Source organism: Arachis hypogaea, chromosome 5, assembly GCF_003086295.3.
Source record: "Arachis hypogaea cultivar Tifrunner chromosome 5, arahy.Tifrunner.gnm2.J5K5, whole genome shotgun sequence".
Taxonomy (NCBI): Eukaryota; Viridiplantae; Streptophyta; class Magnoliopsida; order Fabales; family Fabaceae; genus Arachis; species Arachis hypogaea.
In genome coordinates, this window is record NC_092040.1 from 89,936,127 (window position 1) to 90,006,867 (window position 70,741).

The 70,741-nt window shown below is 29.4% G+C and overlaps 9 protein-coding genes and 1 long non-coding RNA gene across 20 annotated transcripts; 5 read left to right on the plus strand and 5 right to left on the minus strand.

The window, feature by feature from the left end:
* Positions 1-10,152: 10,152 nt before the first annotated feature.
* On the plus strand, positions 10,153-13,347 carry LOC112801795 (uncharacterized). Of its 2 annotated transcripts, none has more exons than XM_025844715.2 (7): positions 10,153-10,337; positions 10,585-11,036; positions 11,404-11,523; positions 11,644-11,697; positions 12,137-12,300; positions 12,412-12,597; positions 13,028-13,347. In XM_025844715.2, the coding sequence occupies exons 2-7, from the start codon at positions 10,629-10,631 to the stop codon at positions 13,251-13,253; spliced, it is 1,158 nt and encodes a 385-aa protein (XP_025700500.1). In that variant the 5' UTR covers positions 10,153-10,337; positions 10,585-10,628; the 3' UTR covers positions 13,254-13,347. The 2 variants fall into 2 exon arrangements, with proteins under 2 accessions (XP_025700500.1, XP_025700499.1); XM_025844714.3 differs by having other exon boundaries at positions 10,188-10,402.
* Positions 13,348-13,459: 112 nt separating this feature from the next.
* LOC112801796 (probable aquaporin TIP-type alpha) lies at positions 13,460-15,961 on the minus strand. The gene is made up of 3 exons (XM_025844717.2): positions 15,486-15,961; positions 14,795-15,045; positions 13,460-14,103 (listed from the first exon to the last, which is right to left on the minus strand). Exons 1-3 carry the CDS (start codon positions 15,616-15,618, stop codon positions 13,720-13,722), a joined length of 768 nt encoding a protein of 255 aa, XP_025700502.1. The 5' UTR covers positions 15,619-15,961; the 3' UTR covers positions 13,460-13,719.
* A 1,794-nt stretch (positions 15,962-17,755) lies between these two features.
* Positions 17,756-20,904, minus strand: LOC112801797 (probable leucine-rich repeat receptor-like protein kinase At1g68400). The gene is made up of 3 exons (XM_025844718.3): positions 19,917-20,904; positions 19,131-19,517; positions 17,756-18,366 (listed from the first exon to the last, which is right to left on the minus strand). The coding sequence occupies exons 1-3, from the start codon at positions 20,830-20,832 to the stop codon at positions 17,756-17,758; spliced, it is 1,914 nt and encodes a 637-aa protein (XP_025700503.1). The 5' UTR covers positions 20,833-20,904.
* Positions 20,905-23,668: 2,764 nt separating this feature from the next.
* On the minus strand, positions 23,669-24,384 carry LOC140173229 (uncharacterized). Its single transcript, XM_072196014.1, has 2 exons — positions 23,732-24,384; positions 23,669-23,678 (listed from the first exon to the last, which is right to left on the minus strand). Exons 1-2 carry the CDS (start codon positions 24,382-24,384, stop codon positions 23,669-23,671), a joined length of 663 nt encoding a protein of 220 aa, XP_072052115.1.
* Positions 24,385-26,431: 2,047 nt separating this feature from the next.
* Positions 26,432-29,317, plus strand: LOC112801798 (uncharacterized). 5 transcript variants are annotated; one of them, XR_011882231.1, is made up of 5 exons: positions 26,642-26,902; positions 27,008-27,099; positions 27,200-27,402; positions 28,377-28,526; positions 28,769-29,317. It is a non-coding gene; the product is annotated as an uncharacterized lncRNA (long non-coding RNA). The 5 variants fall into 5 exon arrangements; XR_011882230.1 differs by having other exon boundaries at positions 26,729-26,902; positions 28,417-28,526; XR_011882229.1 differs by lacking the exon at positions 28,769-29,317 and having other exon boundaries at positions 26,729-26,902; positions 28,417-28,714.
* A 15,308-nt stretch (positions 29,318-44,625) lies between these two features.
* Positions 44,626-50,723, plus strand: LOC112801799 (uncharacterized). Of its 5 annotated transcripts, none has more exons than XM_025844721.3 (6): positions 44,626-44,890; positions 45,466-45,625; positions 46,570-46,933; positions 47,450-48,000; positions 48,798-48,910; positions 50,523-50,723. In XM_025844721.3, exons 1-5 carry the CDS (start codon positions 44,827-44,829, stop codon positions 48,907-48,909), a joined length of 1,251 nt encoding a protein of 416 aa, XP_025700506.1. In that variant the 5' UTR covers positions 44,626-44,826; the 3' UTR covers position 48,910; positions 50,523-50,723. The 5 variants fall into 5 exon arrangements, with proteins under 5 accessions (XP_025700506.1, XP_025700505.1, XP_025700508.1 ...); XM_025844720.3 differs by having other exon boundaries at positions 50,579-50,723; XM_025844723.3 differs by lacking the exon at positions 50,523-50,723 and adding an exon at positions 50,087-50,193.
* Positions 50,724-54,050: 3,327 nt separating this feature from the next.
* LOC112801800 (abietadienol/abietadienal oxidase-like) lies at positions 54,051-57,761 on the plus strand. Of its 2 annotated transcripts, none has more exons than XM_029298652.2 (10): positions 54,051-54,190; positions 54,647-54,942; positions 55,202-55,526; positions 55,635-55,784; positions 56,035-56,274; positions 56,389-56,472; positions 56,594-56,672; positions 56,796-56,917; positions 57,039-57,166; positions 57,316-57,761. In XM_029298652.2, exons 2-10 carry the CDS (start codon positions 54,704-54,706, stop codon positions 57,422-57,424), a joined length of 1,476 nt encoding a protein of 491 aa, XP_029154485.1. In that variant the 5' UTR covers positions 54,051-54,190; positions 54,647-54,703; the 3' UTR covers positions 57,425-57,761. The 2 variants fall into 2 exon arrangements, with proteins under 2 accessions (XP_029154485.1, XP_072092637.1); XM_072236536.1 differs by having other exon boundaries at positions 57,313-57,572.
* Positions 57,762-58,986: 1,225 nt separating this feature from the next.
* On the plus strand, positions 58,987-61,289 carry LOC112801802 (uncharacterized). The gene is made up of 6 exons (XM_025844732.3): positions 58,987-59,200; positions 59,353-59,423; positions 60,036-60,084; positions 60,222-60,328; positions 60,566-60,648; positions 60,767-61,289. The coding sequence occupies exons 1-6, from the start codon at positions 59,152-59,154 to the stop codon at positions 61,071-61,073; spliced, it is 666 nt and encodes a 221-aa protein (XP_025700517.1). The 5' UTR covers positions 58,987-59,151; the 3' UTR covers positions 61,074-61,289.
* Positions 61,290-61,657: 368 nt separating this feature from the next.
* LOC112801801 (uncharacterized) lies at positions 61,658-63,659 on the minus strand. The gene is made up of 2 exons (XM_025844730.3): positions 63,396-63,659; positions 61,658-63,077 (listed from the first exon to the last, which is right to left on the minus strand). Exons 1-2 carry the CDS (start codon positions 63,460-63,462, stop codon positions 61,693-61,695), a joined length of 1,452 nt encoding a protein of 483 aa, XP_025700515.1. The 5' UTR covers positions 63,463-63,659; the 3' UTR covers positions 61,658-61,692.
* A 2,864-nt stretch (positions 63,660-66,523) lies between these two features.
* Positions 66,524-68,554, minus strand: LOC112801803 (uncharacterized). The gene has a single exon (XM_025844736.3). The coding sequence runs from the start codon at positions 68,383-68,385 to the stop codon at positions 66,583-66,585; it is 1,803 nt and encodes a 600-aa protein (XP_025700521.1). The 5' UTR covers positions 68,386-68,554; the 3' UTR covers positions 66,524-66,582.
* Between the last annotated feature and the right edge of the window lie 2,187 nt (positions 68,555-70,741).

Genomic DNA, 70,741 nt, shown 5'->3' on the forward strand with positions numbered 1-70,741 from the left:
TATTTTAATCATGCAAGATTTAATTCATGAAAAACTATATGTGACTAAACCCTAACTCCTTAGACCTTTTTAGTCTCCTCTAAAATTCATCAACCGCCAATTCCTTGGTCACTTGATTTCAATTAGAGGGTGAAGTTCAATTCTAGTTAATATGTCACAAAAATCCTAATTACCCAAATATAAGAGGATTATATGTCACGTATCCCGTTAAGTCCAGATAATTAGAAATTTAGGAGAATATGTTTTCAAGCTGTTGTTCAAGTAAAGAGCTTTTTCAAGTTATACAAGAACTCAATTAGAACAAGGCTCATACTTCCGTTCCACCCAAATTCATAAGATAAAGAACGAAAACAATTCTTGAAATATAAATTAGTACATGAATTAAAATAGAAATATAATAGTATCAATCCATACAATAGACAGAGCTCCTAACCTTAACAGTGGAGGTTTAGTTGCTCATTGTTCAGAGAGAAAACAAGAATTCTGAAAAATTGTAAATTGCGGAATAAGGTTCAAGAGAAGAGATTAGCCCTTTGATTCTTTTTCCTTTTATATTTAATCCTAATTAATGTAAAAATATATTTTCTAAAACTAAATAATATTTTTTCTTATTTTTAAATAAAATAAATTTTAAATCAAAATTAATAGGAGATTGCGTGCTTGCTTCTTGGAGAGTTGGGGACTACTTGATTCCTTAATAATCCACGTTAACTTGAGAAATCTCAAGTTAGGCGTAGCTTGGTCGAATTGATGGAGAAGAAGTATAGACAATTATATATCGTTGGAAATCTCTAGAAGTTAGCTTTCTAAAGCCACTAAAATCACGTCAATTGGACCTCTGTAACTTGAGTTATTCAGGTTTGAGTGCGGAGCGGTCAGGGTTGATAGCATCATTCGCCTTCTTCTCTTTTTCTGCGGAAACTCCATCAAATCCATCCAAGTGCTACCTAAAATAAACAAAATTACATACAACACAAAGTAGCATCCATAGTAGCTAAAAGATAATTAATTCTTGATTAAAATCAATAAATTAAATACAAATTCACTAGATAAAGGTAGGAAAGATGCTCACGCATCAGTGTAAGTTACCGAACCGAACTGAAAATTACCATAAAATCGAACCAAAAATTACAACATCCGACTTGAAAACTGAAAAAATTGGTTTTTTTTTGTTTTTTTACAAAATCGATTGGTTCGGTCGGTTTTTGGTTGACTCGATAGAAACCGAACCGAACCAAACCGAACCGAAGATATGCATACATTTCGATGTTTTAACTATTTTAACCTTTAACCAAACAACAAAAATTCCCAACCCCTAACCATTTTAATGTTTTACTCTTATTATTTCAGTTTATTGACTATTTTGATCCTCTAGTTATTGTGATTCATATTCTACTCATTAGAAATTAAAAACCAAAAAAACCAACCGAACCAAACCACTGTTGGTTCGGTTCGGTTCGACTATTGCAAAAGTAGCAAACCAAACAGTTGTGTATATGTAGGAACCGAACATATCGATTCGGTTGGTTTTTGGTCCAAAACTGAACCGATAACACCCCTACTAATTTGGTGTGATTTTACCGGATCTAAGGTCGGGTAAGGATCTCAAAAATAGAACTGGTCATTATTTCGGGCCGGGTCCGAGTCAAGACGAACTTGGCTTCACCCGACCTATGTGCACCCTAAGGAAACTAAAAAAGATATATATGCGTTAAATTAATTTTAATATTATGTTATATTAATTATAAGCTTATTGTTTTATTTTTAATCATACTTGTTGAATTAGAAAATAAATCAAAGAAGCATCAAATTAGAATTTATGGACAAATTCAAATTCAAATATGGATATCAACTTTTCGATAACGAGTTTCTTCTTTATAAATAAGTACATCATAAATAAGTTTCTTTATAAATTATTGTTAAAACTTTAAAGACCCGGTTTTTATTCGGTTTGGATCCGTTATAGTTGTGACCCGAAAATATTTAAGTTTCATCGGGTCTAGAACCGGGTTAGAGTCTAAAAAATAGACCTAATGTATATTTAGAGTCGAATCTAAGTCAGAACAAATCCAATTTCACCCGACTCATAAATACTCCTACCTAACATCATGCATTTTACTTTTACTTTTCTATTTTCATTTATTCGCCAATATGGTTCCTCAAATTAAAAGTTCTCTCATCCCTAAAATATAAACATTGTCTAAAAAATGTTTGATCGTTTTTATAAATATATAATATATAAGAGGAGAGTAAGAATCGCATATATTCGTGCAATTAAAGATATGTATGATGGGCCACAACTAGTGTGAAGACTCAAGGTGGTATGACAGAGAAATTTTTTATTGGTATAGGATTACACCAGGGATCATCTTTAAGTCCATATCTTTCCACATTAGTCTTGGAAGTACTCACAGAGCACATCCAAGAGCCTGTGCCATGGTGCATGTTTTTGTCGATGATATCATCCTTATGGGAGAGCCAAGGGAAGACTTAAATAAGAAGTTGGACTTATGGAGAGAAGCTCTAGAAGTGTATAGTCTGTGCACAAGCCGTAGCAAGACGGAATATATGGAATGTAAGTTCAGTTTGAGAAGGAAAAATTCTAATATAGAGGTGAAGATTGGAGAAAATATCCTACCAAAAGTTAACAGTTTTAAGTATCTTAGGTGCATCATACAAGATAGTAGAGAGTTCGAATAGGATGTAAATCATAGGATCAAAGCAGGTTGGTTAAAATGGCGGAGTACATCTGGTTTTATATGTGACAAAAAAGGCCTTTAAAACTTAAAGGTAAATTCTATCGCACTGCTATAAGACCAGCTATGCTTTATGATACGGAGTGTTGGACGGTCAAAAGGGAGAAGGAACATAAGCTGAGTGTGGCAGAGATGAAGATGTTGAGATGGATGAGTGGTCATACGCGATTGGATAAAATAAGGAATGAAGATATAAGGGGGAGAGTTGGAGTAGCACCCATTGTGAAAAAGATGGTTGAATCGTGTCTCAGGTGATTTGGACATGTGAGAAAAAGACCGACAAAACACCCAGTCAGGAGGGTGGATGAGATGGAAGATAGACAAGGGGTGAAAGGCATAGAAAGACCCAAGAAAACCATCCATGAGGTGGTCAAACGAGATCTACATGTAAACAGTCTCTCTGTAGATATGATACATGACAGAGCACAATTGTGTTGTTTAATTCATATAACTAATCCCATCTAGTGGGATAAGGCTTTGTTGTTGTTGTTATAGCAAATTTTCAGAATGAATTAGATTCACTTAAATTTTTTATTTATAATTCTTTAGAAAAAAAATAAACTATTATAATTTTAAAATGATTGCTCTTTTTTTCAACTGGAAATTTTAAATTTGAACAATCATTGTTATAATAAATCGAAATAGAAAAAATTAGATTTTATTTGGTAGATAATGACTTTTATAAATAATGTGAACAATAGGTTCTAGAATTGACTCAATAAAGTAAAAAAAAAAACACTCCATTCTCAAATTATTTCCTAAACCTTAACATTAGGATAGTTATCTGCACACTTAGGTAGTGTTTGTTTTTAAAGACAGAACATAACATGACACTGAGACAGAGATAATAGGACAGAGACAATAAAAATTATTCTTTGTGTATTGTGTTTGGACACGATGTACAAGACACTAATGTAATGTCTAGTGTTATGTTTGGATACACATGAATAAGACTAAAATATTATATGAAATGACTAAAATAGCCATGTGATTCTAAATTTTCTACATCAAATACAAACTAATTTAATAGAGAATGAAAGTAAAACTTAAAAAAAATGTTTGAAGGGACCAAAATTTTTAATAAAAAATATATAATAATATTTATATTAAAATAAAATTTATAAATATAATTATTTTATTTTTAAATTTATTATTAATATGTAGGAATACATATGGTTAATATTAAAAAAAATAAATTTGAGTTTGATTAATAAAAAAATTTGTTTAGGTTAATAAGCTAAATTAATTTTAAAAAAATCAATTTTAAAAAAATCCATTTTTACATGAAAAAAATAGTTTTTCACATAAAAATCTATTTTTATTTAGAAAATCAAATTTTTTATCTAAAAATTGATTTTTTTTCAAAAAACTAATTTTTTTTAAATTATATAAAATCAATAAGAGTAATTATTTTTATTATTATTTTTATTACAAATAAAATAATATAATATAATGTTAAAATGATATTGAAGTGAGAACCATAAAAAAGAATTAATTATCCAACCCAATAAAAAATTTTATAAAAAAGAAAGAGTACCTGAAAAAAAAGAAAGAAGAACATAGAGATAGAGGAAGAACATGGAGAAGAAAGTACATTTCTGAGAACAACGCAAATTTAAAAAAATAAGAAGGGAGTAATAGTGGAATAATAAAAAATATATATGGACAAAAAGAAAAAAAATTCATAAAAAAAGTCCGTATCCCTCTTTCAAATCCCATGTCCATCATTATCCTTCGTAAAATAGTGGACATAAAAGTATAAAAAACTGTCTCGGAGACAATGTGTTTAGTATCTATGTCTCTACTTTCAAATACTTTTTAAAGATGTGTTGTCTATGTCTTTGTGTCCTGTTTTCGAAAATAAACACTACCTTAGTGAATTGAATATCCAGTCATTAATAACTGTGCATGAATAAATCGAATCAAAAGAAATAATCATTCAATTAAAAATAATGAACATAATCATTTGTATACCTATTGAATTGAACATCTAATATATTTATTGTTCACATTATTTAATATTCTTATTGTCTACCTATATTTTCTGAAAAAATTAATAAACATGCTATGGTAAATTTACAAATAACAAAAAATCATTTGATAACATTATAACACCAATTTAATTATCTAAAGAAGTCCATCAATAATGGAATAAAATAATTTATCAAGAATTATATACATACGGCAATTTAAACATATACGAAAGAGTTTAGTGCATGGAGCGATTAGAAGTGGTGCTTTTCAAGCTGAAGAATTGGACCTAATTGACACCTATATATATATATATATATATATATATATATATATATATATATATATATATGTATATATATATATATATACGTATTATTATTGTATAATGCAAGTATAGCATCAATTGAGTTCGTACGCATTAAACTGAATACCCCTTGTCCTCATTAAGTTGCTATTATTCGCTTATTTTCCTTTTTTTTTTAAGAAAGTGACCTCAACATACAAAGTAGAACAAATACAAACAAGAAAAAAAAACCAAGATAAAGATACAGTATTATAGTATTATAGGGTATAATTTATTGTCATTTTGGGCATTATCATTAACAACCAAATGGATTTTCTTCACATCATTTTTTGTAACTTAGAAATGACCTATTCTTAATTTCATCAACATCTGTCTTAGATACCTGAAGATTCTATTATTCCGTTCTAACCAAATGTTTCAAAAAATCGCAAAAAATCCTATCAATCACTTCTTTTGCTCAGAATTACGATCAGGCACTTCAATCCAACTCTCAAACAATTCTTTGGCAGTCTCTAAAATAATCCACGCTCTATCTGCATACGTCAACCAAGCGCACCATACCTGCAAGTAAATTCACAACCAAGAAACAAATGGTGCACAAATTCAATTTTCTTTTTACATAAAACACAAATCTTATTGCGGCGATGCATGATTCCTAACCTATCCAGTCTCTCTTTAGTGTTGATCCTGCCTACTAAAACAAACCACGCAAAGAGTTCAATTTTTGGAGGAACCAATCTTCTCCATATGACACTAGTGAAGCTGTAGCTTCTAATGTCCTTCGAGAGAGTCACTTTCCGCTGCACCTGCACAAAGAAATTAGTAGAAAAAATTCCTGTTTTGTCAAATTTTCATACAATTGTATCCTCTCTACTTGACAACATTCTTACTAGTCGTAATCGATCATGGAGTTGATTTAGCAGCTCAAGTTCTCATTGAAATAACTCTCTCCTCCACTGAAAGTTTCACACCCACTCTATCCCATTTCAGAACCCACAGTCTCCTACGACGACGGATCCTTGTTGATTTGAAACAGAGAAGAATCTCAAAAAATTATCTTTCAGAATACCACTTTGTAGCCAATCATCCTTCAAAAAACGAGTACGTCTGTCATTTTCCACCTCCATAGCCAAGCTACCGATCATCATATTTTTTGCATGTTGCTCTTTAATATTAAGCTGACAAATATCTTTCCACAGGTCGCCCCTTAACGGTAATGGCTGTTTCGACAACATTACAGAAGGGTTCAAATGATTACAGGAACGTACCACCTTCTTCCACAACGAATATTTTTTCTTCGAAAAGCGCCACCACCACTTGAATAGAAACGACACATTTCTAATTAACGCATCTCCCATTTCCAATCTACCTAACTTTTTCGAAACTTGCACCTCTCATTTCACAAGTAATATACCGTTATTTCTATATTTTTTTATTCTAAAAAAACTTTTTCTGTAACTCGATTATCTTTTCTGCACCCGCTTTTGTCATCTTATACCAATTTAAATAGTAAACCCACAAATTATTTAAAACAAACTTGTTGAAAACTAGCTTGCTTCCATTATATTCTTCTTTTAAAACAATTAGTATCAAGTATTGACTAATAGCTGACCAACCTAATTTAATTTATTTATCTATTTAAATAAATATTAATAATTTAAATTATATTTTATATATGTAACAATTTATTAATCATAAATAACTTTAAATTAAGTTTAGATATACAATATATTAATTCTTGATGAAATAAAAGTATTAGCTAATAGCTAATAGTCTAATTAATTTGACATAAAAATTAGAAGAATAATTAAATAATTGTTTAGCAAATAATTATTTTTAGTAGATTTTTAATAAAAAAATAAAATATTTTAAAATGATAAAATTAATTTTATTTATTTATTATACATTTTAATTATGATATGTATTATTCATTTCTTTATCTTTTAAGAGTGAATACCCGGTTCGGCCCCTGACATTTTTTGCGAAAGACAACGAGGCCCCTATAAAAAAAAACTACATTCCGGTCCCTGAAATTTTTTTCGTGAGACAAATTAGCCCCTACGTCAATAATTTATTTTTGGGGTTAACGGAACGTGAATACGTGGCAAGTTAAGATGGTGATGTGTCCGTTAAGTGCCAGCTTGGATTGGCATATTAATGAATCACCCAACCCGGTCCCTGACAATTTTTTGAAAATATAATTTCGTGTTTTATCTGCACTTCACAGAACATGATGAACTCTAAACGCCTCTTCCTCCTTCCTGCTTGTGTAGAACCCTAACTGTCTACCACCATGAGCCATGAAGATCATTCTTCGGAAACTAGGAGTCGCAACCTGCGTGGTTATAGTATTGGTGGAGAGAGTAAGTGCTGCACCTTTTCTTCCGGAAGAGTTGAGCAGCCAAGAAAGAAGAAATTCATATCTCCAAAATGTCACTGTGGGTCCTATGCAATTCTCTTTCAATCTTGCACAGAACTTAATCCGAATAGGTTCTTCTTGGGATGCCCTAATTACAATGTAAGTATTGATTTTTTTTGTATATTTCTTAAATTTAAAAAATTTATGTAATATTTCTTAAATTTGCAACCTGCGTGATTTTTTTGTATTTTTTTTAACAATCAAAATTTTTTATTTCCTGGCACCCATCCCACATTGCAAGTATTTCAAGTGGCTAGATGTATTAGTTAATGAAAATATGGATGATGACATTACTTCTAGCAATGCTATTTTAACGGAAAGGAGATTGAAGGAGGTAGAACATAGATTGAAGGAGTTAGAGATGGAATTTAATTTGAAAAATCAAAACAAAATTAGATCTCAAGGTGGTAGATATTACTTCAGTTGTTTTAGGCTTATAATTTTGGGTATAATTAGTATCCTAATTGCTGTAGTCTTTAGTACATGTCCCAGGTACTTGTCATAATCTTAGCTGTGACATTTTGTGATAATTATGTTGCGTTGTAATGCTTTCAAGATGTAACTGAATCTGTGTAATATTATGTTTTATGTAATATAATGGGCTCAACACCCTTAGTGTGAGTTGACCCACTTTTATCTTGTCTAGAACTAGGTTGGGCCTTAGAACCACTAAGCCCAGTATTTTGTCCACCTATATTGCCCCCTGAACCAAATCTAACATTACCCCTTCCACTAGGACTGAAGTTGGGCCAAGCATGTTTCTTTCTTTTCCCTGCATACTTCCTTGAATTAGCCATCTTCTTGTCCGTATTCACATTTCTAGCAGCCTTCCCGTCAGCACCACCCTTCTCATTATCACAATCATCTTTCTCATCAGCAGCCTTATTAGTATGTCTCCTCAATTTCATTCTGTCTTCATCACTATCAGTGTCACTACTCTCATCATATGCATCTGAAGGAGGATTGTATGCCTCATCCTCTGAACTTTCATCATCTTCATTAGATGAGGATGAGGATGAAGAATCATTAACTTGAGTGGCAGCCTGCCCTAAATCCTCATTAACATAGCAAGAATCACTAACTGGGTGTTCAAAGTATAAATTAAATTCTAAACAGTCATTCGCCAATAAACTGTTTCTCAAATCATTTATCTCAGCATCTCCCTTAATCACATTCAGACCAAATTCTAAATTTTGAGCTGTGGGTTCTAACCAGTACATTACAGCATAATCAGCATATCCTAAACTCTTTAGTAGTTCTTCTAGATCAAAAAAGTTCACTAAATCTAAGTCCATTGGAGGAAATTTATGTACCTTTCCATCCAAATACTTCAACACCCCATTACTATCCTTCCCAAGTCTTCCACCATGGTGAAACACGGGTATTGAAAAGTTAGACATCTGCAGCACCAATGAAAGACAAATTCAGCAACAATAACAATAGGTAATAGATAGATATATATTTGAAAATAATGTATATTATTTAGTAATTTTAATGATTGATATATCAAATTTTAACGTAAATTATATATCAATTTATCAAATTTTAATACATAGATAGACAAATTTTAATGTAGATTATTCACTAAACAGGACAATGTGAATTATATATCAATTTATCTAAAATTTAGCAACAATAATAATAAGTAATAGACTACATTAGTAAATCTGCAGTGTGCAGTAAAGGCCATATCTTAATAAATAATTATTAAACTTTGAGGCTTTGAATCAGAACATGGTCACAATATTATAATCAGAACATGGTCACAATATTATATTACAAAAGAGAAACTTGAATTTGGATTTTAGTAAATGTGCTTTTCAAATTCTGATTTATCTTTGTAGCAGTTTTTTTTATATGTCATCTGTACATACTACTTAGCTTGATTCTTTCTTCTATTGCATAACAATGTTCCTTTTTCTATTGGTATTCCTTGGTGTATCCATTATCGTTACGTTTTGGTAGACCAAAGAAAGCTGAATTGATACATGAGAAAATAATCTTAATGACTTGAATTTATAAATGCTTCTGAAATCCCCCCCTCCCTTCTCTCTCTCTCTCAAAATATTGATTAACCCTTGTGCCAAAATATACAGAGCATATTTGTTGTTATTGAATCCTAAGCCATATTCTAATTCAACCCTTCATACAAAATTTAATATAAACAATACTCCAAATCATAGATTTCAAAGCATGTTCAGTGGCAGAGAGTGTGAATAAAATCACCTTCAACTTGATCATACACATGCAATGGCAGAGAGAATGAGTAACAAAGCTTACCTCACAACTATGCAATTCTCCGTCACGACGCTGTCAATAGCTCCGTCAAGACCAACGTCTTCCTCCAAGTCAAGCGTCTTCAACGAATTTTGAAAGGGAGAGCATTAGGGTTTTTTGTAATTCAGGAGAGTAGAAGAGGAGTTCTGTGTCATCACGTGAAGTTTGCTTATTTTTATTGGAATTGTTAGGGGCCGGGTTGGATGGCCCATTAATCTGCCCATCCAGGTTGGCATTTAACTGACACGTCATTAACTTAACGTGCCATGTAGGCATGATGAATTAGCTCTAGAGACAAATTATTAACGGAAGGGCTAACTTGTCTAACGGAGTAAAAAAATAGAGACCGGATAGGGGTTTTTTTTCCTAGGGACCTCGTTGTCTTTTTATGTTATTGTCAGGGGCCGTTTTGTTATTTTTCTCATCTTTTAATAGTTTTCTAATTGTTTTTTAAAATGAATAAAATATGACGGCAGCCGCAGCAATGAGGGAAAAAAAAAAAACTGAACAAACTAACAAACAAAGGAGTTAATTTTAGGGTTGATTGCAGCTGATTTCCTAACTCACAATCACATTTTTGAGTGACCCTTCAGCAATTTAGCATCAAGTTGAGTTCTTTTTCGATTTTCCAATCTGAATATTCTACAAATTCGTTTGCTTGACCGGGTTCAGGTCCCCAGATCTTTCTCTGCGTCTAACACGTTTTTTTTTTTATTTATTATGTCGAACTCCTATGTATTACTTCAAGTTGCAAAATTTGAACCCAATTATGCTGTTAGAAGCTAATTATCAACAACCCTTTTCCCATTTGACTAATATGACAATGTTTTTGTGGTGAATTTGAATCATTGCAGATCAAAGATTGAATTTTTTGGTTTCAGCTTTTTGGGGTGTGCTCATGGTGGTGAGGTTTAACCCTTCGTGTCTCACACTGTATCAACATCCTCACCACTCTGTTTGTTTCTCCAAACAAGTATCTGTTAAAAGCAGTTATGGGAGACACATGAAAAGAGGTGGAATTTCAAGGCCCCAGATAGAGTTTCCTTCTCCTTTGGGGAACGGTGAGGGTTTGCGTGTGTTTGTTGTGTCTGATTTGCACACTGACTATGCTGAGAACTTGAATTGGGTGAAGTGCCTGAACAATGTGAAGCACAACGTGAATGATGTTCTTCTTGTGGCTGGTGATGTTGCTGAGACATATGACTTGTTTGTTGTGACAATGTCTCTCTTGAAAGAAAGATTTGAACATGTGCTCTATGTGCCTGGAAATCATGACCTTTGGTGCCGTCGCGAGGGACAAAAATATGTAAGGCCATTGCATTATATGCTGAACATAGATATGGTCTATGACAGAACACTATGGTGTTGTTTGGTCCATGTAGCCAATCGCACCTAGCATGACACAACTTAGTTGTTGTTATTGTTCTGTGTAGCTCAAATACATGTGTTAGTACTAGAACTTACAAGCTATTATTGACGAAGTTATGATATCTATAGCGTAGAGAATTGAGTTTTATGTGACTCAAATTAGGAGAAAAGGGTGGCCTAATTCTGCTAGAATTTAAATATGCAACCATTGTTTGTCAATATATGTATTGATGTTGTTGGCTTGGCTCCTTTATGTACTATATAATCCTTTTATTCTGATAAAGTTTTCATTGATATGTCATTAGGTTGATTCTGTTGAAAAGCTGGATAAGTTGCTTGAAGCATGTAAGGCACTTGGAGTTGAAACACAACCAATGGTTATAGGTGAATTAGGAATCATTCCCTTGTTCTCTTGGTACCATGAGGTGATTACTTCCATAATGCCCAATTTTGTTACCTCCTAATTCTTTCATACCATGATTTGCCGGATCCAATTTGCTGCTTAAGGGCAGTCTATTTGAATGTTCAATCATCTTCTTTCGCAGAGCTTTGACAGAGAGAAGGACATAACGGGATTTCACATCCCGCCTTTGGAGATGGTGACTATTCTCTTAACTCCTAGTAAGCCATTTTTTCAATTAAGGAGTGCCTGCATAAGAACTTCATGTTATTATCTCTTAGCAATAACTCATATTGATCTCCCCTGAGATTATGTGATATTACGGTAAACACTTCATTATTCGGTTTCTGTTCCAGACTTCCTGTAAGATCTCCATTAGGGAACTGCAATACCTTGTGTCTGTTTAGATCCAGAATACTATGTGCACAGATTATTATAGAAATATTCATCTCTAATAGCAATCTTGTTTTTATTTCTTTATGTTGCTCTGGGATTGCTTTACCATTCTTTATATGGTTCTGAAAGTCATGGTTGATTTTGATTTTGCTCGGCATAAATGCTGCCAAATAGACTGATCTTGATGTGAATTTGTACCTAAAATGATTTTTTTTTTCTTTTTCTATTATACTTTTCGATAGGCATGTAAAGACTTCCATGCGTGTAAGTGGCCACATGGACTTTCAAATGGAGATATGTCCCTTTCAATGTATTTTGATGCCATGAATGATAAGCAACTAGAGATGATGGAGGAGGTTAAGATGAAATGTGATCACATTATTACCTTTTCCCATTTTGTTCCAAGGTGATAAATCAACCTGTCATTGAAATTGTTGCTTTGATGCTTTGCTTAAATTCTTGGTTAGTCTTCTTTGCATATGATATTTATTCTGATTGTGGCTTATATGATTGACAGGCAGGAACTGTGTCCAGAGAAGAGGATGTTATTTTATCCTAAGCTTCCAAAAATAATTGGTTCAGACTCTCTTGAAGATAGAATAAGGTCTATTCATGGTGCTGAGGGTAGGAAGGATGCATCATCTGCTTGCCATGTGTTTGGCCATACTCACTTTTGTTGGGATGCTGTTGTTGATGGTATCAGGTATTTGTACATTATCATTCTAGCTTATAGGTTAATGTTGATTGTAGAATTTCATCAAATGTTAGAAATATAGGCATTTATGTATTTCTTCCTATCAGTTTAATCTTTTGGAATAAATGGTTCATCACACGGTATCAGAACTTGTATGATCTAGAGTGTTAGAGTTTGATCGTTGTTACTTCCAAAAGGAAAAGAATTTCAGCACAAGGAAAATAAAAAAAATTAAAGAATAAAAGAAAGAAACTATGCAAAATTTATGCAAATCCAGTTAAAGATATAACCATTTATGTATTTCATCCTATTAGATTAGGCAGTTGGAAATGGTTAAAATGGAAAGACAAGACCTAAACCAACTCTGATATTATAATAGAGACATAATGAATCGCATCTATAAATGCTTTTGACATAATTGCATTGCATTGCATTGAAGGTATGTGCAAGCACCATTGGCATATCCAAGGGAGAGGAAAAGGAGAATGAATGGAGGTGAAAATTGGCTACCATTTTGCATTTATGCTGAAAACAAATTTTCTGAGAGACTCAATCCTTGCTTTTGGTCTGACTATTATTCTGCCAACCCAAGAACACCTCATAACACTGAACTTGCTCCTTGGGTTGCCAGATTTTACAGGCAAACACACCCTGTAGATGTGTAATGTTTTTGTTGTTACTTGTAGACACTCATGAAGCATTCCTCTCTAGAGGATTCATTGTTTACTATTTTCAATATAGGCTGGGCATTTCATTCTACATTTCATATTTTAATATTAGATTCTATATTGCTTATAAAAATACTAAAATGACACCAAAAAACTTGAAAGGTTATGCATCATCAAATTTATTAAGGTTACATAGAAGTGTGTTGCTATACAAAATAAGGTTCATATTTTATTCAAAAAGTAAAGATAGACAAAGGACAACAAAGATAAACCCACAAACAACAAAGTCTTTTCTTTTGGGTTTAAATAAAACCCAAAATACACATAATTGGAAGTAAAATGCATACACAAGACACAAAGAGAAACCCCACTACAAAATTAACCAAAAAAAAAAAAAAACACAAAGCATACATTAAAATTAAAATATTCCGATACATTATTATTAGGGCAGAGGTAGAGGTAGCTAGTAATCTTCAGGAGCCAACGGTTGATGAGTATGAGGAGGCTCAACTGGGATGATAATGTACTCGTACATGATTGCTGCAATGGCTGCTCCAATGAGTGGGCCAACCCAATAGATCCAGTGGTAGTGCCATCTCCAGCCCACCAAGGAAGGCCCAAAAGCAAGCGCTGGGTTCATGCAGGCCCCATCAAATGGGCCTCCAACAAGGATGTTTGCTCCAACAATGAGCCCAATTGCCAAAGGTGCAATGGCTCCAATAGAACCCCTTTTGGGATCAATAGCAGTGGCATATACTATGTACATAAGCCCAAATGTCATCACTATCTCGAGTATAAGCCCATGTCCTGCTCCAAGCCCTGATGTCACATGGAACCCTCCTGGTCTCTATATTCACCCATTTCAATGCCAAAAAAAATTAGATCAAGAAAAAAATTAATAAACATGAACTTGGTAAAATAATAAAATACAGAATTAATCATTAGACTCTTACCCTCATTTAAAGAGGAACTTGATCCAAAGGATTAAATTCTAATCTAATTTTCTATTCTTTTTTAATTCTATTGATTTAAAACATTTGTCACTCCAAAAATTTAATCGCTTCAAAATTTAATGTATACTTATATAAATTATATCCAAATACATAAATATGATAAGTTTCTTAATTTGTTTTGTGATCGACATAGTTAATAATAATTAAGAAAACCCTAAAACAGGAGACCATATATATAACATAATATTTACATGTTGTGATGATTTTGCCTAAACTTTTTTTCAATTGACCTAACTAATGATAGCTTAAAGCTAAAGTTCAATGATAAGAGAATTTAGTCATATGTATCATAGTTAATTACTATTAAAAGATAAATTTAATTTTAATACACTATCTACACCCACAACTTTTTTAAAACACATGATATAAGTGGCCCAAACACAAGCAAAATCAAGGACAAAACAAACATGATTAATTGATTAATGCATAAGAAACTCCCTTAAACATTCTATTTTAGCAAAGTTGTTGACCTACTTAAGAAAAAAGATGGAAAAAAATTTTGGGAAATATATATTAGTATATTACCATGTTGTTGGTGACAAGCCTCAACAAGAGGGAAGCCACTATAGAACCTAGAAGTTGAGCAACCCAGTAATAGATGGCACGGACGACGGAGATTCTGCCGCCGATGAGAGCTCCGAAGGTCACCGCCGGGTTGACATGACCACCGGAGACATGCATGCTAGCAGAAACCGCCGCAAATAGTGCAAATGCATGTGCAAGTGCAAGTGACAACAGTTCTCCAGCTGAGAATGCTTCATCCTTGTATATCCTATCTGTAATTATAAAATAAATATATAAAAATCCATCAAGTAATCTAGCATGCATGTATTATTCTTGATTATATGATTAATAAATTAAATTAAATTAAATTAAATTAAAGTAGTTAGATTAGATCAACACAATAATACAAAAATATCCAAGCTACCTTAAATTAAATCTCACCTTCAACCTTTTTAAGCAATATTTTTAAAGTAAGGGGAAAAATTAATATATATTTGTTCCTAGAAAGCATGAAAAACAATTTTTTTTTGTAAAAAAAAAAAAAAAAAAGAAACTACAATTAGACTGAAAATTTTTCATAGAACTAAAAAAGTTATAAGACCATAACTATATTATTTAAGTGTAATAACCTTACTATATTGTATATAACCTAATCAATACAAATGGACAAGAAGACATTCAAATAAAGCCATGAATTTATTGAAATACAGACCTAGAGCAAGGCCAGTGCCTTCTCCAGCAAAGACAAAGATGAAAGTGGATGCAAATTCAGCTAAGGTAGCCCTCATGGAATCAGGGTGTGTTGCCTCATCAACCCTCCCAAAAGCATATCTTCTAGTAGCCATAATATAATGCTACTAATTAAGATTCTTTCTTCAAACACAACAAATATATATGTATATGTTTATGTTCTTATGTTCCTTAAAATGTCAATGTGTATATGTGTTATTCTTGTTCCTTAATTCATAAAAAAGAAAGCTTAGAAGAGAAGATATTTTATTGATGTTGTTTTCTTTTCAGCAACAAAATAGTAGTAGTAGTGATGAAAAGAATGGAACTTTGATAAAGGATGGTGATGATAACTAGAGAAAGAAGAAGGGGTCTTTTGCATGGGTGAAAAGTGTTGTGAAAGTGGTGTATAAGAGCAACACTTTGGTGAGACACCTGGTTTTCTCCATTGCTAAAAGGTGGCCACGTATTCATATGTGTTGGCATATTCATGTTTCATTCCATACATATCAACAAAATCATGTGTGGTTTTTTTTTTTTAATTTTTTTTTCTGTGATTTGTGTTAGAGTTGATCCTCATTTCTCTTTTTCCACATCACTAAGGACAAAATCCAAAGTGTGTCCCACTCGCGGTTGCGGTTTCCGTGACTTATTGTCTCAATATGTTTATTTGAATTTTGTGTTCTGATTTATTTAATTAGTTCTAGATATAGTTCAAGAAAGTATGTACAATTGTTTTTTATTTTTTTCTTTGCAACAGTTTGTATATCCATGGAAAAAACTGTTGATGATTACTGAAGTAATGAAAATTATTTTAGAACTTATTCAATATTTACTATTTAGATTTATTTTGGTAAAAATTTTAAAAAAATTATTTGTATTTTGTTTAATTTATATTTGGTAAATTAAAAGATTTATATATTTATGTTTACAGTTTTTAAAAATTAATTTATATTTATTAAAATTAAAAATTTAATATAATTTTACATATTAATTAAAAATATTTTATTGAACACTTTTGTTGTTATTTATATTTATTAAAAGTTATTTTTAATTTAATTTATTAAATATAAATATTATAACTTTTAAAAAATAAAAATTTTACTAAATTAAACATTATAAAATTTTAACCGTTTGTTGTTTGTAAAATTATAATAAAATCATAATAATGTTTATACCGTTTGTTAGATATCTAGAGTACTAGATACATTAACTTTTTAATAAATAAAAAAATGACAGTTATTTTGAAATTAAAAAAAAAAGAGTATTAATTAAAAAGCTTGAACATTGTTATAATTTTTTTTATCAATTTTGGCTAATTTACACTAGACATTTAGGACTAACTCTTGGTCACAAATTTCCTAATTCACAAAATTCATGTCCAAGTAAATTTTTATTTAATTAAATCAGATCAAGAATATGTAGCACTTAAATCATTCAACATAACAGTGGCCAATGCTATCGGATCTCTACCCAATCTAGTTATGAGCATATGATATTATATGATGAGATGGTATCGAAGCTTAACTTTGCTTGCATGGTTATTGTCAACATGATAAGCTTGAACTAGCCCATATTCACAGCTCAGTAGTGCACATTCTCTCTTGGACTTATTTGATTTGTTTGGTCAAGTAAATAAGAATATAAAAAAAAAAGGTATGCAGAATTAAATTTTCATTAGTTAATATTAATATTTTTATTATAAAATTAAAATTTAAAATTTTGAATTTAAGTTTGAAATAGTCTGCAGCAATAAATAAAATTGTAATGTTTAGAATAAAAAAAGATGAAAATAAATATATAAAGAATAATTTTAAAAAATTTAATTTATATTGGCCAAATAATAATTAGTTATCTAATTAGATTGATATAATAACTTAATTGATATTGAATTTCTAAATTTTCAAATACTTTTTTTTAATCTCAAAACTACGAAGGAAAAAGAGTACCTGGGACAAATTCTATCAACTACTCTAATAGAAATAACAATTCCTCAACAGTAAATTAAAAAAAAACACACACACACACACTTCTAGAATACTGTATGTGCAATTGTTGCCAAGTAATCTCTGCTTTTGGATGATATGCCATATGATCTGAAGTAATAATAATGCATGGAATTTTGTTTTGAGTGGTTAATTAATGGATTATGCTGCATGGATATTAAAATTAGTCACTAAAATTAATTATTAGTATAAAATATATATTAATATACATTAATTTTAGTCTACAAATAATATTTTTGTTAATTAATTATTGGCTCTTGTGATTTTGTTCTATCTCTTGTATTGTCCTTAACACTTGACTCATCTTAGGCCTATTATCTGGTGTAACATGAGTGCATTCTAGTGCTAATTCAGTTAACTTCAACATTGCATCATGCCCTTCTTTTTCTGCTAATAACTCTAAATCCAATATATCTGTGGACCAATCATTGTTCACCACAGTTCTCACCCAATCTGAAAGATCACTTACAATATCATCATCATTAGCACTAGTTACTTGGCCAGGAATCTTCCCAGTTATGATCTCAAGCATGATGATACCAAAGCAATAAACATCTGCTTTGTGTGTTAGTTTCTTCCCTTTGACAAATTCTGTTGACTTGCTTATGGCTAGTTTCTCAGCATGGTTTTTCTTCTTTGAACTTAGAAGTGGAAAGAATCCATAATTTGTGAGCTTGGAATGGTTGTAGGCTCCTTGGCTATCTTGTTGAATTAGGACATTGGTTGATTTTAGGTTTGCATGAGGGACCTTTTGATATGACAAACATTCATGAAGAAATGCAACACCCTTTGCTATGTCTTTGATAATGGACATTCTTGTGGTCCAATCAAGTGGCATTCTTCCAATTCCTCTACCCTCTAGCACCAACAGATTATATATGAATTTTTATGTTAGTGTCTTAATTTAGGGTTTAATGTGTGATTTGTTTGTCTTAAAAAAAATCAGTTTTTATAGAAATAATAAAAATTTAAGAAAAACTTTTGGGCCAGCAATTTTTAGTATTTTTGTTTGTTATTTGACTAGTACAATACTAAATTGTCTTTAACAAATAAATTTTACTAATTCATATGTACAAACTCTGAAAAATGTGGGTACAAACACTATTGATTCGTGTATGGAAAATTCTGATAAATATAAGTACAAATTATATACTTCTTATTATAAAATATCTATAAATATGGGTGCACATTATTACTGGCCAAAAAATAATAATTTTTGCTGGCCGCTCAAAATTCAAAAAATAAAAAAAATTGACTTTTTATAAAAGTAAAAAAGAAAAATATTGGGAATTAATTTTTTATCCAACTAACTATTAACCAATAGTCCCATACTTTTTTATCCCTTAACCTTTGTCCATCTACTATTTTGTTGAAAATAGTGAATGATAAATACAAATCAATTTTTTATGTATGTAAAAAGCATTTCTCATCACCAATATAAAAGTCAAAAAAAGAATATATAACCAATTAATTGTCATTTAAATTGAAAGTACAAATTTACCTACATAGTAAAAATTATTGCTCTTTCAATCATAAAGAAAATTTGAGCTGTAAAAACAATGTTAATAATTTTGTGGTTTCTTTAGAATTTAGGGAAGAAAGGAAAGAATTAATGTACTAACCATGTAAGAGCTCAAACAAAGTTCCATCATTCATAAGCTCATAAATGATGAGCTTTTGCTCCTCCGAATAATAGAAAGATATAATCTCTACAAGATTTTCATGCTTGATGCTCCCAAGCAATTGCATCTGCTGAAGAAATTCCTTTTTGCTCAATTCATTCATGCAGCTAAGTTTCTTCACAGCAACAAGAGCACCATTTTCAAGTGTTGCTTTGTATGTAATACCCAATTTGCCCCTCCCTAGAACTTCTGCTGATGCCCTTAACAAATCATCTAAGTCAAATACTGGAAACTTCTTGTTGGAAAATTCCAATCTTCCTAATCTTTCAGAATCTTCACTGAAGGAGTGAGACACCATTTTCTTTGCCCATGCTCCAAATACATACCCTGAAAATAAAAACATTCATTATATTCATCAATATGAGACAACATTTTTCTTCATGACCAATTTACTAGGCTTTTGAAGGCAGGGGAGATTCAAACTATCAAACTAAATGAGAAATCACAAACTTGATCTAAGATCTAAGACAACAAATCTGTTCTAAGTAATGTACCGCGTACTAATTCACGTGTACAAATTCATAATTTGTCTGCGTACCGAAACGTTATAAGTACATTTTTCACATAAAATATTTTACTTGTATTGTATCACATACAATTTTTGTACCGGAAAGTTATTGCATTCTATGTAACTATTATTCGATTGGTCTTTCTGAATTTACACTATTTACTTACTATAAATTTAACTGTTGTTACAACATGCTTGGAAAAAGACATCAACCTTACCTGCTGAATCTTTTGAATCTTTTCTTCTTGTTTCTTCTGCACTAGCCCTTCTTTTACAAAACAACAAAGCAACGATGATCAGAAACAGAAACAGTGCAGAAGAAGAAGCAATCAAAGCAATAATCCAAACTTTGAGTCTCTTATTTTTTCTAACTTCTGGTTCTGGCATAGGAGATGGAGCAGGAGAAGGTTCAGGACATAACTTATCCAATGGCTTTCCACAAAGATCTGTGTTATTGTCAAAGGAACTCACTGGAAACCTTTGAATCACATGAGTCTGAGGAATAGGCCCCACCAAATGATTATATGAAAGGTTGAAACTTTCCAATGATGGTTGATCAAAGGATGGAATTTGACCATCCAAGTAATTCTCTTGCAGCTCCAAAACTCTTAGAATAGGAAGATCAACATACCCAGAAGGAATTTTCCCTGAGAAGTGATTATCTGAAAAGATCACTTCTTCTAAAGACACCAAATTTGTGAGATTTGGTAGCATCCCAAGAAGCAAATTGTTTCTGAAGCTGAGTTTCTTCAAGAGAGTAATGTTTTGAAGGAATGTAGGATTTTTCAAAGTTCCACTAAGGTTAATCCCTTCAAGAACAATGTGAACAACATGAAAATTAGAACAAGTGATACCAAACCATTTGCTTTGATTTTCTCCAATGCATGGTGGACCAACCCAATTCCCATGCAAATCAATAGAAGAATTTAGAGAATCCCTTATAAACAACAAAGCCTCCCTTTCTTGTGGATAAAAACTTTGATCACTGCACAAGACCAGGCTACTATTTTTGTTATTGTTGCTCAAAAACAATAAAAACAGAAACAAAAACAATGATACATAGTAAAGAATTGTTGTTATGTTAAAAGGCAAGATCATGATTTGTTGAGAAATTTGCATAAGCCAGCTTGACATGAGTTTGGTAACCAATGAACAAAGTCTTGCACTCTTTTTTTTTTTTTTCTTTAATTGTTTTGTTCCTTTTTGACGAAGTTGACAATGCAAATTAAAGCTGTGCTGAGATAGTGATCATAGTATTATTGGACACAAACGGTCTGAACAAGGTTTTGGTTTGGTTTACTTTGTTTAATATTTTTGTTATTATATTATTATTAATTAACTACATAATATATATGGTGGTTGCACAAGATGACAGCTTTCAAAATGTTTCCTACTACATGGCATATTACGGTTCCAAATTGGACTCTTTTTTTTCTTCTTCTTCTGTTATTTTTCTTCTCTAAATCATGGTTCTTCAAGAGACTGATGAACTGATGATTGATGAAGCCTGACATTTAAATTGAGTTAAATGTATCTTTTCAATTTATATGCACTAGTAGCGTAAGAAAAAAAATCACAAATATATAATCATGTAATAATTGAAGTGTTTTTTTCTTAACTAGCTACTTTATGAAAAGTTACATACACACAAGTTTTTTATTATGTGTTTTTACCTTCCAATTTAATTTTGATACGCATAGTAAAATAATTATTCAAAAAAGCGAATATGGTGGTATGATTATGTAAAATGTTTTATGTTTTTAGTAGATCAAATTAAACTCTTTTATAGTATTATTGTATAATATTTAAATTATAGATTTGAAATGTACAGACACAGATACAAACACCAAACACCACATGACACAGACACGCTAACACACAAATTTTAAAATTTTAAAATTTTATAAGATACGGCGACATTTATATATATATAATATAAAATACTTTTTAGATAAATCGTAATGATATTTTGATATTTTATTGATATTAAAAGTTTAAAACATAAATTATTTTTTTATTTTTTTAATGTCTTATTTTAATTATATAAAGTATTTAAATATTTTTTATTTTAATAAATAATAATATATAATATTTTTAAATTTATTTCAAGCATACATGTTAAGAATAAAGTTTGATATGCTGACATGTGATGATATTTAGGTGTGTCCAAACGAATCCAAAAAATAATTTTTTTATTAAGACATGGTTAGACACAGCAGACACGTGTACTGAACGAGTGTCAATGAATGTTGTGTCTGAAATGTGTCCGACACACGCAGACACAGCAACTCAATAAAGTGTTCGTACCTTACATGTCATTTGTCATCCATATTATATACGTATAACTAACAATTAAAGAAGAGTAAAGTGATAATTAGATTCTCAAGAATTTTGACATCGGATTAATCAGTCCTTGAATAAAAAAAACACCAATTAGGTTCTCTTCGATAACAAACAATGGACATGTATATCCTTTTATCAATAGATATTACAAAACAAAATTGAGTTGTCCATATATTTTTTTATTTACAGTTGTGTGTGTTCGTTGCTGTTATGTGAGCATAAAAATGATATAATTTTAAACAGTGAAACATCTATTATCTTTTGAATTTTCATATAACATTGTTTATCAACTCTCTATTTATTATAAATCCGATCCTACTAAAACAGGTAAAAGTTTCACTCCAAAAGTTGTTATTTGTGTGACGATCTTTCATAAAAAAAATACGTCATAATAGGTAATGGTACATATTAAATTTTACCTGATAAATTAATCAATTCCGCTATGTTACCAACAACATTTCTGATGACTTCTGCCAACTCTTGTTTATAACTGCGTTTAATAGAAATGTCTTTATGTCTGTCTCTAATAAAAATGTCTTTTTTATAACGGTATCTAATAGAAGTGCCTTTATAAATGTGTTTCTTTATACATGTGTTTAAAATATAATAATTAATTATTATTGGTAATAAGTTGTCAGATGGTATATTAGTACTATACTTTTCCTAAATTAATAGAAAGACATTACGTGTCCATATTTACTATTGTGGAAAATCAAATTAATATTTTTTTTAAAGATTAATTAATCCAAATTCAAAAACTTCAAAAACTTAATTATCAATTTACTCATTGAAAAATAAGGTTAATATAGTGAAATACGATCTATGAAAGAATTAATTCAGTTTTTGAAAAATCAGATCTTTCATTTTAGTCTCTATAATATATAACACTAAATGAAATTATTTTTTATTTTGTCGATTAGATAATATTTTATAAAATAATTTATGTGATATATTATTATCTAACTAACAAACTAACTAATTTAACTAATTTAAAGTATCTGACTTTTTTTAAATATTAAATTCATGTTAATTGATTAATTAAAATAACTTACAATATAGTACTAATGGAAAGAGTCAAATATATATGTAGTTATGTTTATACAGTGGCGGAACCAGAAATTTCATAAGAGGGGGCCAATTAAATATAAAATATAACAAAAAATTAACAAAATATGATTTGTAGCATATATATCAAAAAAGTAATTATATTATATAAAAGTCAATGTTCAACTACATACTTTAAGATTTTGATATTTTTAAACTTGCTCGACGATGCTTCATGGAACTAAAATCATCAATTATCATCTCTGAAGTGAATTTTGAAGCAATTTCCTTTTCAATATATACAATCATACAATCTGCTAAAAATTCATCTTCCATCTTGTTTCGAAGCCTTGTTTTAATAATCTTCATAGCTGAAAAGGCCCGTTCAGTTGTTGCTGTTGTCACAGGAAGAGTCAAAACAAGACGAATTAATCTATCAATTAAAGGATATATATTTGATTTTCCTGTCTCTGTCAATTTTTGACACAATTCAGCAAGAGTAGACAAATTCTGAAAATTTGGAGCTTTAACCACATCAAGTTCATAATGTTGTAACTCATAATCCAATTGAATCTTTTCTTGCTCAGAAAAATCTAAAGAATAGAAATTCTTTATAAGATTGCATATGTTGCAAACACTGAATAACTTGAAAGCATCTTTAGGATCTAGAGATGTACTCAGTATGAGGAGCTCGGTTGCTTGCTCACTAAATCTACTATTTAGCTCTTTCAATTGAAAATCTATCACGCTAGTAAAAATGTCAACACGATAGTGGTGTTCAACAGTGACAACATCCTTTTTACGACGAGACCGAATTATGTCACTAAAAGAAGCACCCATATCAGGTATCTGAATAGCATGATCATTGCAGAAAGAACTAACTTTCTCCAAAAGTGCTCCCCAACTACTATCTCTTAACTGTTGAATCAATGACTTTGTACTAGAAACCAGATGCATAGCATTCAAAATGTCTTGAGATTTTTGTTGCAATGCTTGACAAAGTTTATCAGTGATTCCCATGATTTCTTTCATCATATGCAAAATGAAAACAAAATCAAATGATAATAAAGATTTAAGAGCATAAGTAGCATCACCACGTTGAGAATATGTAGATCCATTAGTAGCCAAATCTTCCAGAACTGAAGTGAATGGACTTGATTTTCTAGAAAATAAATAGCATGGAAGACAAAATGCAGCATCCACTTCTGGCGAATATTCTAGCCAAGAAAAACTCTTAAACCAATGAGCTTTGAAACGACGAGGATGACTTTCTAGACCAGAAAGAGGGTACTCATCCATAATAAATTGATATGGTCCAAACTTTATGTATGCTCTACGGATTTCATCTTGTTGATTGATAGGATAATTCCAAATTTGCAGACGCTTTCCGGGATCACGCATCAATGTATCAATATTAACTTGATCTATTTCAGTCCTTGCTATTTTGGAAGCAGGGGGTTGAATATCTTGCTCAACAAGTTGTGTCACAGGTTGTTCAATAATATTTTGAACATTACTCAAAGAATCTGAAGCTGAATTTTGTTCATCATATATTCTCTCTTTTCTCTTGAAAAATGAGTGAATTGTTTTCATCTTTGACATTTTTAACTTAACTTGAACTATCTAACAAAAAAAAACAAAAATAATTGCATATATATTATTTTCTTAAAAAAAAATATTAAACCTATTGAGCAATAACAAATAATTTTAGAAACACAAATATATAATAACCAAAAATAAAGTTATTGATTTACCTAATTATTTTTTGTTCCAAGTCTCACAAAAAAATAATTCTATTGAGTTTTGTCCTCACTTCAATCTTTGAACACTGTCCATTATAAAAAAAAATAAATTAATTATTTTAAATAAATAATGTAAATAATACTTGACATTGTCATTAACTTAAAAAAAATTGAAATATACCTCTTTGAATCTTTGTTGTGCATTCAATGGTTAATATTTTGTTGTTCACTTCTCTTCAATGGTTTTTCTTCATATGTCTTGTTTTGGTATGGAAAGAAAATTAGAATGAGAAGAGTAGAAGACCAAAAGTTTGGGAATCACTAAAAGAGAGAGAAAAGTGGCGCTATGCCTATGATAGTTTGAAACAAATATTTGAAAAATGTACTAGGGTTACTTTAATTAATAGTATGGGCTTGGGCTAGTATAATAGAACCATTTTTATTAATTATTAGAATGGGCTATTTGTTAACAAGAGCAACAATAATTCAAATATCTAATACATAATGCAGTTTTTAGTTTTTTTAATTTATAAAATTTTGTAAGTTATATTTTTTTTAATATTATATATAAAAAAATTTAATATTATTAATTATTACTATTTACTATTTTTTTAAAAAAAATTTGGGGGCACCATGGCCATCTTAGGTCCCCCCGTAGATCCGCCACTGTGTTTATAGATGTAAAAATAATATACGAAAAATTAAAACAGTGAATATATAATAAGTTTATGCTTTATGTGTATGAAAATTGATTCCAATAGGTCTGAGTTGTAAAGAAATAGTTATGTTTAGATGTGGTGCCTTCGCGGGAAGCAAGGAATGTCAATGCTTAGTGCTGGAAACAAAAATGTTTACTTATTTCATCTCTCTGAAAATGCGCATATTCTTGATGGTTGGCATAATGTAAATTATTAACATGATAATTAATTAATTATTACACCAACATAATTTTCAAGGCATAAATGTATTTCATGCTTTATATTATCCGAATCAATAATTAATGAAAGCATGCATATCATCAGATTACAAAGTGTTCCATTTCATTAAATTAATAGAATAAAGAAAAGGTATCAAATCAATAATGGGATTTCTTAGGGTTGAATAATTCGTTATATATATATAAGTATTCCTTTGGTTACTTTGTCTCGAATTCGTTCATGATCTTATGCAAATTTCTACAATAATAATAATAATAATAATAATAATATAATTTTTATGTATGTTTAAAAGAGTTTTGCGCACTAACAATCACATACCAGCAAAATAACTAATTTTTAAACTCATTATTTAAAAAACCATCCAATATAATTGAGCTAACTAAGTTTTAAACTCACATTCTGTCCTACAATACCTTACTATATATTTAATTAAGCTCGCTTATTATAGGGCAGTTGTGTAGACTTTATGCAATTGATCCCTTTTTTTCAATTAAAAAAGGTTTCGTGGAAGATAAACTAAAGCATTATTTTGATTTGATTAGTTAGTCGCCATAGATTTGCGGGCAAGCACTCCATGATAATTAATTTGCTGATGTCGTCACTTCAGCCGATAATTATGTTCAGACTATTTTTGTTCACCTCAAATTAGGGATGGCAAGCAAAGTAGTTCGCTTCGTCTCGTGCAGTCTTGTTAGAAGTTTGTCTTTTGGTGAGTTGGTTCCTCGTCTTGTTTAGTGAGAGTTTTAAAATTTCAGACTGCTCTGCTTACTTATGAGTTAATAAATTGATGGGCTGATCTCGCCAATTTTTTTTTTTTTTTATCAAAGGTATTGTTATTGTACTTCATATAAGAATAAGAAAAACATGGTTCAAATTGGGACAAAAATTTAAGAGGTGGAGTTCTCCCAAAAGACATAGCCCTGGACTATTGAAAAGAAAGAAAATTACTTAAGAGAAAAAAACATAAAATTCATTTAATAAGGATAAAGAAGATAACGATAGGCATTCTAGTTGGGCCAAAGCTCTTGCTGCAGCTTCATTGCAAGGTTAAGTGTCTCTCGCGGCGCTGTCTTCGTTCCCTCAAATACCTCTTGATTCCTTGATTTCTATAGACTCCAGCATAGAATAGCACACAAGGTCAGTTTTCGGTTGCCTTCTCTTCTGATTCCATTTGAAATCATCAATTGTTTCCACCACTCTTCAAATGTACTCATGGGTTGGTTCAATGCTATCGCTGCTAAGGTAGACAAATCCCAAAATTTCTTTCGCAGTCGTGCAACGTAGGAGACAGTGACAAATGGTTTCTTCTTCCACACCGCATCTTGGACAAATAGGTAAAGGTGTTGGAAATCGTTGATGTAACAATTTAAGAACAGAAAGTTTTTCATGGATAGACTTCCAAAAAACTAATTGAATCTTGTGTGGCATTTTCAGACTCCATAGTCTTCGCCAAATTGCTGGGTTTTGCATTGCCTGTGGAAATTGCTCTATTGGAACATGAGAGAAAGCATAAGCAATTTGATATCCAGATGCCACATCATATTTTCCATTTCTATTCCAGGCCCAAGTGATCTTGTCAATTCCATCTCCATTCAAAGGAACGGCGCAAATTCGAGCAACTGTGTCATGGGAAAAAAGTTCGTTTATCAGCTCCAATTTTTTTTAATTATTGTTAACTATTAAAATAATATGATATAATTTTACAACTATATTAATAAATTTATAATTTCTAAAAATATATAAAATTATATTTTTTATATTCACAAATATTAAAGTCTTTGTAATTATAAACATCTAATAAATATAATTATAAACTAAATTTTTATCTAAAACATAATTATAAATATTGTCTCCAAAACAAAATAAACATAATCTAAATATAATTATAAATATTATCTTTAAAGCAACATAAACATAATCCAAAATACTCAATTTTCATCTTTACAAGTTTAATCACCCGTGTCATGCACATGATAAGATTGAAATTATAATTTTAAGTTGTTATGTTAAATTTTATTTTAATTATAATAATTTAATTAATAAAAGAATAACTTGTATGCGTTGTTTTTCTTTTCTTAATATAGTGTTAATTGTATTAACTATAAAATAGTTATTTAATCTACTTTTTTCAATAAATCAGGCATATATACTCAATATGATCATAAATAATCTAGTAATACTTAAATCTACCAACAAAGTTCTATATGTTGGTTTACTATGAAGTAAGAAAATATCAAAATCAGCTCAAAATGAAGAACAAATTAATACAGAATCCTAATGCAGAAAGTTTTGTAATAAACAATAAATAATTTAAACCTACTGAATAACAATTCAATGCTATCCTTTGATACCTGCAAAATATATACATGAAACAACATTGTATCAATGTTTGTATATAAAATTATATGATTAACGTAATTATAAAATTGTTTGTCAAGAGAATAAAATTATACAAATTTTTATGATAATTTTAATATTCTCAAACTATTAATGTACAATAAGAATTCATCTATTAGTTCCTAGAATTTCTAAATTTTTTTAAGTGATAGTAATAAATTTTAATAAATAAATAGATTTAGTAAGACATTTTGTTATTACCTTTTTATTATAGGCTCTCAAAAACTTCTCTATACACCACATTCATCGTGCAGTTATCTTCCAAGTGTCCATGATTTTGCAACAGCACTCACAGACCATCTTTACTCGTTACCCTTGATAACACAACATACAATTGACCATGGGTGAAAACTGGCCTTGGAAGGTAAATTCCAACTTTCGATAGAGTTTGTCCCTAGGACTTATTTATTGTCATTGCAAATGACATGATAATTGGGAATTGTCTTCTTTGAAACCTGACTGGCAATGTTTCATTATTTGGAATTAGATTCAGTCTTGGGATAAGAACAATACTTCCAGCTTTGTTACCAGTTAAAGTCTTGCATTCTATCACATGATTTCCCATTCTTCTAACTTGCATCCTCGTTCCATTGCACAAACCATTAGTTTGGTCTATATTCCGCAGCAACATAACAGGAGCGCCAACCTTCAGAACCAACTTGTGTGGTGGTAGACCTGAACAATTTATTCCATTTAGAATCTCCGGCGAGAAAGCATCTAACTCAAATTCCATATTTTCCTCTTCAGCACACAGAGAGTCTGAACTTAAGTAGACTCTTTCTTGTCCAAGTAACCCTGCAGTTATCTTGTTGTTGACATCAGTGACACAATCCAAAATTGGTGCAAGAATTGCTCTATCCTTGAAATAATTTTCAACGGATAAATTGGATAACATATCTGGATACACGAAATCAATGAGGTCATCCAAAGCTGTCTCAGAGTTCTTAATCAAAATGTCAGATGGTATATGAACGATCGATTCACTATCTGTTGTATCACCAGCCAAACCATCACCAATTTTGAGTAGCCATTCTGCAAAATTTCTGAGTTTTTGTATGTTGTTGTTTTCACCTAGTGACAATCTCATGTTTTTTGTAAGCTTTAAAACCTTACAGTTATGCCATAAATATGAAGAATTAATAGAAGATTGAATTATATCTTGCCTTGAGCCTCTGGGAATCACAGGTAAAATTTGTCTAAAATCTCCTCTGAGAACAACAACTTTACCTCCAAATGGCAAATGAGCATTATACGAATCTGAGCACCTTAAGATGTCTCTGAGGCATATGTCTAAAGCTTCGTAACAATACTTACTTATTATCATTGGAGCTTCATCCCATATGATTAATTTGGCCTTGGATATTAACCTTGTAAAAGGACTTCCCTGTTTAATGCTACACAAAGAATCATCATTTATGGCCAAAGGAATTTTAAACCTTGAATGTGCAGTTCTTCCATTAGGCAACAAAAGTGCAGCAATCCCATTCGAAGCAACATTTAAAATTATACCTCTTTTAGACCTAATTGAGCATGATATAGTTGACCATAAGAATGTTTTTCCACAACCACCTTGACCGTATAAGAAGAAAAGTCTACTCATCTTACCGCTAACAGCACCAATTATTTGATCGTATGCAAGAGTTTACTTAATTCCTCCAAGAAAGAAAGTGACAGCAGGAAAAGTCCACACTGTGGTTGATTCCTCCAAGAGTTTACTCACGAAATAAAGTTAAAATGTGAACAGTAAATATATATAAATTGGACCTAGCATCACTCGAAGAAATCATGTAGAATAATCAACCTACCTTATCATCCATGAGAACCATTGTTAGATAAGCTGTCTTACTCTTGTCAAATTTGGATGGAACTTTCCATAACCTTATAATCCTTGCCTTTATTTTCCAAACCTTTTCATTACATAATCTACTATAGGTAATACTGTTGATAGAATCATAGCTTGTAGCCATTAGGTATGGAAAATAATAAAGAGAAAAAGAAATACGAATAAGGTACGAATTTTGTAGATGAAAAATAATTGAAACAATTGACTATTACGACTTTTATATATATATATATACACACACTAATTACAAACGATATGATTTTTTAATGGAGATACTTGAAACTAATAGAAAAAAATTATATAAATAGAAATTATTTAATTTCAATTTCAATTTCATATAACAAAACAATGGTTTTAAAAAATTATGGAATTTTTTTTGACATATGTATTATGCCATACGTATAAATTATACGGGTTATTATATAAATTCATATATATGCATAACAAAATAGTTTAATATTATATATTTTTTACATTAATTATATGCCAATATTTAACAAAAAAAAGATAAAAGAAGAGATATATAAATACGTATAATATTATTGCTATATATGAAGCAATTTTATAATGCTTTAATTATAGAGACTTACTATAATTATATAAAATTTAATTTGAGGAAATAATTTTCCTTGCCATAAATAATATACTAAAACTGTTAGTATATTATCTTCTTTATGGTTAATTGAATTTATCAATGATTTTTCCGTGTAAATCGTTATTACCCAGTTTTTAATAATTACTTAATATACAAAATTTGAAATTGGAAATTGTTATTACTAATTCAATTAACTGGTTAATTGAGTAATAATTGTCAAATTATTAAGGTGCAAAATCATTGATTTATTCAATTGATTTCCATATATTATTTATATTTCAAGTAATAATTTGAAAATATATTATTTACTCAGTTAATAATGCTATTATTAAAAATTATTTTTTGAATTGATTTTTAAATCAATTATTAAATACTTATTTTTGTTAAGATAATTCTTAATAAATTATTTCAAATTATATTTTGTTAATATATAATTATTTAGATTATTACTCATGACACGTGTATAATTTCATTTTATACCAATTAATCAATTATAATTATATAACACGGGTGTAATTTCAATTTTATCTACGGATTATTTCTCGTAATAATATACAACATATTATTTACCGTGATAATTTGATTTGATTGATTTCTAATTATTTACGTACATAAATGAGTAAAATATATAACATAAATATCGTAATTATTATAATTCTATGATATAATTATAATTAACATATTTTATCATAATTAAATATTGATTTGATATAATTATAATGAAAATACTTTCCCAAAATAATATAATCTACTATTATTCATCCACTAATTATTTGACAATAAACCTTAATATGATTTTTTACATCTCCGCTATGGGAAATAACTACTTAGATATACCAAATAATATGTAACATATTATTACCTGTATAAGTTAAGGTACAAAGACAGGATTTAATTAAGGTGATTAAAACTTTCGAGCAACTGTGTCATGGGAAAAAAGTTCGTTTATCAGCTCCAATTTTTTTTAATTATTGTTAACTATTAAAATAATATGATATAATTTTACAACTATATTAATAAATTTATAATTTCTAAAAATATATAAAATTATATTTTTTATATTCACAAATATTAAAGTCTTTGTAATTATAAACATCTAATAAATATAATTATAAACTAAATTTTTATCTAAAACATAATTATAAATATTGTCTCCAAAACAAAATAAACATAATCTAAAATATAATTATAAATATTATCTTTAAAGCAACATAAACATAATCCAAAATACTCAATTTTCATCTTTATATTCTTGTAAGTTGGGTTGGAGGAAGTTGGATTTTAGCAAAGAAATTACAAAAAAACCCCTTGCAACTAAAGCCCGATGGAAAAGTCTGTCCCGCCCCGCCAAAGTCTGCTGTTTAAGCGGTACAGGTTAGGCAGACTTTTGCTCTTTAGGGTCTCAATTTTTCAGCCCGTCCTACCTTTTTTTACGAATTAAGCAGGCCAACCTGACGGGTTTAGTTCCATTTGCCACCCCTACCTCAAATATCACTCTACTTCTTTCAAATGAGTATGTGTGTCTGTCCAAAAAAAATGAATATGCGTGTTAACTGTTAACTTAGGCTGCATTTAGTTAGATTGCATCCTTAGACATAATATTTATGTCTATATATTATGTTTCCTAAAATAAATGAGTGGTAATAAGTAAACAAGATATTATTCAATTAAGTGTTATAAATAGTGTTTGTTTTTAGATATTGAAATTGAAATAAAAAGACTAAGATTTAATATTGTGTTTAGTGGTGAAATATTGGAAGTTTGGAATTAAAATTTTAATTTCGAAACACAAAATTATAGTCCCTTCATTATTATTAAAACAAGTGTAATAACTCATGTCATGCACGTGATAAAATTAAAATTAAAATTTTAAATTATTCTATTAAAATTAATTTGAATTGTAATAATTTAATTAATAAATAAATAATATAATGTGTATTATTCGTGTTTTTTTAAATATAATATTAAATGTATTAATTCGAATGTAGTTATTAAATGTATAAAAATTATGTTTAAATTATGAGTTATCTAAATGAAATTATCCCGTTTAAAATATTTAAATTATGATTTTAATCATAAATTACAATTATGATTTAAATTTTTTTATATAATATTACATTTTTTCTATTTTACTATTAATATATTGATATTGCAAGTCAAAATTACAATATTTTACTAAATTTTGACTGAAAAAGAAAATAGTGACCTGTTTCTATCATTTAATTTATTCAATACACCATGTGCTAACACTAACAGTATTTTTTAAAAAAATATATTAATAAAAATAAATATAATATAATTACAAATATAACATGAATAAATAAAATATATAAATAAATGCGAAACCAATATGTTTACTAATGTCTTTGTTAAATTTTATAAATTAGAGAATAAATTATGTATTCAGTTGCTTGGTAATCACATAGATAATCAAGTAATTGGATTGTAAATTGATCTCATAGTGCACATCCTATTTTTTTCTCATTTTTGAATGAAAGCGAGAATTCAGAGAGTAAGTAGTAATACATAAAGAAAAAAATTTGTATCACAACACATAATTATTATCAAAAGAAGTATTCATATTAAAATTTTACATACTGCAAATCATGAAGATCAATCACAATGTACTGATCACTTTTCTCTATTTTTGACCACGATATAAGTTTTTTTTTTTAGTCAAGAATCCAATAACATCTAATTGAACAAAAAAAATGAATTAAAAGTACCAAATTAAGGACAAATAAATGAATAATATAAGAAATTATAACTTCGTACGTGTATAAAATAAAGAGAATTTACTGTATTTTATCTTAGATAATAAAACTAACAATAGTATATTAATAAAATGACATACCTTTAAAAAAGTCACAATACAATTTCAAATATTTTTAAAATTTTTGTTATCGATAAAATGATGCTATTATACAATTTTTTTCGCAAAACTTAAAATCAAAAGGAAAATAATTTTGTGTAGGTTAATATAAATTAATTACGTACCAAATAAGTAGAATCGTTCATTTGTTTGTTTCAATATATCAGCCTGGGCAAGCAAATTAAAATGATTATTCGGAATTTTACGATCATCGACCGTATGTACCATACGTAACTCCATGTTAAAACATATTTTGCACGTGTGTACAGTCAGAAGATATATTTCGCTTGATTTCTCAATCTCAAAATTTGAGAAGACATAGACCTTTCTTTCTACCAATTTATTCTCAAATATTTTTGTCAAATAATTCTTAATTGAACAATAAATTTTATCGTATTGCAAAATAAATTAAATGTAAAAGCTATTAGCATTTACAAAACTATTAAAAAGAATTGTCTTTGACTTATGAAATGGTGTATTTATAAAACTAACTTAAAATATGAACTACAAATATTTATAAGAATTTAATTTTGATGTATTGACAGTGTAAATAGTTTTACACGTGCATCCAATTACGTAATGACACATCAATAAAAATAAATACCTTTCACATTGACTGCGTGAATAGTCATCCAAAAGAACGGATGTGATTGCATGACCGTGTAAAATGCTTTACACTATTAGTGCATCAAAATTAAACTCTATTTATAAATTGAACTTAGCATTACTTGAAAAAATTTAGCAAATGAATCAACTAGTCTGATAATCTATTAGAACTATTTCTATATAAACTGTCTTGCTATTGTCAAACTTGAATGGGACTTTCTATAGTGTTATAATTCTTGTCTTTATTTTTCATACTTTTTCTTTGTATAATCTATATAGGTGATACTATTGATAGGATCGTAGTCAATAGTCATTAGGTATGGAAAAAAAAATAGAATAATGACTATGTAAAAATTATAAATTTTTTAAATGGTAAATATACATGAAAGAAAATTTATTATTGCTTATTATATATACTAATAATATGTCAATAATTTTAAAAATTTACTAATAATACTAATAGTTTAAAGATAATTTTACTATAGTTATAATAAATTTAGTTATCACTCTAAATAATAAAATAAATAATATATCTGAAAATTAAAGAAAAAAATAGTATTGGTAATTATGTTTGGAATGTTCCCATGTTTTTTTATTTATTTTTGCTTGCCATTCTTTCAGTACAATGTTAAATAAAAAAACTCTAAATTTAAAATATAATAATAAATATGTCATGTGATAGAAAAATAATAAACTAATATATATATATATATATATATTAATTATTGCTATATAGGGACTCAATATATAAAAATATGTTATCGTAATAAAATATCACACTATAAATAATTATATTTATCAAGTAAATTTATTTATACTCTATATCTATTATATTATTTTATGTAAAATTAAAATCTACTCTTTTAATTTAATATTTTATATATATTTACTTTTGACATTGTCCAAAATTAAATTAAAATTATGTCTAAAGTCTTAATATGGTAAATGGAATATAATTAATATCTAATATTTTAATAATTAAATACCTAAAATAAGTTAATAAATAATAATAATTAATGCTTGAAATATTATATATATATATATATATATATATTTATTTTTGATATTGTCTAAAATTAAATTAAAATTATGTTCAAAGTCTTAATATTGTAATTGAGGTATAATTAATACCTAAAATTGTAATAAGTAAATACCTAAAATAAGTTAATTAAATAACAACAATTAATACCTAAAATATTGAAAAGAAATTTTTAATAAAGGTGAGAGATAAAAATAAAAAATTAATAAATAATATTAGTGTTTAAATGAAAGAATTGATAAAGAATAATAATTATAAGTAAAAATAGTATTTTATTTTGGAAAAAATAAACACATGAGAAATTGTTTAATAATCCGTGCCATGTACATGATAATATATTGTTTAATAATTTGTACTATGTACGTGATAAGATTAAAATTATAATTTTAAATTATTTTATTGAAATTAATTTGAATTATATTAATTGTACGTAAATATATTTAAATCGCATATATGAATTATTTTTTCATCATAATTAATGTTTTTTTAACCTACAATCATTCAATAATTTTTTTATTCTTTAATGTCATCGTATAATTTTCATAAATTATAATAATTTTTTATTTATCTATATATATATATATATTAATTTTGTTAAATAATTCTAAATATTTGTTTATATATATATATATATATTAATTGTACATATAAAATTTAAATCACATATATTAATTATTTTTTTGTTATGATTATTTTTTTATATATACATATGATTATTTTTTATATTCATGCATATTTTTTCATCTCTTTTCATATGCATGATTAACAATTTTTTTAAATGGTGATATTTTAATTTTTTTTTCACATATTTTTATATATTAGCAAGAAAACAAAACCACGTATTGTAACTCTTTTTCCTTTTTCACGCCTTAATCTTAATTAATCAATAATGTGTCCACACAATATAATTAAATTTTTAATCATTCTAATTTATTGATGAATTATATTTCTCTTAATAATTACATTACTAATATGAAATACAAAAACAAAGTGATACATATATCTAAAAAAAAATTAAAAATAAAAAAATCATATTAAAAAGTTTAAAAATAACATATAAAAAAATAGTCATAATATATAAATTGAGACAACAATTTAAATTTTTCTAAAACTAATTTAATCAATTACCGATATTAGAACTAAATTATTTAAATAATATTTAATATACTCTAATCCTTAGATACGTATAGATTAGAGTCATTCTCGTAACAACCAACTGAAATAACATCATAAGATCGAATACTTAAAATCCGTCCAAATTCAGACTATCTTTTTTTCTTTTAAATTGTCAACTTAAATTGACTTTTGTTCTCCTCAATGACATTACATTAATGCACCAAAAGGCCGGTAATTTCTAAAAAAAATCACAATATATTATAAAATTATTTTAAATACAAAAAGCTTAAGAGAAGAAAATTTAAACATAGTACCAATCTTTGAATTGCATCTTCAAGGTTGGCACGAATTTTTCAAAACTGAACCTAAATTGAGGAAATTCAATCTCATTATATGCTTCACTTCGAATATTTTCGGACAAACGTAGAAAACGTAGAGGGGATGTGACTTGAACTTGACATACAAAGCTTCTTAGAAACAATTACCCAATCAAAGAAGAATAACATATTAGAAAAAAAGAATGCTTTGATTCTTATATTTAGACTCATTAACCACAAAGAAATACTATATATAGCCTTTAGTAGTACAAAAATAATTATAGAAATTAATTATTGCAATATCAATTTACCACTATGAACGTTAGTATCATATTTATAACAATTAGAATTATAAATTTATGTTTAATTTTTTATATAATTATAATTAAGATATTTTTAAATTAGTATAATTATGCATTATAAATTTAATACTAATTGTAATATAATTCTAATAAAGATATTTTTTAAAATAAATTTAGAAGCGAGAATAGCACTTTTATTTTGAAAAGAAAATAAATTCATGAGAAATTGACACCTTACTTTCATTAGTTGGGGGAAAATCTAATTTTACTATATTAAGTAGATTATTTTATATAATTATAATAAATATGTTTTTCTAAATTAGTATAATCATGCAGTATTCATTAAATGCTAATTGTAATATAATTATAATAAAGATATTTTTCTAAAAATAATTTTAGAAAAGAGAAGTTGCTTTCATTACATGAGAATAGTACTTTCTAAAAATAAAGATATTTTCTTAAATTAGTATAATCATGCCTTATTCATTAAATGCTAATTGTAATATAATTATAATAAAGATATTTTTCTAAAAATAATTTTAGAAAAGAGAATAGTGTTTTCATTACATGAGAATAGTACTTTCTAAAAATAAAGATAGTTTCCTAAATTAGTATAATTATGCATTATTATTTAAATAATGCTAATTATAGTATAATTATAATAAAAATATTTTTATAAAATAAACTTAGAAGATAAAATAGTGCATTCATTTTGGCGGGAAAATGGATTCATGAGGAATCGACACCTCACTTCTATTAGTTGGGAGAAAACCCAGTTTTAGTATATTAAGTAGATTAATACGATTTTAATTTTATATAATAGTTAGATAATAGATTAGTAAAAGCAAATGGAATGATGACTTTAATTAGTATTCGATAAAATATTCATTTAAAATAAAAAAGTAAAAGTATGATATTATTAAAAATAATACATTTTTATGTTTAAAAAATTATATTTAAATAAAAAATTTATAAAATATAAAATTTAGAGTAACATAGCTTCATGAACATTAATCGTTAATCAATTATGAACTAACATAGAATTATAATACAATTTATTTACGAAAAAATAATCAACAATTAATATTAATAAATATAAAAATCATCCAAACACTTTGATTTAAAATATGAGTGGTTAATTATTATTCATTATTAATAATGTTTTGTTCATAACAAAAAATAAAAATATAATTATTCAAATTTAGATTTTAGAAGAATTAACGTTATAAGCAATAAATGATCTATTTTATTATGCATATTATAAATTAATGAATTAAACTAATTGATATAGTGAATTATAATTAATTAATCAGTATAAATTATAATAAATTATATAACATTTAAAAAGAAAATAAAATGAATAAGAAGAAAATAAAAAAGAAATAAAAAAGATAGAAGACTACAATAAAATAAATTGAGTGTGAGTTTTTTTTTGGGTAAATTTTATCACATCTGTTTCAATAATAATAATAAATAAAAATACGTCAACTTGATATCTAAGAAAAAATTATGAGATAAAATCATAATACAGTTCTAAAATAAAAGCTTAAATTAGAGTATAATATCATTACACAACACCCAAATTGAAAGTAATTTCACACTACAATATACCACAAACAGGTAAATGACTAAAATTTAAATACGAAACATTTTTTATTTATGCATACATAATAACACCATGGTCTATAAATACTTCATGGATAACATATCATATATAGCTCCGAATGATGAGCACGGGAGTTGGAGAGTCTCGCAACGACGCCTCATAGGAAGAAAGAGAATTGTTGTAAAAGCTATCTAATAAAAGAATAATTGATAAACAAATGATATTTTCTTCTAAGATACATGGTGTTTTATAGTGGTGAAATAAAAATGGAAGGAATTAAATTTTATATTTTTATATTAGGAATAGAATTTGATATTTATCCCAACAAAATTATTATTATTATTATTAATATAAATGGGTTACCATTAAGGTAACAACTTGTCACTAATAAAATCATTCGATAATGAAAAAGAATTAGAAGGGTATCAATATAATTAAAATGAATATAATTAAAATATTTAAAAATATTTTTGATTGATAAGTAGTTTAATAATGCATTAAATATTATTTTATATAATTATAATAAAGATATTTTTTAAATTAGTATAATTATGCATTATTCATTAAAATAATTAAAAATATTTTCGATTAATAATTGGTAAGTAGTTTAATAATGTATTAAATATTATTTTATATAATTATAATAAAGATATTTTCCTAAATTAGGATAATTATGCATTATTCATTAAATGCATTCATTTTGGAGGGAAAATGGGTTCATAAGGAAGTAACACCCCACTTTCATTAGTTGGGAAAAAATCCAGTTTTAATATATTAAGTAGATACATAGAATTTTAATAATAATACACGGGTAATTGAAATAGTTTATATACGGATTTTTCAAGTTATTATTATTATTATTGGATAATAAATAAGAATTATAATTATATCAATATTTTTAAAATTAATATAATTAAAATGACTAAAAATATTTAAAATTAATGTGCGTTATTAATATCAAAAAATTTGATTATTTTATGATTAGATTCAAATATTCTTATCATGATTATCATGACCAGTGCAATTATCATATATTATTATTATTATTATTATTATTATTATTATTATTATTATTATTATTATTATTATTATTATTATTATTATTATTATTATTAATAATAAAATGATTATAAGTATTTTTAATTGATAATTGATAAGTAGTTTAATAATGTATTAAATATTGATTTGATATAATTATAATGAAGATATGTTACTAAATTAGTATAATTATGTATTATTTATTAATTATTAATTATAATATAATTATAATAAAGATATTTTTTATAAAATAATTTAGAATAGAGAATAGAAAAATTCATTTTAGAGGGAAAACAGAGTCATGAGGGATCGATACCTTACCTTCATTAGTTGGGAGAAAACTCAGCTTTAGTATATTAAGTAGATGTAAAGACAAAAGAGACTAAAATTTCTAGAATTAGAGACTGAAATTTAAATAATATTTTTTTTTCAAAAATACTTTTATTTAACATTTTAAATCTACCACTCAATCTTTATATTTATCTTAAATTAAATATGATATTAAACATAATTTAATCTAATACATTTTATACCAAAAATAATATAGAGATTTTTCTCAATTTTTATATCTATTTTTTAATTTTTGTCTTTTAATCTTAATCTCTTTTCTAAATATAATTTTAAACAAATTTAAAAATTAAATACACTAAAAAATAAATATTTTTTTCTTCTCTTTTCCTGATTTCCTAATATGGATCCTCTTTTTTCGCACTTTTTTTTATTGTTGCATGTTTTTTTTTTCTACTTCTTCTTCTCAATTAAGAAAGAGAAATAAAATATATAATAAAAAGAAAGAAAGAGCAACAAGAATAGTAATAAGGCAGATAACGACAAAAAAAAAAGGAGAAAATAAGCAAAAAGCAAATGGGAGAGGTTAGAGAGAGGATGATAGAAGGTGAAGGACAGAACGAAGAAAGAGGGAATATAGAAGAAAGAAGGAAAAAAAAAAGAAAAAGCCAAAGGCAAATGATGGAAACTAGAGGATGGAAGCAAAACAGAAGAAAGTAGAGAAAAGAGTGATAAAAAACTATAATGTAAAAATTTAATAAAGCATAAAATTTAAAAAAAAAATATGTCTCATGTCAATAAGCGGCTCAACTTTGAGGTAATATATAAATTTTGGGTATTTGCATCAATTTGTGTTCTATTATTTTCTCAATATTTTGTTTAACTTAACAAATTAGTTAAAGGTTGGAAATGTGTCTTTATGACTATCTTTTTGATGGATATGCACATCAAATAATTGTAATCTTAATGTTCAGAAAGTAAAATTTAATATTTTAAAGAGGAGTGCTACACATACAAGTCTTTTTGACTTACAAGTCTTACAAGTTACTAGGCCTTTTAATGCGTTATTCAACGTTTCCTGTTTTCAAAGCGCTACACTCAGAACGGTTCTTCTTTTTCCTCTTCCTCTTCCTCTTCCTCTTCCTCTTCTTCTTCTTCGTTTTTTTTTTTCAATTTTCATGGTTTCTGAAATCAAACTTTGAAATCGTTTTGAAGAAGAAGAAGCATCAGAAGATGAGGAGAAAGAGAAAGAGTTCTGAATTATGCAACGAATTTTGGATGTATTTCTTAAATACTTTAAGTGTATTTTTTGTAATCCTTTGAGTGTATTTCTGTAATCCTTTTGAAAATAATGGAACTTCAGAAATACACCCAAACGATTACAGAAGTACACCCAAAATGATTACAGAAATAGGATTTGGATCCTCTAAAGTTTGAATTTTATTTTAGAGAGTAAAGTGTAATCTTCTACCCTTGAATAGTTTCTCTTTCATATTTATTATTGGTCCCACCTATGAAATCAATGGTGAGAGATCACACTTTACTCTCTAAAGTAAAATTCAAACTTTAGAGGATCCAAATCCACAGAAATACACCCAAAGGATTACATAAATACACCCAAATGATTACAGGAATTCACCCAAACGATTATAGAAAATACACCCAAAGGATTACAGAAAATACACTCAAAGGATTTAAAGAAATACACCCAAAATTCGTTAAAATACATCTTATGCATAATTCAGAACTCTTTCTCTTTCTCCTCCTCATCTTCTACTGCTTCTTCTTCTTCAAAAACGATTTCACCATGAAAAATCGAAAAAAATGATAAAACAGAGAAAAAAGAACGTAAATGAAGAAGAAGAGGAAGACGATGAAGAAGAACGTGCAGAAACGAAAGAAAAGGAGAAGAAAAAGAGTGAGAGGAAGAAGAACGTGCAGCAAGAAGAAGAAGAAGAAGGAGAAAGAGAAGGCAAGAAACGAAAGAAAAGAAGAAGGAGAAGACGAAGAGGAAGAAGAATGGTTGGAAGCATGTTTTGAGCGTTAGTTTTAATTGAACTTGTAAGGCTTACAAGCCTTAATCGCCTGTATGCGAAGAATTACTCTATTTTAAATTTAGAGTTATGGTTAAAAAATGAAATTTGAGGTTAAGGTTTAGATTTAAAATTTAGAAATATAAAGTTTAAGATTTAAAATTTAAGTTTTGAGTTAAGAATTTTATAATTTTTTTAGGAGGTTTAGAATTTTGGCATAACATTTAGTATTTTATATTGAATATAAATTTTTACAATCAAATAAAATATTTAACTAAGTTTAACTAAATTGTTATAACCGTTTTTTACATTACATCTTTTCTTTTTTTTTCTTTTTTTTTTCCTCCATTTTTTATGGTGTTGCATCTTCTTTTTTTTCCTTTTCTTTTTTTCATATTTCTTTTTTATTATCGTTGTTGTCACTACCACCATGTCACCACTTTTATCTCCTCTTCTTTCTTTTTTCATTTGAATTTTTTCTATCTCCTCCTTCATTTTCCCTTTCTTCCTCAATCATCATTATCATCATCATCGTTATCTTTATCGTTATCGTTATTACCATCATCATCTTCTTCTTATATGTATAACAGTTCAAATACAGAATGCACTGAAATTTCTTAATAATGACGACACAAAAATAAACCCATTTCAAAGCAAGTTCATACTATAATATACTAAAATTACTTAATAATAACTCAAAACTCCTACTCGTCCTTCTTATTATTCTTCATTATTATCATCATCATCTTCTTCTCCTCCTCCTCCTCCTCCTCCTCTTATTTTCTCATCTTTCTATTTGGTTATCGGCGTCATCACTACCACCATACCACCACTTCCATCTCCTCATCTTCTTCTTTTTTCTTTTCTCATTTGAATTTCTTTGATTTTCTCCTTTCTTTTCGTTCTCTTCCTCCATCATCATTATTATTATCATTGCTATCGTTATTGCCATCATCGTTGTCTTCTTTTTATATGTATAACATTTCAAATCAAGAATCCATCGAAATTCTTTAATGATAATGACACACAAACAAACTCACACTAAAAATACACCTTATTTAAACTAGAGTGCACCGAATTTACTTAATGATGACGACACACAAATGAACTCGATTCAAAATAAGTTCAGACTAAAAGTCCACATTATTTAAATTCAGAATGCACCGAACTCAAAACTCCTCTTGTTCCTTATTCTTCTTCATCATTATCATTATATTTTTCTTGTTTTACTTTCTCATTATTCTTCTGGTTTACTATCTTAACAAGAATAAAAATAAAAAATCAAATAAAGAAGAAGAAAAAATGTATAATGCTGCAAAATCACAAGGAAGAGGAGAAGAAAAAGAAAAAAAATGCAACAGCAACAACAAAAATAAAAGAACGACTATGAGAAGGAAACATGTGAAGAAGAAGAAGGAACGTAAAAATGAAGGAGGAGGAGAGGAATGTGAGAACCTTCACGTAGTTGGAGTGTGTATTTACGCTCTTATTAATGAAACTGATTTTTGTTGGATTTGAACTAACATTGTTGTCAAAAAATACTTGAATGTGTAGCATGACTCTTTGAAATTTGTTGTTTATGAAATAAGATTTCGTGTTTAGGGTTTAAGATTTTAGATTAAAGTTAAAGATTAGAAGTTTTGAGATTAAAAGTTGTGGTTAAGGATTTAGGATTTAAAATTTGTTATTTAGTATTTAGACACAGAGTTTGATATTTAGTATTCACACTCTCACTAATGTATTTGATATTTACAAATTTTAATGTATATTTTTTTTCTCTTTAAATTCTTCTATGTGTATTTGTGTTTATTTGCTCTAACATAATTAATACTTAAATTACTCTTTAAAGTTACACTCGCATCTCAATAGATCCTTAAAGTTTTAATTTACTCAAGTTGGTTCTCTAATATAGCACCCAGGATTCATATTTAATTTTATTTTTTATCATAGAACAGTTAATGACGTGCTGAGATAAATTGATATTTATCACGCTAGACGTATTTTTAACGGTGATCTAATGTGACAATTGAAACTTTTGGTTTAATTTATTTCTTAAGAAGTCTTTTAAATCTTTACATTAAATTCGAATTACAGTTTTAAATGCATCGCAGGAAGCAAATCGAGGTTAAAAAAGAAAAAAAAATCTAATTGTCACTTCAGATATTTGTTAAGAAATTTAACATAATAGTTATAAGTTCATCTCAATTTGTCATTAATAGTTTTATGATAAAAATAAGATTAGAGATTAATGTAAATTACGAATGCAAAGTTGAGAGATTAAATTATGATAAAAATAAGATTAGAGATTAATGTAAATTACGAATACTAAGTTGAGAGATTAAATTTAGTAAATTGAAAATTTAAAGATTAAATTGAGGTGAGAATGTAACTTTAAATGCGAGTATTAACTCTAATACTAATGATAATGTTTAATCATTCTTTTGGTCGTTATAATTTTACTAAATTTATAATTAGGTCTCTATATTTTTTTGATTGAGTCTTTATATTATTTTTAATTTTATTGTTAGATTCTTTTTATGTCAAAAAAGATAAAATTAACAGAAGATTACTTAAAAAATATATTTGATAAAAAATCTAATTAAATTTGTAAAAGAATATTATATTAATTTTAGTATTTTTTATACTAGTAAAAATTTAATTATAAAATTAAAAATAGTGTAAAAAGACCCAACTCAAAGAAAAATAATAGGAATCTAATTACGAATTTGATAAAATTATAGTATCTAACAATAATAATAATAATAATAATAATATAATAATAATAATAATAAATTAGCCATAGAGAAACGGCGTTTCGGAACCGTCTCTGATTTGAAAAGTTCTGCAGCAGATCGAAACGCTTAAACCCTCCATTTTTCGACTTTGAAAGGTTTTTTGAATCATACAATAGCATAGATCAGCTCCAAAACCCTACCCGCTCTCTCTCTCTCTCTCTCTCTCTCTCTCTCTCTCTCTCTAAAAAGTTGAAGTGCAGAGCATCACATCACGATGAGGAAGAAGCTTCTGATCGCAGCAGCAGCACGCCTCTCCTTCCGCTCCATTCAGAAACCTCGTAAACTCTCTTTTCATGATTTTCACCTCAGTTTTTTGTTTTAGTCTTTTCTTTGGAATAAATTTTCATTTTTGGATTATTTAGACATAGGGTTTTATTTGCTGTTGTTTTATTAGCTTGACATGGAAATGAAGCTAAGGTTAATAATCTATGGATTGCATGCATCACATTGTTTCAGAGATTGTTTCATGTGGCTGCAATGAATCAGTAATGAAAGCTTGATCAGTGCCAATCATCTTTGGTTTCATCTGCCATGGAATTGAAGTTATAGAAATTGGAATTAGGTGAATGACATTTGAGCACTGAAGCTGCATTTTATACGTTAATTTTTCTTGAAGTGTTAACTTTTTGTAGCTTAGTGCAGTGAGCCAGCGACGTTGAAGGCCAAGTGTATCTATGTGGAATGGATTTTTCTGTTATTAGGTTTTGTCTGTTTGTATCAGACTATCTGGTTATAATGCCTTCTATGAAATTGAGCGTGGAATTTCAAAATGTTTGCTTACTTGGATATTGTTTTGCTGAATTCTTTAATTAACAATCATAGATCTAATGCATGTCTTGTGTGTGTGTGACAGCATCCTTCGATGTAAGCAATTCTGTTGGTCCATTGTATGTCCAGTCGTGCGGATGGGCATATGCTGCTTCTGTTTCTTCTGACATGCCAAATGCCCCAAAAGGCCGGAAGAAGATTCGTCAATGTGAACGTAGAGCGATGGTTGAGTCTTACGTGAACAAGTAATTTTTCATTTCTTTTGAAGTTGAAGCTTTATTCAACATCTTTTGAGGTTTCTTGCATTTTGCTTTGTCTATGCAATATTGACGCTTAGTTTGGTAAAGCATTTTGAAGAGCTGCTTATACTTTTCAAAAACCCAAACACCTCGTTTTGTGTTTGGTAAATAAAAAAGAAAATGTGTTTGTTCAAAATTTAGGGAGTGTTTTTGTAAGCACCTAAAGAGGAGCTTTTCAAAGTTGACTTATACTTATCAAAATTAAAAATTCTAATATAATTGTATATATTAATAACTATCTAAATTTACTCTTATATTTATATCTATTGTGGTCCTTTTAGATTTTAAAAGTTATTTTACCAAATACATTTGTTATTGCGTGGGCTTACCGGTGTTGCAGCTTTTAAAAAGATGTCTTTCAAAAGACAACTTTGGTAAGTTACTTTTGAAAAGTAAAAGTTTTACCAAACCAAGCTTGAGTATTTCAAGAAGGTTGAGGTGCATCCATCATAGTTTTTATTAGAAACCTACTTTTCAGGACTACAAAACACACCCATATGGTATTCTGAGTCTCTGGTCATTTTTTAGTTGAGTTCATTGATCTCTTGACTTAGTCCCACATTTGTTACTAGTTTATGCCTTAAAATGTGACAAAGGGTTTTTAAAAGACGGAAAACAATGCCCATGACCCTGTATATAATGATCTACTCGTTTGTGGTGAAGAAAAAGTTTCCTATATGTATAATATATGAAGGAAAAAGTTTCACTTTCTTAAGTATTCCCTTCTTTCTTCTCTAGAAACAATTCAACATCACAAATGCTGTCTTTATTATTTGTTTTCCTTAACAAGAAAACGATCCATGTGGGCTCTTGTTATGCTACAGTGGTGCACTTATTTCTTATTAGCCATTTAGAAATGGCTGAATATTACTTGTTTTTTCTTTCCACAGATATAGAACAATAAATGCAGGGAAGTTCCCGACAACAAAGGATGTTCAAAGACAAGTTGGTGGTGGTTTTTATTTTGTACGGGAAATCATACAGGAACTGGAATACAAATCTAGAACGAATTCTTCCAAAGAAATGGATGAGAATCTGTTGGAACAGAAGAAATTCAATGAGAGTAAACTCCAAATCACTGTAGCCCGGAAGGTTTCATCAGATAATACTGGGAGTGCAAAAGAAAGGACAGCCCAAGATGATTCTCAGTCAATAGGTTTAGATGAACAAGAGATTATTAATGCTGGTTGTGATCATCTTAAAGTAAATAGACAGTCACGGATGTCATATGAAGCTGAAATTATCTATGCACCAGTAAGCATTGAACTTTATTGTGTAGGTGTAAATGTGATGAAAAATGATAAGCCAAAAAGGAAAATTGACATTACAATTCATAGTTTTTCTTTTTTTCACCATCCACCCTCCCCCCAAAATAATAACTGTATGCCTTGCTTTGATGTCTAATTGCTGAACTGTACCTTTTTGTTATCTTTTTGGTTCTAGTGTATATTATAAATTGTCAAGGCTTCAAAGAACGACACTGCATTATCTGTGTAACTTTTGTCCTTGCCCTGATATTAATACAGATAGTGCATTCTGCATGATTTTGAATAACCTTATTAATAGTAAATCTGTTCTATTATGAACTCAAATTCTTTTAGGTTGTTAGTTACACCTTTTGATGTTTTTGGCTTCCTGTGTTCTTTTCTTTTTTTTTTTTTTAAATAATTCATACTATTAATTGAATCAGTGTTCTATTGTTAATTGAGAAAAGAAGGGGGAGGGGGATCTTTTCATATTATTACAAATTTTCCTTCTGCATTGTTTCAGGATGCACCAACAAACCAGCTGCTACAAGAGAGACGAAAAAGTCCTTCTAGTCCTTCAAGTGATAACAATGGTAATGTGTATGACAAAGCTGAAGGCCATGTATCTGAATTTGTTGAAACGGAAAATCATCAAGTAGTGGAGGAACGATGCATTGGGAAAGAAGGTTATGAGAAAAGGGGGAAAGCTCCCTCGGGAGACATTTATGGAGAGACTTCCCATTCAACCCTCCAGGTACCAAAAGATGTAAGGTCTGGGAATGATATGCCTAGTTATTCTTCTGCTTCTGTTACACCAGAGAGGCACAAGCTAAATGAAGAAACAGAAGATGTTTCTGCTTCATCTGTTAAAAAATCTAGCAGTAGTCACAGCAAAGCTCGGAGCCATGATTCTGAGTTTGTTGATATGGAAAAGCATCCAATCCTTGAAGAGAAAAGCTTTAGGAAAGCTGGTTATGAAGCAAAAGAGCAAAGTGCTGTAAAAGATGACCTTGGCATTCCAAATCACAAATTGGAGCAATATCAAGGGTCTTCAGAATTTAATGAGTCGAAAATGTAAGTTTTCTTGTTTTGTTGGATATATAGAATTTTTTGTCGCAGCTAGTACAATATTATTTTTACTTGCTAATATGTCTTGTGAAGTACCAGTACCAATGCATGTCATTGGTATGATATAGAACTAGGTGGTGTGGATATGTAGTTCAACAAAGTTAAATGTTCCAAGTATATTCTGTGTTGGTGATTAAAAGATAGTGCAGATTCTAAATTGAACAGAAAGTTTAATTAATGATGTGGAGAAGTAATTTGCACAAATGAACATAAAATTAATGTATATTGAGATAAAATAATACCATGATAGAATATGGCCACTCATACAAACATACACTGATATACACATACTGTTTTATATACTTGAAAGAATAATTCTGGGCAGAAGTAACATGACAAAGAAGTATGTTACTTCCTGGTAATATTCTAAAATGATAACATTTTGTGACTTGCAATCAAGTTTACATGAAAGCATTAGTTTATATTTGCAAAAAGGTAAGAGTCCTGAAATATAGAATGGGTAAAAGAGGTAAACAATGTTAGTAGTGCCACTTTGGAATCTGAATATATCTGTAGTATAGTTTTGCACTTTTGCTTTATTTTAGTCTTTGAACAATTGTTTATATTTTACCTGAAATATGCAGTAATGATCCAAAAATCATGCTGTTGCCGAATGAAATTTTGCTACCTTTTCTTCTTTTCGTTAGATCGGTTAATTTTTTTTCCTTTTAATTTCTGTATTCTTTACAAAAGCATTCTATAGGTATTATTAAGTTTGCTTATGTTTTCCATATGGCGAACAGCAACTCTGATAATCGGGAGACCAGTGGTGTATTGGCTTCAAAGAAGCCAACTTTGTGGGGAAACCTGAAGTCTCTTGCAAATGGCATAATAAATATCTGGAAAAAATTCTGAGGTAAAATTGTGCAACTTGCATGAACTTAAATATTTTTGTACACCTATGACAGTATGTTTAGGGTTATAAGATGCATGGCCCATTTTGATCAATGATTATCCAGCACTTGCAAATTCTATTCTCTGTTTTTTGCTATTCATCACCATACCATTTCCATAGGTTTAGCAGCTATCTTTCTTTCAATGTTCCAGCTGGCTGCTCATTATTTAATGGAAAACATATCCATATGATTCCAATTCTATTATTGCATTGGCTTATCTTCAGGAAGAGAAAAGAGGGAGGGAGGGGAGAGACAGCCGGGGGAGAGAAAGGGGGGGGGGGGGGGACATTGACTCCCAGTCCTGTAAATTAGTGTTCTTGATGTATATTATTTACACTCAAATTGAAGATGGATTGCAATGTATATGTTTGAATATGAGCAGCAATGAATGGAAAGGTCAACATTTACGTCTTGGAGAGCATTCAAAGAACAAACTGTAGTTTTTTTTTTTCATAGAAATCTCACATGTAAAAATTGAAGAGATTGATAGGATTTTTTTTTTCCTTTTCTTAAATTGCTTTTTTACTTTTAGCATTATATATGCTCATTAGTTGCTACATTCATTTAGTATGAGCATTAGTCATGTAGTTAGAAAGAACTGTTTTTTGGAGTTACATGGAAATGTCAGCAGCAAGCTGATATTCTGCATATATTCATCACTTTTAGCATTCACATTGTTGCATTGAAACTTCTTGCATAACTTGCCTCCAATTTGCTATTTTTGAACTATATTTCAACTATTGCCAGATTAGAATATGATATCCAACATTTATTTAGGATCATGTTCCGCTCAGACATCCTATTGCCGAAGGCAGGAAGTTGTGTGCATGATAACATTGCAACATTAATTCCCTTTCCTCAATATCTGACATAGAACAAGTTATGAATACCATGTGGCATATGGTATTTAAATTGTTATTTGCCATCTCATTCCCATAATGACATTGACAGTTAAACGAAATTAGATTTGCAAGTATACACTTGAATATTATTTATTATTAATTAGCATTGGGATTTGAATATGGATAATATGATGTTTTGAGGTCTGGTATGAGGGGATATTTGCACTGATATAATATGGCTAGTTACAACTATCTTTTTATTAATATTATTATTATTGAATGAATGCATTTTAGGTATACATTGATTCAAGGATATACCAGAGTCAAGATAACAAATGTAACAAAGGGAATTATTTTGTATCATCAGCTTCTAGAAGAATAAAGATTAATAAACTAGATTTGCGAACTTCCAAATCCAACATAAATGAATACAAAATTTTTTTTGGGGGGGGGGGGGGGTAGTAGCTTCATTTGAGAGGAAGCATGTGAAGAGTTTCCAATTGGTTCCCACTTTTAAAAACAATATTCATTGCACTAGACGTGGGATAAGTTACCTAAGAAAGAAAGGAAAACGTTGAAGAACATAACTGCCTTTACAAATTGAAGGGAAAGAGGAAAAAACAATGTGTTGTGCCCATCATAATTCATGTATTTAGTTGAATTCAATTGAATAGTATTTTGTTTAGAAACTTGTAGAGGATGCTCCATTGCTGCTGCATTTCTTTTGTAGCAATCAAACAAAGAAGCGTGGCCTATGTGACAATTTTGCATCACTGCTTTCATCAGGTTATTGCTAAATCCTTGGAACAGCATAGTTGGTTTGTATAAAATTGAAGAATGACAGCTTTTTGCTTATTCTGTAAGATAACTCTCACTCGTGTATTTTAAAGTGTACTTTTATTATGCAAGAAACGTGCCATTTCCCCTCCAACTGTTTTCTATAATTAAAGCAACGTCATGGTATCTCAGTGGCTAATTTTTTTTATATTGTATAAATATATGTGTAATACATTGTTATGGGAAGATTATGTGTTTTTTTTTTTATATGGTGTTTTATTCAAATCGGACGGTCCGATTTGTTTGAAAAAAAAAGTAAAGTACAAATCGGAGGGTCCGATTTGTTTGATAAAAAAAAAAGCTACAAATCGCATGGTCCGTTTTGCATTTTTATTTTTTTTATTTTTTAAAATAGAAATCGGACGGTCCGATTTTAACATTAAAATTTTTTTTATTTTCAAAAACACAAATCGGACCATCCGATTTGTGATTGTTGATTTAAAAAATGAAACAAATCGGAGGGTCCGATTTGTTCACACCATAACAATGAAAAACTCATCTCTTCTCCCACCATTGTGAGATACACTCACTTCTCTCCCACACAAAAAATAACAAGCGTATCTCAGTTCCATTATATTTTACTAATCAACATATATATATATATATATATATATATATATATATATATATATATATATATATATATATCATTATTTTTTCTCTAACACACGAGTATTTTCTTAATGTAAAATCTTCAACAGATCTTTATTTTTTTAATAGAAAAAGTTTAGGTACATACATGTTGACATGTTATAGATACTGTTGGTAATGTAGATAAATGTTAGCTCTGGTTTGTTGTTTATGATTAATTGTTGGTACTACAATAATGGATAATCTTGCTGATTAAAAATTCAATAAAGATAAGGCCAAGTCAAAGAATATATGTGAAAATAGGTATTTGATATTGATTGCGTTAAATTGATATTATTCAAGGGTAATAGATATTTTTGAAGAACAATCTCGTTATGAGTACACCTCTTTATAATAGACATTATTTGTTAAAGTTAAAGCCATAATTCAACATATATAAAATGTTTATATGAAAACTACCAAAAATGTTGTGGATCAATAAATATAAGTTCTAACAAAACATGAATAAGAAAAATAAGTCAAATTCCATTGACGTACATTGTAATGGATATACATAGAGATAAACAACTAAATTCTTAATTCTTAATTCGAATTGTGAATGGCGCTTTAGTGTATCTAACCTATAAGTATAAAATGAGATGAAAGGTTCTCGCTTCTCACCATTTTTGTATTTTCCATTTAAGAAAACTATACTAATTTGATGACATATCTCGCATTGTTTGCTAGGCTGGTTCTTACTGGCATATATAAATTATTATTGATTCTATAATCAATTACCCAATAGGCTTTCAACATTTATATGCTTTAAAATAATTAATTGCATAACTTTAGGGTGCTGGTTCCTTGAAAGAGGCCTGAAATATGGGATTCAAAGCCTTTTTTCTTCTTTGACTAGTCTATTTAGTGGCTCCATAATAGTCCAAGCCTTCAATTGCAATATATAGGCTCCATATATAGTGTAGTGTGCTAACAAAAGAGAATGTATGTGATTCATTTCATCCTAATTTTTGTTGAGAGAAAAATCGTGTCACAAAAAAGGAATATCTCTTTTTGTGATTAATTATTATAGACTATAGTACACTTGAAATAAATTAATGTAGTCATCAATGAAACAAAAATCAAGAATATATCAGATTGAAGATACATTGCTATGAAACGTTTTATTTATAAATTGATTATTGAAAATTTATTTATTTATTTTTTAAAAAATGTTTAGCACCATAGTTAATTTGTTATGTGGAGCAAGATGTTGTAGGATGTGACACTATGTACCGACAAGTACTAATTGTCCTTTCTATTTTCTAATGGTTTGGAGTAAAGTATGAATTATTGATTAACTTGGTCGTGTATAATGGTTTCACATGACCAACAACAATATTAACCTAACTATTTAACTCAACTAATAAAACACATTTTATGGTACAATGGGGACACACCTATCGTTTAGGGTATTTAGAGACCTTTTTATATAGCATTTTTATTTTATTATAATTGAGTTTTATTAATTATAATTAAGTAAAGCACCCAAAGTTGGTAATTACTTTAAATTTAAAATTCTTTTAAGCTAGGTACCTAAATCTGTTTAAAGTTGATCAAGTTAGTATATTATATATTTATGTCAAAATTAAAATTACACCATTCAGTGTGCATAAAAGAAATAACGAATAAAGAGAATTCCAATTGGTCAAACTGGGATTGGAAGGCTCCATTAGGTAAAAATAAAACAAGTAGGCTATTAGGGCATGTCTCTTAACATTGATACAAGTTTTTTCTAGAGAATAACTTGACCAAAAGGGACAAATCCAAGGTTGCTTGCTAATGTGAGACACTAGTACATAGGTTACTCCATTATAATTTTGTGACACAATTTCTTTTTTTTTTTTTAGAGAAATATGAGACAAACTTATCTATTTAGTCATGTCTATAGGGCATATTTGTTCCCCTTTGTTAACATTATGGAGGCATTCATGCAGAATTTTTTTGTGTATTCCCAATCCGTTAAGTTGCTCATTAGGTCAAAATTTATTCTGTCATAGTTTTATTTAAAGAGGAGCGAGGAGCCAGTAAATTTTGTGATTTATAGTTATCAATTAATTATTATTATTATTTTTAATAGTGTAAAATTACATCTAATAATATAGAATTACTCACTTTTCTTTTGCTAGTTAAGTGCTGACCAAATTTTAATGAAAATACTAGCTTTTTAAACTTTCTCTTATTTAAATAGTGAATTGTTGCATATATATTTGTGCATGCAGAATTAAAGTTTTTATTTATAATTATCTAAATTAATAGTGATAACTTGTCAAGCATGTGTCATGTGTAGATAGATTATTAGAAAACACCAAATTTAGATGTTTCCTACTATATTTATGTCACACTCTATAATTAGTATATTAAGGTAGTGTTCCACTCAAAGATGGAATTTTTTTATCCCTTTTTTTTTTGAAATATAAATATTTTAAGGTATTTTCATCCCTTAGCTTGAATGTGACTCAATTGATTAATACATGGATGAATAAGTAGCTAGCGTAAAAAAGATAAGTCAAACTCTAGCTAACTTTTGTTGATGATAACCTCTCTAGTCTCTACTACTTTTTATGATAATTCTACCTTATTTTGTGCTCAAGAATTTGAACATTTGAGTTTCTTGTATTATTATTATTATTATTATTATTATTATTATTATTATTATTATTATTATTATTATTATTATTATTATTATTATTATTAAATTCACATCAAAAAGCTATATTTTGGACAAGTTTATTAAACCCTTCTCTCTCTCTATATATATATTCCTATTATATAGTGTATAGTCACTCCAAGAGCACAATTTCCCTCTACCATCAAACAGGTTCTTCATTCAATGCTGTTTATGTTACTCCAACAGAATCACAAGGTGATAAGGAGATTAGGCATAATTACTTGAAAGCCCTTCAAGGTTTTGCTTGTTCTATTTCTTCAAAGGTATATTAATCATTAAACCATAACAATCAAAATTAGTTTCTTATTTATTTTTTGTTTGTGTCTGACAAACAAGATAGATTCACAGTATCTATTATTTGGTCGTTAGGATGTGATATTTTTCCATAAGATTGTGGACGAGTCAGCAAATCTTCTAGATAGTAAAAATTATTGTATGAATATTGCATGTTAGAAATTTTGGAGTCATACTTATGGATTATTGTTACACATTTGCAAATTCCATATACTTGCTATAAAATAATAGATTCTGGGAATGATTTATTCATGTAAAATACCAAGTTAAATTAACATATGGCCCTACCAGATCTTGTTTGTAAGGTCAACTAAGCATGTTCACAAGTTACAAACTCTGCCTTTTCACATTTTTTATTTTTTTAATAACAACATGTTCATACTTGCATTGGATATTTATATATATTCATTAACTATTAATATCAGAACTGAAATTCTCTCTGGCATGAAGAGGTTTGGTTATCAACAAAGAAAGAAGAGAAAATGAGAGAAAATACTTTAGAAACATGGTTGGTATTGATGACTGTGATGATAATATTGGGAAGTGGAATAGTGATGTTTGCAAAAATGGTTCAAGAAAAGTTGAAGAAAGGAGAGAGAAGAAGTAAGTTGAGATTGCCACCGGGGAGAAGAGGATGGCCATTGATTGGTGACAGCATCAATTGGTACAATGCTGTTGCAAGTTCTCATCCTCCTCAGTTTCTTGAAGAAATGGTGAAGAGGTACTTTCTTAGTTACTTCCATTACAAGAAAAAACTATGTTCTAGCTTTTGAAATGGTCTTAGAGTGCTTAATTTTGGAAATCTAGTTTCAAAATATGCATGCTAATCAATGATTTGTAGAATCCAACCATAACTGTTTTAGAAGGATCATATTCTTTTGAAATTTTCGATTTATTTGGAAATCGATCTGCATAAAAGAGATTGAAATATTGAACACAGGATTTGAATTTTATCATCACTTCTTTTTGTTCATTTGAAGGTATGGGAAGATATTTTCTTGCAGCCTATTTGGGAAATGGGCAGTGGTGTCTGCAGATCCAACCTTCAACCGGTTTGTGATGCAGAACGAAGGGAAATTGTTCCGGTCGAGTTATCCGAAGTCATTCAGAGATTTGGTTGGTAAAAATGGTGTGATCACAGTGCAAGGAGAGCAACAGAGGAAGCTGCATGGAATCGCCTCGAATATGATGCGCCTTGAGAAGCTCAAGTTCCATTTCTTGAATGATATACAAAAGGTCATGCTCCAAACTTTGAGCAATTTTGAGAACAACCAAGTCATTCTTCTCCAAGATATTTGTAGAAAGGTAATAAATTAATTTTTAATGATAATTTTTTGATCTGTGAATTAAAGCTTATCCATTATCAATTTATCATCAATGTTTAGCACTAAACTTATTTTTAATTTAATGCAGGTAGCAATTAACTTAATGGTTAATCAACTATTAGGGGTTTCAAGTGAGTCTCAAATCAATGAAATGGCTCAGTTGTTCTCTGACTTTGTTGATGGTTGTCTTTCAATTCCAATCAACACACCAGGATTTACATACCACACTGCTATGAAGGTAATATGAAGAAAAAAATTAAAAAAAAGTCTCAAAAGGCCTAAAGAAGAATAAAATTGAAAAGATTTGAAACATTTTCATTCAAGAAGAGCTTCTTTAGCAATGCAATTTTGTTTACTTCAAGTATTAAAACTAAATGACTCTAGTACCTTTTATTCCTCAGATGCATAATACACTCTTTGGAAAAATATTACTATTACTATAATTATGCATATTGAATTAACATTCTTTGGAAATGTATATATATCAGGCAAGGGAGAAAATCATAAACAAGATAAATAAGACCATAGAGGTACACAGAAAAAATGATGCTCCAACTGTAGGGAGTGGTGTGCTTGGAAGGCTGCTAGAGGAAGAAAGTCTACCAGATGATGCTGTAGCAGATTTCATCATCAATCTTCTCTTTGCCGGGAACGAAACCACGACGAAAACAATGCTTTTTGCTGTCTATTTCCTTACTCAGTGTCCTCAAGCCATGAAGCAACTTCTGGTACATATATGATATATAGAACATGAAAGTTTCTGCATATCTTAGTACTCAAGAAATGGAAGTAAAACTCTGTTGTAACATTTTTATTATTTTCAAACTGATTTGTTGTAACAGGATGAACAAGATTCTCTGAGGAGTAATTCTGGAGAAGAGTTTCTTACATGGCAGGATTACAAAGCAATGCCTTTCACTCAATGTGTAAGTAATAATTCTCCATTTTTCATATCAGATAATCTTAAAACTCAACTTTGATGTTAACATATTCAAAAGACAACAAAACATTACACTACTAAGGTTTCATGATTGTTTTCACAAATAGGTTATTGATGAAACACTTAGACTTGGGGGAATTGCAATTTGGTTGATGAGAGAAGCAAAAGAAGACATTCAATACCAAGGTATATAATATATACATATATATAAAACAATTTTTCTTGTTAATTATCATGCTCAAAAGAGACCACAATGTTACTATATGATAAGCATGTACTAATACTATGTTATTTACATTTTTTGAGTAGATTTTGTTATTCCAAAAGGATGCTTTGTAGTTCCATTTCTTTCAGCAGTCCATTTAGATGAGAATGTGTATAATGGAGCTCTAAACTTCAATCCTTGGAGATGGATGGAGCCTGAAAATGAGGTTAGTCCCATCATTGGTTCATATGTACTTCAAAAAACATTCATAATGACATAATAAGACTTCCTTTTCATTTTACTCCATTCCTAAGTCCTAATTACTATATCTGCTTAAAATAATGAAGGAGAAGAGAAACTGGAGAACTAGTCCATTCTATGCACCCTTTGGAGGAGGTGCAAGATTCTGTCCTGGAGCCGAGCTTGCTCGCCTTCAGATTGCGCTTTTTCTTCATTACTTTGTAACTACCTACAGGTAATGCCACCCTCCAGTGCATTGTTAGTTACATGAATTCTGCTATCAAATTGGTGTAAAATTTTACACTGTCATCTAGCTACCTCTTTGTTATGTAACTAAAACGGTTGAATTATGTCGAAATTTACATACATAAAATTTTTTAGCAGATGGACACAGATGAAGGAAGACAGGATGTCCTTCTTTCCCTCTGCAAGATTAGTGAATGGCTTTGAAATATGCCTAACAAGAAGACAAGATCATGAAGAAACAAGTTGAAAAGATCATGTCACCAATGTTCATATCAAATTCCTTCAAGTTCTCCACTATTTTTTGAGTCATGGTTTTCTCTGGCTACTCTTTTTTGCTGAGTACTCTCTCAGTTTCACCCAGGAATGATGTGTTTTTCAGAGTTTGAATTCTGTTCTCAATGTATCATTAACTGTGTATAGATTTTTTTTTTCCCCTTTCTTTTCCCCTCCTTTCTTTATAGTGCAGATGTGCACTAGTCATAAAGGTTGTATAGTATACAGCATCCAAGTCTTAAGGTGTTTCATTTTTCTTGATGATACTCACTTTTATTGTATTTTAAAAAAAAAAAAATCTTAAGTAAAAATCATATTTAGTTTGAAAAGAGAAATTGGAATGCCATTTAATAAAATAATTAATGGAAGAGGAAAAATAATGATAATTGTTGAAAAAAATTAAACTTTCATCCTTAACAATAAGGCTTAAATTTGTTATTATAGATGAGGTCAATGTGTATTTATCAATATTAATTATATAAGTCTTTTTTATGGAATCTAGATCTTCAAAAGTTGTATTGTCAGAAAAAAAATATACCATTAATCACCATTGAATTAAGATAATGAGACTCACACATAATAAATGTTATAAATTCAAAGATAATTAAAGCATTATTTTACTTTTTTACTAATATTGTCACTTTAGAGAATTTTTTTCTTTTTTAGGATGATTTGTAATCAAACTATCCCATTATTTTGTATGAAGATTTAAAAAAAAAGTTAAATATTAAATCAGAAGATTCTATTTTTTTATTGTGATTATTTTATTTATTTAAAATTTTAAAAATCGTATAGTCCAATTTTTGTTCCTAAATATCAGTATTGTTCTCCAAAAATTAGAAGATCTGATTTTTATCCTCTAAATCAAATAAAATTATTTAAGATTAACGTCTTTATAGTCCATAAACATGGAAAAATTATATCCCCATCCAATATAAAAAAATAATTTGCGTATGAAGGACAATACTTCGATATGAAGCATGAATTTTCATCAAACTAAAATTGGTGAGAAAGAAAATGTATCTTCCAAAAAATCATGTCAAATGAAAGTAAAAGAGATAAAAGCCAAATTACTAAGAACAACATGATTTTTTGGGAATTTTTTTAAATAACAGCATTTAAAATAGAATTTATGTTTATATAATATATATAATTTTTGTTTTTTATCTCACTCTCACGTGTGTATTTTCATTTCTCTCTTAGTTTTTTTTACATTGTTTCTTCGAAATAATTCCAAAATCATTATTGAATAAATAAAACCTCTTACTTTAATATATTTATCTTTTAGTTAAAATTACATTCTAAAATTAATTACAAAAAACACAACTAAAAATTTGTGTTAGTTACTGTTAAAATAATGTCAGAATTTATTTTTTTAATTATTTTATTTATTTTAAATTTTAAGATCTTAAATCATAATTTTTTAATATTAAATTTTACATTCTCTAAAAAAATAAAAAATTTTAAAACTAAAAAATAATTAATTAATATTAACCAAAAATTTTTTTCTTCCCAATAGTATCTCTTGCTATTATTATTGTCGTTTATTTTTTCGTTTGTGATAAATACGTCGGTCATATGTTCCAGAATCGTGTTCTTTCTCAGACGAGCTTCGCAATCGAAAATCCAGAGCCTTGACAATTACACAAAACCCCTTTGCCATTGTCACACCAAATCTTTATACGATAACTGTTGTTGAAGATGGCGGGTAGAGAAGTTCGAGAATACACCAATCTTAGCGACCCCAAAGGTGATTTCTTTTTTTTTTAAGAAAAATTGTTTTTTCAAATTTTCATTATTATTGTTATTGTTATCACAATTTGCAATGGTCGATGCTGTTTTTCGCTTAAAGATTTTATCTTTTTCTAATTCTGGTTACTGGGTATGTGCTGATTTCTGCAGATAAGAAATGGGGCAAAGGGAAGGATAAGATTGACGATGAAGACATTACTTTCCAACGAATGGTTGCAAAGGTTAGCGCATTGATTCACCTTTGCACGTTTTCTTCATATAATGTTTGTAATATATAATTGAGTACGCACTTGCATATGATATTTCATATTTTGATCTTGAGGCTAATGTAGAAAGAACCCTAGTTTTTATTTTAATTTTCCTTGAAAAAAAATGGTAGAAGAATCTGTAATGGGTTATTTGTTTGTGCAAATTTAAGCAAATGGTATTTTATTACCTGTGAAAACAGTTTATGTTATAATTTATGGAGGGCTATGTTGTGGTCTTTTATTACAAGTATTTGCCTTTGTCTTTCTGTAATTGTTGAGTAAGCTATGAGATAGCAGCACTGAACAACCTTAGTTGGTAGCTTCTTTGTAATTCACTTTCCGTGATTAAGGAATGAGGGAAAAGAGGTTGTAGCTAAAATCAAAGTTTTTTTATAGTTCTAAGTCTAACTGAAGAGGTAGGATTCTGAGTTGTGTTATTTTGTGGTTGTTTTCTCTTGTGACTTGTAAACTCTCTGTCGACGTTGTTCTAAATTTTCAAATTACTTTTTGGGGTGTGGAAATTTTGCTGATAACATGCCCTGGCAGGGATTTTGGCTTCCTGTATTGGGTGGTTGATGCATGCAGATGCAAGAGGTTGCTGGTGAGCGTGGTGGTTACCTTCATGGGCGAGGCGGTACCGCATCTTTTTCCCCTGATTTTGTGTTTTCTATGTTGCTTGTTATGTCAGCTGTTACCACTCATTCTTTGTCTGCCGCTGCTCATATATCATGTATAGTTTCTCTGGTTGTTTCTTAAATTTTCAATGTGCAGCCTTGGACAGTGATGATTTGCTCTATCTAAAGGAACAAATGGAAGCCGAGGAGGATGCAGAACGTCTCCTGCGTCGCACTGAAAAGCGGGCATTCGCCGCATTTAAGATATCCTTTTTTATTTCAACCCTTTTGGATTTAAATGGATTCTTATGTTCATGGACTATTTGTATCTTAGTTTACCCTCTCATGTAAAGTTCTTAAATTTCTTATCAATATCATATATCATATCATATAATTTTTTTAATGGTGCTGGAAGAATGTGCTTTTGAGTTCTAGTTATGACGGAATAGGGTCCCTTATATCATGAATGTTCTGTCTATTATTTCCTTGACCGGTAGTTACAGAGCTGCAAGCTTAGCAGATTCTTCACCGGCGTCAGTTCCATTGGCATTTCGTGTCGAGCCAAAGCCAAAGAGTGGGATCAGGTAGATTTTCTTGCTGTCCTACTTGGTACCTCCCACCTAAATTTCGTTCCCCCCCTCTGCAAACCAATTCCCCACCCAAACACTTCATAGTGTTTAGTGTTTATATCTGTATATATAGGCAGCAAGATCTGTTGAAGAAAGTTGTGGAGATTAAACCTAAGCGCCCAAGGACTGATGGCAATCAGTCCCCAGCTTTGAGTAACGTGTCTGTTACAAATCGTAAGCCTGGGCATCATAATGAGAACGAGCGGCCTTCTTCAGGACTGAAGATAGAGGAGCAATCTTTGTCCGGGTTGCAGAAAGGAGAGGAACGTCTGTCATCGGCCTCATGCAAAGCAGAAGAAAAGCCTAAGAATGCTAACACTGCTGGTGGGGGATTACTGGGCTTGGCATATGCTAGTTCTGACGACGATGACGACGAGTGATACTTTTGATGGAAAACCACGTTGTTCAGTCCAAGTTATGTAGTTTTAGTACAGAAAGTTTTATTTCTTATAGAACATTTTGTCATTATATTGCGTAGTGAAGATGGCATGAATTACTATGAAGGCTGAAAGAGAACAAGATGAAGTGCTACTATTTAAGTGTACAATTAGACGAAAAATACAATTTTGAATGAATCTTTAAACTTTAATGTGCTAGTTGTGTTTCTTGCCATACAATTTTGTAAGCATTTGGTAAAAGTGCAATCACGGCACACTGTTGAATGATTTTTTTTTTATTTCAATGACTTTTCTTTTATTGAAAAATGTATAATTTTAATAAATGTTTACTTTTGAAATTCAGAAACTGGGCATTCTTTTTGTAAAGTTATAATTGTTAACCCCTTCGTATTTACTTTAAAGTTTAAGCTATATTTAAATCATTGAATCAGTTGCTTTGATACCATAGTTGATATATTATACATTGCATAACCTTTTCAAGAAGGAGATTTTTACTCTGCTGGGTCCAATTTGAAAACAAAAAGCAACATGAAAGTATCGGTTTCTACACAACATCGAATCCTCAATTCAAATGAAGAACTAAGAGGTTATATTAATATATTCAAACAATTTTCTGCATAAATTCTTGAAAAGCATTCTCTCCTTTGTGCGTAGAGAGGTAATCTACAAGCAATTCCATGGTTCTAGCCTCTGCTGAAAAACCTTTTTCTTTCATAATTTTAAAATATTTTATTGACTTCAGAACAGCATTTCGTGGTAGTAATCCTTGGATGAAGACATTATATGTGCAGCTATTTGGCAAGCAGCCATGCTCTTCCATATTCATCAGCAACTCTTCAGCATCAATCAGAAGTCCTTCCCTGCATAGACCTTGGATCATTATTGTATAAGTATATACATCAGGTTTCAAGCTTTTTGCTGGCAGACAAGAGAAGAGTTCACACGCATCATTCAGTTTTCCAGCACGGCACATCCCATCGAGCACCACATTGTAAATTTCAATATTAAGATCCAAATTATTCTTCTCCATTTCTCTAAATAATGATATTGCATCAGAAAACAAATGACATTTGAATAGGCCATCCAATATAGTGGCACAGCTCGATAGATCAGGATATTGACCAAATTTGTGCATTGTAAAAAACAATTCTTTAGCAGCTAACGGTTTACCAACTTTGCAAAATCCATGGATAAGAGTATTCCAAGTCACAACATTCAGATTTAAACCTTTATCGATCATTTCATCCAAGAGATAAATAGCCCTATTAATCCTTTTGATCTTGCACCACCCATGGATTAATGAATTATAAGTGTAGACTTCTGGTACGCATCCCTTGTGAACCATCAAATCAAATACTTTCATGGCCTCCTCCATTTGATTTTGGGAACAATAAGCAGCAATCATTGAGTGATAGGTGACAACATCGGGATCGTTTCCCATTCGTACCATATGACCAAGTATGGCTCTAGCACTCGAAATCTTTCCCTCCTTACAAAGAGCATCCATTAAAATATTAAAAGTATGTGTATCCGGCATAATTCCCTTTTGTTTCCTCTCGCTCAGTAAAGACGCAGCCTCCTGCCATCTGCTGAAAGTAAAGAGCCCTTGAATCAAGCGATTGTAAGTGATAGTATTGGGTTGTATACCTTTCATTGTCATTTCGGAGAATAGACTCAAAGCCTCAGAAACCAGCCCATCGTTGCAAAGACTATCCACAATTGCATTATAACCCGTAACATCAATACTTGGTTTGCACTTTCTTGTTTCTGCCTTCCTTAGAATGGCAATGGCAGCAGGGGTGTCCCCCATCTTGCACAATCCATTTATAATTGCTCCAAACGTGTGGGAGTCGGGTTGATATCCCATGTAATCCATGTGGTCAAGAAACCAAATAGCATAATCCACATTGCCTTCAATACAAAGACCATTAACAATGGTGTTAAATGTGACCACATCGGGCTCCAAGCCGATTTTGAACATCATCCCTACCACAGAGAAGGCAAAGGGAGTGTGATTCAGACGGCACAGACAATTGACAACAATATTGAGTGTATAGATATCAGATTTGAATCCTAAGGAAAACAAGTGTTTGATTAAGGACATGGCAGCTGTGTAATGCTTCATCTTAACAATAGAGCTAAACAAAAGGTTAAAGTCATTCACGCATGGCAAAGGGTTCATGGAAAGCATTTTGTCAAACAGATGCAGAGCAGAATCAAGGTTCTGGAGATTCCTAATAGAATTTACGAGATGGGATCTGTCCTTGATGGCATCAAGAAAGGGTCTGGGATGAGAAAGAGTACCAAATTGAGATTGAGATTGCTGCAGAAATAAGCGCAGAGAAGCTCTTGTTGATGAACGCAACATCATTGATGAGTGAAGAACGCAGCAGCTACGCTCGCCGCAAGGGTATGAAATTCATGGCGATAATGAAGGTGGTGATTTGATTGCGGGCTTGCGGGCTTGCGGCAGTGATTGGTGAAGACTGAAGAATCTTCACAAAGTATTGATTAATCAATTGCTGTACGGCTGTTGTACCTACTGAAAATTATAAATTAGTCATGGTTAATAGTTAAATTCCTCCGTATCCTTTAAATTCTTTTTTGAAAGAATTTTTTAATCAATTTGGTATTTCAAATATTAGGAATTAATCATATATGTTTGTCTGTTATTTCATTTATAAATTGATAATATAAAATGTTAACTGATATAGCATACATGATACCCAACATGTTTAATTAAACATTGACTAAATATATTTACGAAAATCTATCAATTTAGTCATTAGGTCATATTAGGTATAGAATTTTTTAATTAAAAAAAATGACTAAATTAATAAATTTTCATAAACATATTTGGTCAATATCTAATTAGACATATTAGGTATTATATATGTTATCAATTAACGTTTTAAAATATCAATCTTTAAAAAAAATTGTTAATGAAATGACTGAAGAACAAATATGATTAATTCGCAATCTTTGAATGATCAATTTAATTGAAAAAAATCTTTCATTGATGAATTTGAAAAATATATTATCTTTCAGAACTAATTTCACTACTAATCCAATTAGTTATTAATTAATTGTTGTTTATTAAAATAACGAATTTGTTATTTGATGAAATTTTTTTATTTTATTATTGTAAATAAATTTGATTATTTATATGTTGTAAGTTTAACTATTCTAATGTAGCAAATTTAATTATTCTATTAATTGATTATTTATTAAAAAATATATATAATTATATATACACATATATTTAAATAAATATAAATAACTGATTTTGATGACTGTTTTTTATTATAATGTAGTATTTTGATAAAGTTAACAGAATAAATTAACATAAAAGAACTTTTTCATATTTCATTGAAGAAAAATAATTAGTAAATCTAATTTATTTTTAATTATTTTTTTAATTTTAAAATTGTTTACACTTTTAATGTTTTCAAAAAATAACATATATTAATGAACCTTTTTTTATGAACAACGTGGATTAACGTCCAAAAAAACAAGAGTCTAACAAAGTGGAGCTCATTCAAGTCTTGACCGTCACTGCTGAGTCCACTTCAATCTCCACATTCGCATAGTCTAGACTATGTATCAAATCCAAGCCGAGAAGAGCATTCTAAAGTTTTGCTAATATCACATAGCAATATTTCTACAAGCGGTTTTTCTTTTTTTGTTGACTCAACCATCTGAATTGAGCTTTCATGAAGGATAAATCGAAAGATACCATGGAATTAGCATTTTTTCAAAGGTCTCAACTTTTTTCTTTACTTGAACAAATTCAGTTTGGACTAAATGTAAAGTAAACTCATGAATTTTCTCTTCTTAAAGAGCCTTATTAATCTCCTGTAAAGTTCTTTTGCAAAAAAAAAAAAAAAATGTATTCTTGCAATTAGAAGAAAAACTACAAATTAACATTAGCATAATAAGTGGTTACATTTGTCTTACAAATGGAAACAAATTAAGTCATTATTATGCCTAATTGAACTTGGCCAAAAATCTATGAACAAGAAATACTAAAAACTAGATTAAAACTTGAGAAGTACAACAAAAATACAATATCAATGAGAATACTCTTTTTTGTGTGTGTGTTTTTTTGGTTAGACAATAATTCTCTTTTGTGTTAAAATAAATATAAAGTAATTTTAAATTATTTAATATAATATTTTCACATAAAATTATTTAATCTAATTTTAAAAATATATTAATAAATACTATATTATATACAAATATTCTTAAAAATTCACATGAATGAAGCTTAAAATGAAGTACATGACTAGAATAACGTAATGCATAACTTTCTTATTCTGCTATGGTCAATTTGAAAAAAAAAAAAAAAAAAAAAAAAAAAAAAGCAGCATGGAAGTATCAGTTTCTACACTAGAACAACAATCTTAAGAACGAGCAGCCTTTTTCATGACTTAAGAAAGTAGAGGAACGTATGATACTTTTTTTTTTTTAAAGTAAAGCTCAACACAACAACGGTGGAGCAAACAGGAACATAGCATAACAAAACAAAAATAAATAAACTACAGACTATCAGCTAAAAATCTCACGGACCGCTCCTCAGTTATCTCCGGCAAAGCCATCAACAACTAAAAGGATCTACACAACGCCACTCGTTAGCACTAAGGAATGTCATGTTGATAATTTCTTCAACGCTCTTGCTGGTATTCTGAAAGATCCTCCGATTTCTTTCCAGCCAGATATTCCAAAGTATCGCATAGAAGCACCGCAACCGCTGCCTTTGATTCTCATTACTCTGCGGTTCCTCTGTCCAGCTCAGAAAACCACTTTGATCGGTCCATGTTATGTAGTTTTAGTAAAGAAAGTTTTATTTCTTATAGAACATTTTGTTATTACATTGCGTGTGAAAATGGCATGACAAGTTTCTTGTATGAAGCATTAGTATGAAGCCTGAAAGAGAACAAGATAAAATGTTACTATTTAAGTGTAGAATTAGACGACAAACACAATTTTAAATGAATCTTTAAACTTTAATGTGCTAGTTTTATTTCTTAAGTTTAATTACTCTACTGATCCCTATAGTTTCGCGAAATTTTCAATTAGGTCCCTATACTTTTTTTTTCTTTTAATTGAGTCTTTGCGCCAATTTTTTTTTAAATTGGGTCCCTACAATCTTTTTCCTTTTATTTAGATCCCTATAAAATTATACCAATTACTACTAAGAGTCTAAGAGAGACTTAATTAAAAAAAAATTTAGTGGAGGGACCCAATTAAAAAGAAAAAAAAATATAGGGACCTAATTGAAAATTTCACGAGACTATAAGGACCAACAGAGTAATTAAACCTATTTCTTACCATACAATTTTGTAAGCGTTTAGTACAGAGCAATCAGGACACACTGCTGGAAGATTTTATTTTTCTTTCAATGACTTTTCTTTTTTTTTTTAAATGTATAATTTTAAAGAACTAAGGTTATATTGATATTTTCAAATGATTTTAGGCTATATTGATATATTCAAACAATTTTCTGCACAAGTTCTTGAAAAGCATTCTCTCCTTTGTGCGTAGAGAGGTAATCTACAAGCAATTCCATGGTTCTAGCATCTGCTGCATAACCTTTTTCTTTCATAATCCGAAGATATTTTACTGACTTCGGAACATCATTTCTTCTCAGTAATCCTTGAACCAATACATTATATGTGCAGGAATTGGGCAAGCAGCCATCCTCTTCCATATTCATCAGTAACTCTTCAGCATCAATCAGAAGTCCTTCCCTACATAGACCTTGGATCATTATTGTATATGTATATAGATCACGTTTCAAGCCTTTTGCTGGCAGACAAGAGAAGAGTTCTAGTGCATCATTTAGTTTTCCAGCATGGCACATCCCACGGAGCACCACATTGTAAGTTTCAATATTAAGATCCAAATTATTCTTCTCCATTTCTCTAAATAATGATATTGCATCAGAAAACAAATGACATTTGAATAGGCCATCCAACATAATGGCACAGCTCGAAAGATCAGGATATTGACCAAATTTGTGCATTGTAAAAAACAATTCTTTAGCAGCTAACGGTTTACCCACTTTGCAAAATCCATGGATAAGAGTATTCCAAGTCACAACATTCAAATTTAAACCTTTATTGACCATTTCATCCAAGAGATAAATAGCCTTATCAATGCTTTTGATCTTGCACCACCCATGGATTAATGAAGTATAAGTGCAGACGTTTGGTACGCATCCCTTGTGAACCATCAAATCAAATACTTTCATGGCCTTCTCCATTTGACTTTGGAAACAAAAACCAGCAATCATTGAGTTATAGGTGACAACATCAGGGTCCTTTCCCATTCTAACCATTTGACCAAGTATGGCTCTCGCACTTGAAATCTTTCCCTCTTTACAAAGAGCATCCACTAAAATATTAAAAGTATGCATATCCGGCATAATTCCCTTTTGTTTCCTCTCGCTGAGTAAAGACGCAGCCTCTTGCCATCTGCTGAAAGTACAGAGTCCTTGAATCAAGCAATTGTAAGTGATAGTATCGGGTTGAAGACCTTTTGTTGTCATTTCCGAGAATAGACTCAAAGCCTCGGATACCAGCCCATCCTTGCAAAGACTATCCACAATTGTGGTATAACCTCCAACATCAACACTTGGTTTGCAGTTTCTTGTTTCCGTCTTCCTTAGAATGGCAATGGCAGCAGGGGTATTGCCCATCTTGCACAATCCATTTATAATTGCTCCAAATGTGTGGGCGTCGGGTTGATATCCCATGTTATCCATGTGGCCAAGAAACCAAATAGCATAATCCACATTGCCTTCAATACAAAGACCATTAACAATGGTGCTAAACGTGACCACATTGGGCTCCAAGCCGATTTTGAACATCGTCCCCACCACAGAGAAGGCAAAGGAAGTGTGATTCAAACGGCACAGACAATTGACAACAATATTGAGTGTATGGGTATCAGATTTGAGTCGTAAGGAGAACAAGTGTTTGATTAACGAAATGACAGCTGTGTAATGCTTCATCTTAACAATAGAGCTAAACAATACGGTAAAGTCTTTCACAGATGGCAAAGGGTTAATGGAAACCATCTTGTGAAAGAGATGCAAAGCAGAGTCAAGGTTTTGGAGATTCCTAATAGAATATAGGAGATGGGGTCTGTCCATGATGGCATCAATACCAGTGGTATAAGAGAGAGTAATGGGAATAAGGTAGGGTTTGGGATGAGAAAGAGTACCAAATTGAGATTGAGATTGCTGCCGAAAGAAGCGCAGAGAAGCTTTTGTTGATGAACGCAACATCATTGATGAGTGAAGAACGCAGCAGCTACGCTCGCCGCAAGGGTATGAAAATTAGAAATTAGCTATGGAGAGGGGTCATAGGGTTGGCCAGTTGGCCATGCCGCTGGTATGGCGGGTTTTTTTTCCTATCCGACCCGTTCCGTCCTAAATAATCAGTATTGAATTTGTCCTATTTTTATCAGCAAAAAGTTAAATTTTAATTCGTTTTTGTGAGTATTTGTCTGGTCTTATTTGACTGCCTTTATAATTTTTAAAATTTATATAACACATAATATAAATTAAAATAAAAATATAAATATAATATAATATTATTAATTATTTTATTAATTATTTATATATATATTATATATTAAAAATATATATTTATTGGGACAGGTTTAACCTAAACCGACCCCATTTCGTTTCGCCAAAAATTCGTCATGTGAAAAATCTCGGAGGGACAAATAATTATTCATCTTGAATAGATAGGGGAGAGGGTAGATACCCACAAATTCGGATAGTGTTGTGTTTGAGATATTGTCCAAGTGTCTCAAACACAACACATTGATATTGTCTACGTGTTTTTTACGTCTAATCGTATTTTAATAAAAAATAAAAAAAATTTCTGTAGACACGCTTAATATATATTCTTGAAATGAGTTTAGAAATAATATATATTATTAATTATTAGAACAAAATTATTTTAAATATTTTATATAATTAAAAAATTAATTTATATTTTAATATGAAATACTCCTGTATCTTATAAGAATTATTTTAAATTAATGTGTCTGCGTGTCCCGTCTCATGTCGTGTCCTTTGTTCGTTTACATCGTAAAAGATTAGTTATTAATTAATTGTTTATAAAAATTACGAATTTGGTATTTGATGGAAAAATTTTATTATATTAATGTAAACAAATTGTAAATTTAATTATTTTAATATGACAGATTTAATTATTCTATTAATTAATTATTTAATTAAAAATATAAAAATTAAGATATATATATATATATATATATATATGTATCACTACAAGAAACATCGTTAAAATCGACAGCCAAATCGACGACTTAGCCTCGATAATATTAAATTTCGACGGCAAAATGAACGGCGTAGGAGGTCGCTATAAAGCTTGTAGATTTTTCAAAATTCTAATAAAATCGACGGCATTATTGTCTATAATATGAGTTTAAGAATTTTACATTCTTACTAAAATCGACAACGTTACCTTCGATATTATTATATAAAATCGACGTCATTTTTTCTGATATTTGATTCAATAAAATCGACAATGTTTCCGTTTATAATGCGCTTACTAAAATCGACGTTAAATTCTTTGTCTATATTTAATTTTCCTTGTCTATTTTAAAATTAAAAAGCGACAACTATTATGTCGATTTTAATAGATATTTTAAAAAGCGACAATCAGATGCAGCTGGTATACACTGATTGCAGCGAAGCAGAACTCTTCGAAGTCCTTTTTTTTTATATGAGAGTGCCTCCATCTTAATTCAAGAAAATATGCAAAGCAGATTTTAGTATTGCAATGCAATCAAACAAAATAATGGATTAACTGTTATTGCTGATCCCCAGGGGAAGTAAGATTTTTCATTTGTCAAATATAACATTACATCTCGCAGATAACTCACCAATAACTTTCAATATGTTAAATTAGAAACAATCAAGATGACTATGTCTGTCTAAATTACATATTGCAGATAACTCACCAAATGTAAAATCTAGACCCTTTATTCCTTCATGGCATCAGTTGAATTTTTCATAAGAGCCTGCAATTTTCAATTATTGAAGGAATACAATTATAACGCAACAAAGGCTCAGATAAGGATTTTTTAAACCTGCTGAAGAAACTCTAAAATATCAACATCATTTAAGTTGACACCTAAAATACAAGGTACCTACAAGCAAATACATAACAACACACATCAGTAATATGTAAAACATGGAAGGCATTTAGCACTTCTTGCAAATTGAATTTAAATGTTGATAATAATAAATGCATGGCTCGATGCGAACCACTATAAGTGTGACGGCCATTGGTTGTCTATTGAGAACATCCAGATTCCTGCAAGGCAATGAAAATTATATATTAAAAACCACATCCAACTGAATGAGTTTGATGTAACAAATTATTCTAGTTTAATTTGGGGCCAGACAATAAGATGCATGATATGAGCAAATAAAGGCATTTTCTGTCTTGATTCATTGCCAAAACAATAAATAATGAACGACTCATTAACACTATTCGCCTTCTAAAAACATTGATCTAAGTATACAACTTTTGCAAGCCAGCAGACAAGCATACCTTTTATAGGGTTCAGAATGAACATGAATGTTGCACATCCAACCCCAATCTTTA

Excerpts from the sequence above, each read along its gene's own strand:
- LOC112801801 (XM_025844730.3), bottom strand. The coding sequence starts at position 63,462 with ATGATGTTGCGTTCATCAACAAGAGCTTCTCTGCGCTTATTTCTGCAG. Across the intron at positions 63,078-63,395 it reads GCAATCTCAATCTCAATTTG|GGATGATGTTCAAAATCGGC; the intron begins GTACTCTTTCTC and ends TCTCTGTGGTAG.
- LOC140173229 (XM_072196014.1), bottom strand. The coding sequence starts at position 24,384 with ATGGATGAGTACCCTCTTTCTGGTCTAGAAAGTCATCCTCGTCGTTTC.
- LOC112801795 (XM_025844715.2), top strand. The coding sequence starts at position 10,629 with ATGGTGGTGAGGTTTAACCCTTCGTGTCTCACACTGTATCAACATCCT. Across the intron at positions 11,524-11,643 it reads TGTTCTCTTGGTACCATGAG|AGCTTTGACAGAGAGAAGGA; the intron begins GTGATTACTTCC and ends CTTCTTTCGCAG. Across the intron at positions 12,598-13,027 it reads GCTGTTGTTGATGGTATCAG|GTATGTGCAAGCACCATTGG; the intron begins GTATTTGTACAT and ends ATTGCATTGAAG.
- LOC112801803 (XM_025844736.3), bottom strand. The coding sequence starts at position 68,385 with ATGATGTTGCGTTCATCAACAAAAGCTTCTCTGCGCTTCTTTCGGCAG.
- LOC112801797 (XM_025844718.3), bottom strand. The coding sequence starts at position 20,832 with ATGTCAAGCTGGCTTATGCAAATTTCTCAACAAATCATGATCTTGCCT. Across the intron at positions 19,518-19,916 it reads AGATTCAAAAGATTCAGCAG|GGTATGTATTTGGAGCATGG; the intron begins GTAAGGTTGATG and ends TTTTATTTTCAG. Across the intron at positions 18,367-19,130 it reads TTTGTTTGAGCTCTTACATG|AGGGTAGAGGAATTGGAAGA; the intron begins GTTAGTACATTA and ends TGTTGGTGCTAG.
- LOC112801802 (XM_025844732.3), top strand. The coding sequence starts at position 59,152 with ATGGCGGGTAGAGAAGTTCGAGAATACACCAATCTTAGCGACCCCAAA. Across the intron at positions 60,329-60,565 it reads GGGCATTCGCCGCATTTAAG|AGAGCTGCAAGCTTAGCAGA; the intron begins ATATCCTTTTTT and ends ACCGGTAGTTAC. Across the intron at positions 60,649-60,766 it reads AAGCCAAAGAGTGGGATCAG|GCAGCAAGATCTGTTGAAGA; the intron begins GTAGATTTTCTT and ends CTGTATATATAG.
- LOC112801796 (XM_025844717.2), bottom strand. The coding sequence starts at position 15,618 with ATGGCTACTAGAAGATATGCTTTTGGGAGGGTTGATGAGGCAACACAC. Across the intron at positions 15,046-15,485 it reads AGGCACTGGCCTTGCTCTAG|ATAGGATATACAAGGATGAA; the intron begins GTCTGTATTTCA and ends TTATAATTACAG. Across the intron at positions 14,104-14,794 it reads GGCTTGTCACCAACAACATG|AGACCAGGAGGGTTCCATGT; the intron begins GTAATATACTAA and ends GGGTGAATATAG.
- LOC112801800 (XM_072236536.1), top strand. The coding sequence starts at position 54,704 with ATGAGAGAAAATACTTTAGAAACATGGTTGGTATTGATGACTGTGATG. Across the intron at positions 55,785-56,034 it reads CATACCACACTGCTATGAAG|GCAAGGGAGAAAATCATAAA; the intron begins GTAATATGAAGA and ends TATATATATCAG. Across the intron at positions 56,275-56,388 it reads AAGCCATGAAGCAACTTCTG|GATGAACAAGATTCTCTGAG; the intron begins GTACATATATGA and ends TTGTTGTAACAG.
- LOC112801799 (XM_025844721.3), top strand. The coding sequence starts at position 44,827 with ATGAGGAAGAAGCTTCTGATCGCAGCAGCAGCACGCCTCTCCTTCCGC. Across the intron at positions 46,934-47,449 it reads CTGAAATTATCTATGCACCA|GATGCACCAACAAACCAGCT; the intron begins GTAAGCATTGAA and ends GCATTGTTTCAG. Across the intron at positions 48,001-48,797 it reads GAATTTAATGAGTCGAAAAT|CAACTCTGATAATCGGGAGA; the intron begins GTAAGTTTTCTT and ends TATGGCGAACAG.